Here is a 60,948-nt window from a genome sequence, read left to right as displayed (position 1 = left end):
AATGTATGCATTCACCTCAAAAGCTAACCAAAACCTTTAAAGTCATAAAACGAGTGACTGGGGGAAAAATAATGTTTATCCAATTTTTGAACCAATGCATGCATAGATCATAAACTTAGTCTTCTGTGCACAATTTTATCATTTTTTACGCAAACATATGGTATAATCCTCCAATTTTTTTCCCTCCCCGTCTGTTATGTTGTGAAAAAATGGCAGCTCATGATTTGTAGTGTGTTGATGCCGATTGTCACCTTATAGTAAATAATCAACAAAGAAGCATGTACAATCAGATAATAGTTCATTTCAGTTACAGATCCATGCGTATTGCGATCACCAGATTTTTATTAGAAGGGTCACGCTAAAGTATATGGAAAATATGTTGGTGAATTTCTTCCTGTTTCTTCAGGGGTAGGAGACTTAGGTGATATAGATTTTAATGTAACAAAGTGTCCGACTGTCATGGTTCAGCTACTGCTTCTAATAACTTGTTTTTTTTTGTCATGTGCATTTCTACCTTATTATGTGAGGAAGAGTAATTGTATTAGGTATACAAGATCCTTATTTAAGATCAGCATATATTGCAGCATAAAATCTTCTGACCTGTTTCCACATTTCATGGATCAGTGATCAAGGTTGACTCAGTATCTCAACAGATATGATCAACAGAAGGTCAACTATAATTGGTGAAAATAATGATTCTAAGGTGCATATGTTGGTCTTGCAGAGTTCATCAGACCTTGACCTCATTTTCAAAGTTCATTGCTCAAAATTTAGTTTTTTTGAAAAGTCATTTTTAAAGGTACTATAACTACTAGGTCAAAAAAATTTGTGTATGACCAGTCTTAGCTCTAACTTATACTGTGTGGTTGGCTGTAAAGCACTAATACCAATTTTATAGTCTTTGTTTTGCATCCGCATGGAATTGAACCCTCACTCGTCCTTTATCTGAGATGAGCACTGTACCATGTGTACAGCTTTTCAGTTAATATTTGCACATCTGGGTAAGTAGATCAAATTTAATCGTTCAGTGTATGTTCACTTGTGTTAATATGCCTTTTGATTGAGTTAAGCCACTTGAATTGATATTTTATAGTGTGTCTTTCTATTTTGTGATGTTACACTATTCTTTCAGATAAGGGTGAAGGTTGGTAGCTATTAAAACGGTTAAACCAGCTGCATTTGGTAGATCTGTCTTAGGTCAGGAACATGATGTTTAGTGGTATTTGTTTGTTGATGTGGTTCATAAGTGTTTCTCCTTTCTTGTTTGAATGTTTTACACTAGTCATTTTTGGGCCCTTTATAGCTTGCTGTTCTTTGTGAACCAACGCTCAATGTTGAAGACCATACTTTGACCTATAAAGGATTTCCTTTTACATATTGTGACTTGGATGGAGTGTTGTCTCATAGGGCACTCATACCACATCTTCTTATATCTATAAATAATTCTTTTTTAATTTGCCATTTTAATATCTCAAGGATTGAGGATAAATCTATTGAGTACATACTAAAAATAAATTGATGTCATTTTATTCAATATTTATCCATTGTTTTGAATATCAGCAACTGTTCAAAAGGTTTGGATGTATTTTTCTTCAATTAAATTCTCCCCATTACTTCAAGATTCTTAAATGGTCATCATTTATTTGAGTGAAACATAATAATTATGATGTAGGTTTCATTAGAGTGAGAGCTGTCAACAGATATCCTCCTCCCCCACTCATCCCTATATGTGGGTGTGTCCTCATTGGTAATACCTGTAATAAGAGAAAGTGAGGTAGAAAGAAACTATTTGATACCGATCAGACCTTATTTCATCTCTACTACATGTACTAGCAGTACAATTGTGCTAGTGTTGAAAGCAAGAGTTTTAAAATTTCGTGGGCAGTACATCGACTAAGCATGCGTGAAAGATAATAAGACACAGAATGGTCTCTGGAATTGATTTTTTTTTTTAAATTGGCAATTTCTTTGGAAAAAAAAATTGTTTTAAAGACAAATTGAGGAAGTACAAAACACTACATTTATATGTCATATCACAAATATTTCTGACTTTGTATGGTTTCAGAGTTAGGGCTCATTTAAAATCTGTATCTTCCTTTAGTAGTAAAATATGCAGATGTGTCCTCATTGATAATACTTCAAAAAGATAAATTTAAAGATTTAGTTATATCATTAAATTTTATAAGTTCTAGCTGTCACTTCTGTCTCTGTAAAGAAATTTATGTATATTTTTATGAAGATTTGTCTCCCTTTGTAGAAAATGTCATAACGTATGGCAATATACTAAAAATTCATTGGGAGTATGTTGGAAGTGAAAAAAACTCATGAAAGTACATCATGTTGCAAAGATTAACACATTTTGTTAAAACAGTATACATATTACCTGATACTCTCTAAGCCATGTCTCAGTTAGTCTGAAGTTTACAATTCCTCCTCTTTCTCTCATGAAAGCATAACAATCCATTAATGGCTGAAAGATAAATCACAACCTTTATAGAGTCAGTATGATTTTGATCTTGACATATTCTATAAACGCCTGTTTTTTCGTTGTTGAAGGCTCTATGTTTCCCTCTGTCTTTTGGATAACTTTTGTCATTAGGTTGTTTTTTTAGGAAATGCACATATTGCAATCATTTAATAATTTTTTTAAATTGAAATTGTTTGTTGTTTGAATACAACAACTTCTTAATCTACAGTTTGCTTAATCTGCAAATTAGAGTTTCTGGAATTCTTTAAGGTAGATCATAAGTAAATATTTTTTGAGACAGAATTTTCTTATTTTTAGCCAGAATGAAGATTTTAATATGCTCTTTTCAAAAATATAATAAAAAGGAGGGGTCACCGTGCTATTTTTCAAGCTATGAGTCGTTAAAAATTGCCTAAATTTGGTTAGATTGTTCATGGAAAAACACATTTGTGTGCATAAAAAAAAATCTATGAGATAAAATTTTGAAATAAATTGTGAAAAGATAGGTTTTGTAATATGTTTTAAGAAAACAAAAAGAAAAAAATGGTGTCACCGAACTTGTTTTTTTGCTACAAGTAAAAAGAAAAAAATTCCCTATCTGTCCAGTATAATTTTTGTACTAAAAGAGTTATCTTCCCTTAAATGACTCGTTTGAAAAAAATGATTATAAAAGCAAGACAATTGATATTTGTTTAAATATTTTGGATTATACAATAAATTGCCAAGTTTTTTTTATATTATTAAACAGTATAACCATTAAATTGCAAATCTGTCTTCAAATTTGCAGATTTAGGCAAATAACTAGACCGATTTTTTACTGTGATTGTTCAATCCAAGATGGCGGTATACCATGAATCTACCTTAAGGGTTTGGGGTTTACAAGGTTTAATCCACCATTTTCTAAGTGAGAAAATGCTTGTACCAAGTCAGGAATATGACTGTTGTTGTCTATTCGTTTGACGTGTTTGAGCTTTTGATTTTGCCATTTGATTAGATCTTTCCTTTTTTGAATTTTCCTCCGAGTTCAGTCTTTTTCTGATTTTACTTTTTTCCACCTTATTGGACTTGTACTTCTCCACCAAATCAAACGATCAATCAATAATTATTACAAATCATATTTATAATTATTTATTTTTATAAGTATTACCTCTTTGTGTTGACTATACAATACTATTGGTCGACAGGGAGCTATGTAATCTAACAGAGCCAGTACTATCGGTGTTGGGTGATATTTACAGGCAACTATTAATCTATCAAATATCAATAAAAAGATGTTTAGTATTATTTATGCTACAAATATAATGCTTACAAAAAAATCTTAATAAAGTAACTACATGCAATTTAAGTACTCAACTATCTAAATTTCCAACCAATGAACAAGTCAGTTCACAAATACACAAAGGGAATGAGTGAATTATCACTGTTGTTCTGTCACAAGTTGATAATTTTACAATACTTGAATTCTTTTATTTCATTGACGTTAAGTGTGAAAAAAAAGTAGAAAATGCAAGGATCTATTAACTTCTTCTAGATGTATTGTTCAGTTGTTTCAATGCAATGCCACTGAAAACTTATTGAAATCACCTATTGCAGTTATAGATCCATTCTCCTGATTATAGTTCTTTAGTTTGATATCATTTGTCTATTACATGAATGAGGATTTAATACAGAAATTGGAGCTATACTTGTTAAAATTGTTACCTTATGTGTGATTTATATATTATATAAACCTACCCATCCATGTTTTTCTGTAACAACAACTGTTTAGCCTCTCTTATTCTTTTGTTTCTCAGATTTCTGCTGTGTTCTCTTGTTTCCTAAAATAAAATCATAATAAAAAGAGTGTAAGTTGAAGTCATTTATTGGTTAATAGATATAGAAAGATGTGGTGTGAGTGTCAATGAGACAACTCTCCATCCAAATAACAATTTAAATAAGTAAACCATTATAGGTCAATGTACAGCCTTCCAGTGTTCTCCCCAGAAATTTTGGATAGCATCACATTTTGCGTAAAAAAAAATAACTGTATTTTTTTTTAATGTCATTTGTCACGTCGCATTGATGCTCTATTTCTTTTATATGTTTTAGTTTATATTGTTCAATTCATAACTGAGAAAACAATTAAACTATAACCATAAAAACAGTTGTTTCAGTTTATGTTTTCTTTATTTATTTATAGTTACAGAATTATTTTTTTCCTCTTGTGCCAAATAAAAATAAATATGTGGTGTCAGTTACCCAACTTAAGTCAAATGAATGAATGGTTCATTATAGTGCAACCTGTATATATACAAAACTAAATATCTAGTACACAAAATTAACTATTTTTTATATTTTATTAAGTAAAGATAAAGTAGCAAAAGTAGCAAAAAAAATCAATTTAAAATTTTTTTTTAATCATGTTTATGAAATTCATTGTTTCATGGCACTCAATGAATTAGTCCCAGTTGTTTCTTATCTTCTTTACATGAAAATGATATGTATTTTTAACAAAGTTATCTAACAAATAGTCTGTTAATGCGTTGTTTTCTCTATTGGTATATTTTTTCTGTCTACTGCCCATCTGTTGTCATTATCGTGAAAATGCGGATTTTTTTCATATCTAGTCCGGTTCCGATCCGTAGTTTACACAAAAATGTGCTATGGCGGCCGTATAAAAATTTACGCAAATGAGTCCGAGAATAAACACTGTTTGACAAGAGATTGTGAATGAATAAGACGCTTTTAATGCATTAAATGGATTAAACATAAACTTAAGCCAATTATGATCACTTTTTAAAGAAGTATAAAACTTATTTTAGCTCAAAACTAAAATTCTCGCTCTCGTATTACCGGAAGAGAAAGAAAGTAATTTTGGGAGAGTTGCACAAATAAAGGACCTTTTTAAAAAAAAATCGTTTCAATCTTTGAAATTTCGTAATACAAAACGTAGATTTGGAATTGTTTTGTGATTGCATTTTTCCATGTCGAAATTGGTGATTGCAGACACGTGGTATTAGTCATGTCACAAGTGTCGGCTTGGGATATTCGCATCCAAACAGTTATCACCCTGAGGGCAATTAACACCTGGCTATTTAATCTCTTAATTGCCTTTAGTGTCCGACTTTAAGGGATTACAATTAAAGGTGATATAATTTTTATGATCATAATCGATAATAGATGAAAGTTCAAAATTGAGGACAAGTAAAATAGCATCTTCAAAATAATTATAGCGTCGCGGGAATTATTATAGCATCACGGTGAAAAAATATAGCGTCGCGGTACCGCGACGCTAAAACGGCCTGGGGAGAACACTGCCTTCAACACAGAGCCTTTGCTCACACCAAACAACAAGCTATAAAGGGCCCCAAAATTGCTAGTGTAAAACCATTCAAACGGGAAAACCAACGCTCTAATCTATATAAAAAAAAACAAGAAACGAGAAACACATATAAATTACATAAACAAACGACAACTACTGTACATCAGATTCCTGACTTAGGACAGGTGCAAACGTTTGCAGCGGGATTAAACGTTTTAATGGTAGCAAACCTTCTCCCTTTTTCTGAAATAATAGCATAACATCACAACATAGAAAAACACACAATAAAATATCAATTAGCAGGCTTAACCCAATCAAAAAACGTAAATTAATACACTATGAACGAATAAATTTGATCTGCGATATCTGAATGCAAATGCAGTTAATAAAATATAGGGACAAACATTCAAGGCCAAAAAGCAAACAAACAAGTCCAAACAAAGTCATGGCAAGACACCACTGCGAAATATTTAGCCCTTTGTAAATAATCACTTTTGAAAAAAAAAACGGTTTTAATAATGCAGGTAATTCTTGAAGTTTATACAAATGTAGTAAGAAGAAGTGAAAATAAGAAGATATTCCAAATAATCAAAGCTGGTATATAGACAAGATCCATATTAATATAAAATAATAAAATAACAAAAAAGCATTATAAACAGTATCAACAGGTCGAATTAAAAAGAAAATACGATTTGAGAGTACTCCCAGTTACTGACAGCTAGTTAAAAGCCAAAATCAATTAATTATAAAAAATAATGCATCAGAGACTAAAATCAACTAAAACACATCCCAGGGATTTAGTATTTTATCGTCATGAACAGTCAGAGAAGACATGACTTGTGCAATGTCAAAAATAAATGTATCCACAGGTAGTAGGATAGTGAGGAGCAACTTCTATAGAGATAAAAATTAACGTGTCTGTGTCTCTATACATCCCACCTCAAAAGAAGATACAATTTAGTTATGTTTTAATTTGCTAATGACAAAATCTATATTAGTGCCAATGTAAACTATATTCAGAGATCTAAATACAATATTGGTACGTCTACGATAACCCTTACTTATAAGTTTGTTTAAAGGTTTGATAAGTTTACATGGATCACATAGTGATTTCCTCACTTTAAGTACAATATTACCATAAAATTTAGGATGTGAAATACCATTTTGAATAAGTTTTCTACAGGTACAGCCAAATTCACTAATCAAATCTTTGTATCTATGAAAGAATTTAGTAAAAGTTTTAAGTAATTTATGGTATCGAAATCCCTGACACAACAATTAGGAGATAATTGTATTGTATTTTAAGCTCTGACGGCATCAATTGGGGATTTGATGGTCGCAAATTAAATTTACTGGCGACGCGTTAGCGGAGACAGTAAATGGGTATTTGCGACCATCAAATCCCCAATTGATGCCGTCAAGGCTTAAAATACAATATTGTTATCTCCATTCAAATGAAACTGACAGAAAACAATGTTAAATAAAATTGAGAATGGAAATGGGGAACGTGTCAAAGAGACAACAACCCGCCCAAATAAAAAACAACAGCAGAGGGTCACCAACAGGTCTTCAATGTAGCGAGAAATTCCCGCACCCGGAGGCGTCCTTCAGCTGGCCCCTAAACAAATATATACTAGTCCAGTGATAATGAACGCCATACTAATTTCCAAATTGTACACAAGAAACTAAAATTAAAATAATACAAGACTAACAAAGGCCAGAGGCTCCTGACTTGGGACAGGCGCAAAAATGCGGCGGGGTTAAACATGTTTGTGAGATCTCAACCCTCCCCCTATACCTCTAACCAATGTAGTAAAGTAAACGCATAACAATACGCACATTAAAATTCAGTTCAAGAGAAATCCGAGTCTGATGTCAGAAGATGTAACCAAAGAAAATAAACAAAATGACAATAATACATAAATAACAACAGACTACTAGCAGTTAACTGACATGCCAGCTCCAGACTTCAACTAAACTGACTGAAAGATTATGATTTCATCATATGAACATCAGGCACAATCCTTCCGGTTAGGGGTTTAGTATCATACCATCATAACATATATGAGAAGAACATAACCCGTGTCATGCCAACAACTGTTTTTAGAATAAATGTGTTTAGTTCCGATGCAAAGACCTTATCAGTGACTCAATATTAACGCCAAAATATGCAATCTTTAATGACTTGACAACAGTATCGTAATTATATCCCTTCTTAATAAGTCTATTCAAAGGTTTTGTAAGTTTCTGAGGTGAATACTGACACCTTTGTGCTTTATAAAGAATATTACCATAAAAAATTGGATGTGAAATACCTGAACGTATTAGAAGTCTGCATGTTGAGCTATATTTACGAATGATGTCTTTATACCGATGATAAAATTTAGTAAATGTTTTGACTAGTTTGTGATATCGAAAACCCTGGTGTAATAATTTTTCAGTAATACATAAATTTCTCTCGTTAAAATCTAAAACATTGTTACATACACGAGCGAATCGTACAAGTTGAGATATATAAACACCGTAAGATGGTGACAAGGGAACGTCACCATCTAAAAACGGATAATTAACGATAGGAAATGAAAAATCATCCCTTTTATCATAAATTTTAGTATTCAGCTTTCCATTAGTGATATAGATATCAAGATTGAGAAAAGGGCAGTGGTCATTGTTAGTATTAGCTTTATTTAAAGTAAGTTCAACAGGATAAATTTCATTAATATACATACTGAAGTCGTCATTATTGAGAGCCAAAATATCATCCAAATATCTAAAAGTATTATTAAATTTGTTTATCAGATGTTGTTTCGATGGGTCTTTGCTTATTTTTGTCATAAATTGTAACTCATAACAATACAAAAACAGGTCCGCAATAAGTGGTGCACAGTTAGTCCCCATTGGAATTCCGTTAATCTGACGATATACGGAATCCCCAAAGCGAACAAAAATGTTATCTAGTAAAAATTCAAGGGCATATATAGTATCAAAGCATGTCCAATTAACATAGTTTTTTTGTTTATTGCTACTAAAAAATGACCTAAAAGAGTTTGAACATATATATTCACATTCTGATTTTTTGAATGCCCATTTAATTAGGTGTGTGAATTTTTTCTTAATGTGAATGTGAGGCAATGTGGTATACAGGGTAGAAAAATCAAAACTTTGAACAGATTCAAAATCACCAATATAAGCATGCAATTTATCAAGTACTTCCAACGAGTTCTTGACACTCCAAAAGTAATTTATTCCACTATTTTCGAAGGCCTTATTTGAACAATTTATTATCAGGTTTTTAATTGTACCAAGTGTGCTGGTAAGAAGAATAGACAATTTAGTAGTTGAACAATGGCTTGAAGACGAAATAAATCTATATTTGTAAGGGGTTTTGTGTAGCTTCGGAAGCCAATACATAGTTGGGACTTTCATTGTGTTTGGCTCTGCTTGTAAAGCGGTGCCTAAAAGTTTGTTTGTAACAGATTTCGTTTTCTGAAAATGGAGTAAGTTGGAATGTTGGTGAATTGGTGATTTCCTTTTTCAGAAAAAATTTTAACATGTATTTATTTGTCATATGCCGTCTGCACTTGCACGTACATCCCATAGCATCAATTGTCAATTGATGGCATGTAAATAAGTGACGTTATCCAATCAAAATGAACGTTACACACGTTGTTGCATTAGAATTTCCCAGTGATGCATTGATTATGTTCGTTAAAATCTATGACATCAGAACACACACTGGCAAACCGAACGAGTTGGGATATAAACACCATATGATGGAGACAAAGGCACATCGCCGTCTAAAAAAGGAAAATGACCAATAGGAAATGAAAAATCGTCTCTTTTGTCGTAAACTTTAGTATGAAGTTTCCCGTTCGAAATTGAAATGTCTAAATCTAGAAAAGGACAACTGCTGCTGTTTATGATAGATTAAGTTAAAGTAAGTTCTTTTGTGTAAATTTCAGAAGTATATTTAGAGAACTCTGGATTATTCAACGAAAAAATATAATGTCTATAATCAGTTAGTTTATTTGTCAGATGAGTTTTTATTTAAGCATTCATTAAATTTCACCTTGACATTTACAACATGTTCAATACATATTAATTTCACAGAGTGTGCTTCCAGCAAGTAAGAAAAAGCCTAACCATTGCCGTACATTTAATGAAATGTGAACACCTAACTTATAAAATGACTATTGGTGTTATCTAATGGAAATTGGGTCAATTCAGTTTGCTATTTAAAAGTTATCTGTAATTAAACCTAGTTCAATAAAATGCCATGAGTTCAGTAACTGTAGTTACCCTATCTCTGTGTTTTCTTTTCCCCTGGTTTCCTTCTGGTTTCCCTGTTGTTTTGCCTGTCTCCTTTGTTGCTACTGTATCAGTACTTTTACTCAGGTCTGCACAATCTTTTTCTTTTGTCTCATCATTTTCTGTTTTGACTTCATTTTCAGTCTGATCCATACTTTCTGTCTCATTTTTATTTTTATTTTCAGTTTCCTTTGCACAATCATTTTGAGTCTGATCTGGTTTACTTCCATTTTTATTTCTACTTTCACTTTGTTCATCATACGGTGAGTCTGGATTCTCTATCTGATTGGTTTGATTCAGAGGAAAACTATAGAGGTTTTCCAAAAAGTGTTGAGGAAAGTCCATAGCTTCTAATGCAGGTCTGGAAAACAGTCAAACATTCATAGTTTTTAATCAAGAGTTTCAAAAATCAAATAATTTTAGTAATATTTTCATAGCTGTATGTGAAATCATTGTGGCTATTCTAAATTAATTGGAACTCAGCAAATGATTTCACTTTATTTTCATTTTGTTGTGTGAGTAGTCATTTCCTTTCATTTCCACAGCAGACATTTAGTCATAGGTCTAGATGATTAAATAATTATAACAGAAAAAATCTTTTGGTTTATAAATTTCTACATAAATAACCAGTTAACTTATACCTTTGGTACCATTTGTAAATAGTTTTCACAGTTACCGTTACTAGAAAATGTATAAAAAATATTTTTTTCTCAAATTTATTGAACTGATACTAGGTATTGAAACATCAATGGACATTACTTTGATTGGCCGGTTAACTCTGAACCGCCAGTTAAATCTGAACCGCTGGTTAACTCAACCACTGGTTAAATCTGAACCGCCAGTTAACTCAACTGTCGCTTACCATATCTATATAAATAGGGTGCAAACATTAATCCACCATTCTGCCTCTGATGAAGGTCCTTTTTGGACCGAAACCGGTGAGGCTATGAAACATCACCAGGCGCTGTTAATTATGTGTATTGGTATATATACTATATTTTTAGGTATTGAAACATGTCTGCCTGAAACATGGCATTAATCTACGACAATGACTTGTTTAATATGGTATTTATGTTTATATTCTACGACTATTTGAAATGTCACACCAAACTGAATAACCAGCTGCTAGATAAACTGGTTTATGCAGTAACTTTGTGGTTTGTAAATGAAAAATCTTCAGTAAAATAATGAGAACACTGAGTACTACTAAAAAGGAAAATGCATTTCATTTAATTTTCAATGATGATTTTACTCTAATGCACTAAATTTGAAGCAAAAGCAACTTAAATAATAAGGTGACATGCAGTTGCTTACATCAATATCATTCGGACTCTGGTTGATAGTTGTCTCGTTGGTAATCATACCACATCTCCTTCCTCATTTTACTTTTATATAATATTGATTACCGGTATTTCGAATGTAACATAAATATGACTAGTGTCAGTACATGTATTAGGGGAATTTTATTACCTGGTCATTTCACCTGTGTGGAAATGTATTACCTTCCCATGTCCTGTAAAATAAATTGACAGAATTAATATTTATGATAAATGATAATATCCAATCCAAGTGGTCAGATTGAATAAAATAGAACCCCTGGAAAGTATTTCAAAAACTGTTGTGTAGGCTAGACAGCAGCAGTTTCAAGCAAGTGCTGATAACAAAATTTTACATGCAGTAACACATGACAGTCACAGTGAAACTTTATTAAATTTCATCCTCAGTCTCAAAGACTATGTGTAGCCTCCTACTCATAACCCTTTCATGTTTCAAAAAGAAAATTCTGTTAATAAAATTGAAAATTATTATCCTATGGTTATCTTTATCTTTAACTTTTTTATGACAAATTATGAAATGGCAAATGAACAAAAATGAAGCTTTCCCAATATATGTAAGATACTAAATTATAATTTATAGTTGATAAGGGGAAGAACCTTTACCTTTTCATTGAAAAATGTGGTCTTGAGAAACATATAAGATAGAAATCAACTTCATGAAGTCATCAGTACTTTGTATAATGGGAATACTAAATCCAGGAAGTAAATAAAAAGTTTTTATCAAACATAAATTCCATACAATTCTTTTCATTACAATCTTAAAGAAAACGTGTGTTTGGTTGAACTTTTAAAATTGAAGTTTATATATACACATAAAAATTGGTGTCCTAATTATAAGAATTATACTTAATCTCAGTATTTTATTCCAAAAGAATAAATAATAACCTCCAAGTCTTTCTAAGACTGCTCCCACCACAAGTCCATTAGTGGTATCAACAACAGCCATGTTACAATTAGCCCGAACATTACTGTAGGTCAAAATCTGGGCTAATGTGTCAATTCTTATGTGGCTGTATAAAATAAAACAGTAGATGATAAAGAGGCAATTCATCTTTCAATCTTATATCTACTATATTTTTTAGGGTAAAATAAATAATACTTGCACACAAATAGGTGAAAGCTTCAGTATTCAAATTTAGTTTCTACATGTTTTACTTAATTTTTACAATAAATAGACATCATTTTATTTCTGTAGATTCAGAGAGAAAACTAGGGACAGACAGAAATCTTTTGGACTTATTTTAAACAATTGAAAGAAAGACTTTATTATCTAAAAGAAAACATGAATGTGTCCAAGGTACACTGATGTCCCACTCGCATTATCATTTTCCATGTTCAATGGACTGTACAATTGGGTAAAAAATCTAATTTGGCTTTATAATTAGAAAGATCATACCATAAGGAACATGTGTACTAAGTTTCAAGTTGATTAGATTTCCTTCATCAAAAACTACCTTGACCAAAAACTTTAACATGAAACTCGCACTTTTATTTTCTATGTTCAGTGGACCGTGAAATTGGGGTCAAAAGTCTTTTTAGGCTTTTAAATTAGAAAGATCATATCATAAGGAAAATGTATACCAAATTTGAAGTTGATTGGACTTCAGCTTCATCAAAAACTACCTTGACCAAAAACTTTAACCTGAAGCGAGAGAGACAGACAACAGACGAACGGACGCACAGACCAGAAAACATTATGCCCCTCTACTATCGTAGGTGGGGCATAAAAACTGCATAATAAAATTACAATATTATATTATACCACTTTATTCAAATTTCAAAAAGTAAATTATGAAATGCAATTAAGTCAATATTTGAAATAACAAGAATGTGTTCCCAGTACACGGATGCCCCACTCGCACTATCATTTTCTATGTTCAGTGGACCGTGAAATTGGGGTCAAAACTCTTATTTGGCATTCAAATTAGAGAGATCATATCATAAGGAACATGTGTGCTAAGTTTCAAGTTGATTGGAATTCAACTTCATAAAAAACTACCTTGACAAAAAACTTTAATCTGAAGCGGGACTAACAAACAAACAGACGGATGGACAGACGAACGGACAAACAGACCAGAAAATATAATGCTCCTCTACTATCTAAGGTATCGTAGGTGGGGCATAAAAATAGCAGGATAAAACATCTGGTTTTAATTATACAGAAACTGCCATAAATTGTGGCAAAATATAATAATGAATTTGATTTCAACACTCTACTGGCAACATTATTATTCAAACTTGATGTTGAAGTATGACATGCATATAACAATGAACGTCTTGACATATATCATAATACATGGGCCATCTTTCAACTTGCAGTGAGGTGAAGTTTTTTCTAATCCAAGTTGAAGACCTCACTGTGACTTTTAGATGAGAAACAGCAATAAAAGCACTTTTCGTTTGCTTTTTTTTCTTTCTTTTTGTTTATTCCTGTGCATGAACTGGTTTTGTGTCATGGATGTCATGGATGGATACCACATGTCCTTTGTTTTTCTATTATACATAAATATAATAATCATATGTTTGAAAATGACAAATAACATACCAGATTTTCTGTGGAGCTTTCCCATGGTACATTTCACAAAGTAATCTGGCTGTTGGTTTTAAAACTGTAAAAATCTGTAAATGTCTGAAAAATAAATTCATATTAAGTTAAAGTCATATGAAACCTCAAATTAAAAAAAAAATATGCATATGTTTTTTTAAAACTAAATGGATAGTTTTCATTATACAACTTATGTACATATACTTTTTTCTGAGGAAAATTCTTTAATTTGTCCACATTTAGAAGAAGTGTACTTATTTTTAATTGCTTGCTGCCAAGAAGCAATTCGCCGACAAATTTTCTGTATGCATAGTGACCTAAGCGTGACCCTCCTCGTAAAAATCCGGTGATAGCAATACGCATGAATCTGTCATTAAAATAAACAATTACCTGATTGTATATGTTAAACACGTGCTAAATACCCATGTTTTTGTTGATTATTTACTATAAGGTGACAATCGGTAAACTTCGGCTTCAAAACACGGCATTTAATGAGTAGCCATATTTGTTAAATCATAACAGACAGAAAGAAAAAAAATTGACGATTATACGATATATTTGCGTAAAAAATTATAAAATCGTGCACAGAGGCCTAAGTTTATGATATATACATGCATTGGTTCAAGAATTGGATGAACATTATTTTTCACCAGTCACTCGTTTCTTATGACTTTAATGTGAATGCCAATATGAAACAGTTACAGGGGAGGTAATATGTGTTATAACAGCACAATAGTTGCCCGTTTTAATCCTTTTCTAGAAAAAAATAACATAGACCACTGTTTTTTTTCAAAACTGCATTTAGGTCAATCAAATATGATAATTTTTTATAAGTAAACATTTTTTTTCTTAAATTAACAATGATTTTTTTTTAACAAAATTAGATGAATATACAACAGATATTCTTTTGTTTTCTTCTAAAACTAGATAATAAAATAAATATGAAATCATTATCAGTTACATTATGTACTTTCAGGATCATTGTTATGATAAAGTGTGTCTCTGTCTTAATTTAAAATTAAAAAAATTAGCCCTAGAGGCTAAAGAAACAGTTAACCTGGCCTAATAGACTTGTCATTTTACTTTTTCTTCTTCTTCTTGATCCATTTTTCCTGTGCATATTCTGTTTTGTCCTTAAATGTTGTACTATTTTCTATCAGCTGATCGATAATTTTCTGTAAAATAAAAGAGAGCCTTATTATCACAAAAAACATATATGCTTGAAACACTAAATCCAGTATTGTTTGGCTTAATTATGAGTCTAACCATGAGTATAGTACTTGAAATTTTAATGACAAGGCCAGAAACAAAAAATCTAGAGTAATTCAACACAGATGTTTTCTGATTAAAAACTTGACATATTTTATCAATGTTAATAAATATAAAGTTTTCATATCAAAACTTGTATAAGAATTACATGTTTTATATTTTGAGTCACTTATTATTGGCCACGAGCATCACTGAAGAGACATGTATTGTCGAAATGTGCATCTGGTGCAAGAAAATTGGTACCGTTAATTTTATTATTAATTACCTCCCCTTCCATACCAGTCTTTTTCATTAGTTCAATGTCATCACGTGACAGTTTCTGATTGGAATCTAAATCATGCAATCCTCGGTTATCTTTTCCCTGTTCTGTTGCTACAATGAGTAATATATCTTTGACATCACATGCTATACAATTACAAATCAAATTAATCTTTGCATGCTAAAAATATCAAATACTTGATAAATATTACTTGTTACAAATTCCATGAAAATGATGGTGATGTTCTCAATTTCTTTTTCATAAAACTTTTCCTTTAAACTAATAATCAACAGTGCCAAAAGGGAAATAACTTGTGGATTAATAATTAGAACAAAGCTTAGTACTTATTTCAAAAGTTTATTTCATGCTTTATCAAAACTTTGCTTTCACATGACAATATGATACTGTTCTGTCATAGTATTCGAGGCACATTCTTTTCTAAACTTACACTGGAAAGCTTCATCCAGTTCTTTTTTGTTGACCTTAACCATTTCTCCATTTGTGACCCTGAAAGTTGTCCCATAACGATGTCCGATAACTCCATCTAATGTAAATTTCACTTTATCTAACCAAACAAATCTATAATAATAAACAATAAATTCAATTTGTAAATTACAAGTACATTTTTTTATATATATAAATACTTTTCGACCAGTAATGATACATATGTCATGTATGTATAGGTGTAACTCAGGGCTTTCCAAAGTAGCAGGTAGACGGCGGATAACCGCCGTTTACGGTGGCTTCAAGTGTCGGCTACTTCACTGACAAAAATATAAATTCAAAAAGAAAAAAATATCTTTTTCAAATGTTTACAGGCAGCTGAGAGACTTATTGGCGCAAAGTCGCGGTCACCATAAACAAGGATGAAAAATCAGTGTTTACTTTGGGCTAAATATAGTTCACCTGAATTCAGGTCACTGATTGGTTGTCTATTTAAAGTCAGAATGCATTGTTTCTTTTCAAAGATAACAAGAGAGACGTTCCAGTGGTCATTGAACAATAACAAAAGAGACGTTTCGATGGTCGAAGTAGATCATGTTGTTCAGAATCTAAAAACAATAACTTTTTAAGTTCAGAGAATCAAGGTCAAAAACGAAAGTAGAATATTGTCGACTTGACCACAAATAACCTTTATGTATCCGACTTATTGAACAGTTTACGAAAAAAGAGAAAATCAGAGGATATATCAATTTTCTGTCAATGCTTGAAAAATAATTGTATGATTTAAATATGCGTAACAGTCTTTGGAGAAAAAAGGGGGTCATTTGATTACAAATGCACATAGTTATGCAAAATAAATCGATCAAGATTTCTAACAAATCAGATTATTTATATAAATAAAACTCCTTCAAAAGCAAATGAATTTTAAGCATAAGGAAAAGGAAATAAAAAACAAATCATTACATAAAAAAAAAAAAAATTCTTTGAGATCTTTTTTCTTTCTTTAATTTCATACATAAAAAATGGTTATTTGAAAGATGAAATTGGGTGCCAGGAGATTGTGAGAATGCAGGATTTTGCTTTATTTATGACAGAGCTTCTGGGGGCCTTGAGCAGCCCCCAAGCCCCCTGCTGTAAAGCACCAAGCTTACAGCTTGGTGGGCGTCCGGCTTCGCTGAACGCATGTTACAGTCACTTATAATTGTAATTTAGCCTACTACTTCAATTTCAAGGGAAAGCCCTGTAAATAAACTCTTTCATCTGTTGTCAAAAATTCAAGTTCAAAAAGCTTTATATAATATCAGTATAGAGTATAAACATTATCTCTATTTGGAAATTTGTCCCAGTTGACCTGAGAATCTTGAATATAAGTTAAATGTTCGCTGCTGACCTCCTACAGATCCATAGAGGGTGAATAAAATCCATAGGGGATTCAGCCGGACGCATCCATAGAGGGTTAGTAAAATCCATAGGGGTGAGGCCGGCGGCCGAATCCCCTATGGATTTTATTCACCCTCTATGGATCCGTAGGTGGTTAGTAGTTAACCAAATAACGAATTTATCCCATGCTGGACTTTTTCTGCTGCGTTTTGTTGAAAAATAAACGATGAAACAGAACCACATTAATAGATGACGTCAGCATTAATGCCTCAGGAACCCTCTATGAAATTTACTAACCCCCTACGGTCTCATAGGGGTTAAACCAATCACAACGTGATAGTTTACCCGCGGTGCTATAACTATTGACGTCAATCACTTTTTCATTGTGGCGTCAGATATTTTATGTCAAATTTTTAGGGGAACCTTTGTGATGTCCTGAGTTATGGCAGACAAATAGCTCTATTGAAGCTGTATAAAAAACATAAGCTATAATGTTTTTAGATTATTTTATGTTTCCCTAATTAGGTCTTTCCACTTTTCTGTGTTATATTTTTTCATTTGGGCTTGTATCATATTTTCCCTCCGGTTTATATGATCTGTTCATCCTACATTGACTCTTAAAATTCAAGAGTCTATCTAAAAATGAGGGTACTTTCTCTAAAAATGAGGGTACTTTTTATATGGCCTTCCAAATACCATTTCGATCCCTAACATCACTGAAGACACATTTATTGTCGAAATTCGGATCTGGTGTACTAAATAAATATTGACACCATATGTTTGTGGCATAACATCGTGGCCACAAGTTAAAAAAAATTTTGTTTAGTATTAAATTTATATTAAGATCCATTTTGTTACATCTTGTGATCAATTTTATTTGGCAATCGCCAATGGTAGTCAGCAGGGTTAAAGAACATCAGTTGTTCGACCTGTTAGTCAAATGCGTTTTGTTTAAATATACTTTTTCACTTTTTTGGTCTTTTTGAAAATGTTGTTTGTGCTGTTTTTAGACCCTTCTACAACGAAATTTGTTTTACATCATCCGCACACGTATAAAAATTGCGGTTTTTATCCAACGCAATCATAGGTTTGAACGTAGTTTTCAATTTAGACTCGTATATATATATATATATATATATATATATATATATATATATATATATATATAGATTTCACCACTGCATCGAGTGTAATACGATATTTATCCACTCGAGACAGTTAAATTTTCAATTTTAAAGTCCGAGCCGCCTCGGCGAGGACTTTAAAATTGATAATTTAACTGTCGAGAGTGGATAAATATCGTATTACACGAGATTTGGTGGTGGAATCTGTTTCTCTAATGATTTTCTAACATTATGCAGGCAAACTTATTCCTTCTTTTCGAATGATCTGCAAAAAGATGTGTTCTTTCTATGTGACGTCGTCAGGCATGGTCGCCTTTTTTCATGTCGTCACAATAGGAAATTCAGAGGACAGCAAGAAAATTCGACGTCACAATCGGATTTTAACCAATGAAGTACTGAGATCAAACGAACCACACGTTGATTAAATTTTTTTTATACAATGGGTGCAGAAAGGGATAAATTGACGAAGAATTAGAGAAATATATATATATATTTATATATATATATATAGTCCAAATAATTATGACCTCTTGGAAGGCTATTTCAATTTTCGCTTTGACACCTTCCTGCATCGATGTAAGGCGACAAAGATAAAAAAATATCATAGCCTTTCAAGATGTCATAATTATTTGGACTAGTATAATATGGGGACGAAGTCCCTAATAACAGTAGAAAATTCAATAAAAAAAAAAAAAAAAAAAAAAAAAAAAAATCCAGAAAATTTTCATTGTACTAATGAACTCAAAATTGTTCATTTTTTTTTTTTTTTTTTTTTTGTCGCATTTTTGAATTTCCGGATCTGCGCAGAAATCTACTTCCGTTTCCGGTCTTGTTTGCATGAGACATTGAATAAAATGTATATTTATCAGTCTAAGAAAGGAACTCAATACTAATTCATTTTAAAAAATTGTTTGTTATAAAAAAAAAAACGTTAACTGATGACAGCGTTTCTTTGTTTACATTGAATATGACGTCATAACTTAAATAACGTCACAACTAAAATCCCTAACAACCTAACCAAAATCGGAAACGTTACAAATGTACGTTCTTTGTTTACATTGAATATGACGTCATAACGTCACAATTAAATCCCTAACAACAGAACCAAAATCGGAAACGTTACGGTATTTCCATTTCTCTTTTTAACATGTTTGATTTATAAAAAAAAATCATACAGACTTCGTCCCCATTCACAGGTTATGCTTGCCTCATATTATGCTAAAGAGTATGCAATATATTTGTATGCAATGTGATAAAACAAAAAGCTCTTTATAGGGCCCTTTAATATAGGTAATAAAATATTCTTATTCTTATGAGTAAACCGGTTATTAAGGATTCAAATTTTCAGCTATTATTGAATATGTAAAATAGCCTTATACATATCAAATTGAGTCTGTAAAAAGACTAGCTACAACGTAGACCTATATGCACGTGTAGTAAATTTGAAAAAAACTGTTATGAAACAGACACACATCTATCTATGATACTAGATACGAAATAAATATATAAAGGTCGACCTCTGATGAGGGTTTACTTGGGATTATTCCCGAAAGAACCCGAAACATTGCATATTAAATTCTAATGAATTAAGCAATAAAAAGTACGTAGTGTCAGGTCAGAAATATTGATACCATACCATGAATAAGTGGGTTTATGGTCAATTTATAAAACTAATATTATATTGATCATTTTTTTTATGTTGATAATTCCGGTTAATTTACATATATTTAAACGTTTGTTTGTCAGATTTTTCCAGTATCACATACCTTTTCTTTTTAATCTGAAATACTTGACAACATTTTCCTTTCTTCAGTATCACCTGATCATTTTCAGACAACAATTTTGTTGATGAAATATTCTCTGCACATGCCATTTTAGAAAATGAAAGTACAATTTCGCTTTCAATTATGAACTTAATACATGGTTTTTAACCCCGATTGATAAACGCACAAATGACTTGGAAAGTGATGCGTAATCTTGAAGCGACATCTATGTAAACAATTCCACGTGGTAAAACGCGGTTTCACTTTGATTGTTGTATCCAGACTTCCCAAGCAACACCAACAAAATGTAGACGGAACAAAAGAAAATGACAGATTCTTTTCTTTTCAGCAGACCCAGTTGTGGAACATTTTGTGAATACAGCCAGGTAAAATATCCAAAGTTTGTTCCAGTAGAGGAAACAAAGAAAAGCTACAAATTTCCAGCCAGCAAAATTGACAAAGAAGCTCCAAAATGCTGGTTTGAATTACAAACTTGGTACACAGATTATCTTGATGAAAAGTCATTTAGAAAATTTGAAAAAAAGAAATTGAAAACATCGCTCAGTGATTCTGCTGTTAGAAAAAAGTCCAAAGGATGTGAACATCTGTGTGAATTGAAACAGGTTTATTTTGATTGGACAAATAGGAAATCTTTAATTACAGATAAACGTTTTGGTACAAACAATCTCAAATACCTAACTAATGGGTCAGCTTATGAACAAAATGAAAGTAAACTTTCTGTAGAACTCTATATCAAAATAATGAAGCAACAACTGTCATCTTTTCGACTTTGTCAAATGAAAATAGAATTGATTGTTCAATGTTTACAAATGTTCTTCAAACCATTTGATAATACAATAGTGTTATGGGTTACTGACGCTGATCTACAAACTCATACTGATAAAGCGAAGAAAAGTGAATGTAAAGACATTTTCAATGAACCTTTGACAGAAAATTGTATGGATGTGAAAGCTGTACTATACTTAGATAAATCTGCAGCTCGGCTCTTGAGGCATAAGGATATGTGTATGCTTGATACACTTGCAACTTTAATTGAAGTGAGAAAAGACAAAATAATGATCCTCCCAATGTCTATCCCATGTGCATCTGTTACTGATCAGACTGCTGTATAAAAAAGGTGTAATTTAAACTGAAAAATAAATATTATGATTCATGTTTTCTATCTTATGTCCATCTAAAATCAGGAGAGCTGTGGTGCAGCGGTTAGTGCATCGGACTTCAAACACAAGGTTCCTGGTTTGATCTCCAATCTGGGGTGAAAATTTCAGAGACTTAATTTTTGCCTCTCCCATGACACCATTTGTGAGTATGGTCTTGAGAAATGATAATAGTCTGACGGAAGGGGATGATAAATGGCTGACCCGTGTTAAGAGAGAGCAATATCTCTTGCATGTAAAAGACACTTTTGTAGATTTTCGAAAAAGAGCAGGCTAATGTCTAATTAGTGATTGCAAAAGTTTTGAGAATTCCCCATCATAATTTCTTTGGTAGATGTTGCTGATAATAAGGAAGGTATTAAACCAAGAGTTTCAAGTGGTTGCCACGAGGAGAAGGTGGATTGTTATGGAATATGTTTCACAGATGACTGATACAATACAAATGTCATAGCCACAATTTGTCTTCTTTTCCTTCAATGTGACTTACTGAACTAGACTAATCACTTGTTTGTTTTTAAATGAGCAACATGGTAGGTGCCACTTGTGTAGCAGAATCTGTTTTCCCTTCCAGAGCATTTGAGATCACCTCAGATTTTGATGTGGTTGTCGTTGGATGTTGCTCAGTTTTTAGTTTTCTAAGTTGTGTTTTGTAGACTGTTGTTCGTCTTAGGTTGGGTTTTTTTTGTCCAATTTTTTGCTGAGGCATTGTCATTTCTTTTCAACTAGTTTTGACCTTTCCTTTTGTATCTTCTGTCTTTCTTTTACAATTATACAACTGGTCATTCAGGTCAAAACTTAGCAATGGTCTTTTTCAAATTGTACAAAAGGCCTCATATTGTTGATAACATTCAAATCAACTAAAAGAACAATTAAGGATGTATTCTTCTGACTTTTCAGTCTCATTCAGTCTCCTTGAAATCTCGTTCTTGAATTATTTCCAAAACATGAGATAGAAGTGGAAAATATCAATGAATTTTAAAAATATTATAATCAAACATAAATCTGTGAAAAAAAGTGCATTTACAATGAATGGTTTTTGAGTAATCCAGTTTTCAAATTTTACAACCAATCAAGTAAGTATTTTTCGCCAAAATTTTGAGAAAATGGGTGAGGGATACCAAAAATGATTTTACAAGAATCATATACATCCCATATCATTTTGGTCTTTTCAAATTTCTTAGATATGTATTTTTTCAATCATTTATAACAACTAGAGGCTCTAAAGAGCCTGTGTCGCTCACCTTGGTATATGTGAATATTAAACAAAGGACGCAGATAGATTCATGACAAAATTGTGTTTTGGTGATGGTGATGTGTTTGTACATCTTACTTTACTAAACATTCTTGCTGCTTACAATTATCTCTATCTATAATGAACTTGGCCAAGTAGTTTCAGTGGAAAATGTTAGTAAAAATTTACAAATTTTATGAAAATTTTTAAAAATTGACTATAAAGGACATTAACTCCTTAGGGGGTCAATTGACCATTTCAGTCATGTTGACTTATTTGTAAATCTTACTTTTCTGAACATTATTGCTGTTTACAGGTTATCTCTATCTATAATAGTATTCAAGATAATAACCGAAAACAGCAAAATTTCCTTAAAATTACCAATTCAGGGGCAGCAACCTAAAAACCAGTTGTCCAATTCATCTGAAAATTTTAGAGCAGATAGATCTGGACTTGATAAACAATTTCTCCCACTGTCAGATTTGCTCTAAATGCTTTGGTTTTTAAGTTATAAGCCCAAAACTGCATTTTACCCCTATGTTCTATTTTTAGCCATGGCGGCCATCTTGGTTGGTTGGCCGGGTCACTATACACAATTTTTAAACTAGATACCCCAATGATGATTCTGACCAAGTTTGATTTTATTTGGCCCAGTAGTTTCAGAGGAGAAGATTTTTGTAAAAGATTACTAAGATTTACGAAAAATGGTTAAAAATTGACTATAAAGGGCAATAACTCCTAAAGCGGTCTACTGACCATTTTGGTCTTGTTGACTTATTTGTAGATCTTACTTTGCTGAACATTATTGCTGTTTACAGTTTATCTCTATCTATAATAATATTCAAGATAATAACCAAAAACAGCAAAATTTCCTTAAAATTACCATTTCAGGAGCAGCAACCCAACAACCAATTATATGATTCATCTGAAAATTCCAGGGCAGATAGATCGTGACCTGATCAACAATTTTACTTCCTGTCAGATTTGCTCTAAATGCTTTGGTTTTTGAGTTATAAGCCAAAATCTGCATTTTACCCCTATGTTCTATTTTTAGCCATGGCGGCCATCTTGGTTGGTTGGCCGGGTCACCGGACACATTTTTTAAACTAGATACCCCAATGATGATTATGGCCAAGTTTGGTTAAATTTGGCCCAGTAGTTTCAGAGGAGAAGATTTTTCTAAAAGATTACTAAGATTTACGAAAAATGGTTAAAAATTAACTATAAAGGGCAATAACTCCTAAAGTGGTCAACTGACCATTTTGGTCATGTTGACTTATTTGTAGATCTTACTTTGCTGAACATTATTGCTGTTTACAGTTTATCTCTATCTATAATAATATTCAAGATAATAACCAAAAACAGCAAAATTTCCTTAAAATTACCATTTCAGGGGCAGCAACCCAACAACGAAATGTCCGATTCATCTGAAAATTTCAGGGCAGATAGATCTTGACCTGATGAACAATATTACCCCGTCAGATTTGCTCTAAATGCTTTGGTTTTTGAGTTATAAGCCAAAAACTGCATTTTACCCATATGTTCTATTTTTAGCCATGGCGGCCATCTTGGTTGGTTGGGCGGGGCACAGGACACATTTTTTAAACTAGATACCCCAATGATGATTGTGGCCAAGTTTGGTTAAATTTGGCCCAGTAGTTTCAGAGGAGAAGATTTTTGTAAAAGTTAATGCAGGACGACGACGGAAGACGATGACGACGGACGACGACGGACGCCAAGTGATGAGAAAAGCTCACTTGGCCTTTCGGCCAGGTGAGCTAAAAAAGTTGAAATAATATGCATTTTGTTCTTAAAACTGAGAAAAATCACAAAAATACAAAATTGACAGCATGGTAAATTTTACACAAAAAAGTGTCAAAATATGATAAAACTTTCTTATATTAACACCTACGTAGAGTTTTTGTAAGTAAAACTTATTCAGATTGGTCCACTTCATCTTTATAGAAAGTAAGAAAAACTTTAATTGTGGAACTGTGATTTTTTCACAATAAAAGCCCAAAAATAGGTACAAATCGATAAAAAATGGGAAAATCATCAAAATTGGGCATTTTCAAAGGTTTGTAGCAAAAAAGAAGTGCACCACCATATCATTTTTTCTTCACCAATTATTTTGTTACAGTGTTAATAACCCAAAAATCAGGTTAGGAAAAAAAATTTAATTCTAGAAATTTTTGGCTTCTCAGAGGTGTACATCCTTAAGAAAGTCATTATTTCACTCATTATGAATATTTGTTCTTCAATTTGTTATGTGGAGGTCCAACTTGGTACTAACAAAACATTTCAAACAAAATCTAATTCTATTTGTAATGGATTATTTTATAATTTAAAAAAAAAATTTTTATTTGTGTACATGAGAATAATTCGAGATGTGGGGTACATGCCAATGAGACAGCAAAGCCTCAAAATAATTCTTCTAGACTCTAGAGATCAAAATAAGTTGGGTTATTTTATTGTAAAAAGAAACATGCAAAGCTGGCACTGCCAATTTGATGCTCCCTGAATTGCAAATTTATTGAAAACAAAAACCTTTTTTTTAAAATGGTTTTGCACCATTGATACTTATGTGCCAATTTTCCCCTGTACAAATGTGTTACAATCAATATAATGGAGACTTGAAATAGTATCCAAAACAATGACAAATCAAGGACTATAAGATCAACAGAGTATCATGAAACCAAAATTGTACAAATACACATGGAAACCATTTTGGTTAATACACTTCAACCAAACTTGGCAGGGTATGGGGCACATGAACAATAGTTGTTCTAAAAATATACAAGAGTCTCATAAGAGCTCCAATTGCTTATCTGGATTTTTTTATGTAGATCCTCCATCAATGATTATTTTGCTGTTATATATATATTAATGTTTTTAAACATGCCACTTAATGTTTCTATCTATCAAAAAAACAAAATCTGAAAAAAAATTAGTAACAACCATCTTTCAAGGATTATTTTAAGAGTAATAACTTTTCACTTGGATGAGATTATAGCTGAGAAACACTGTCTTTGTTTGAAAAACCATGGATAATATATAAATCGTGTGATACAGAACTATTGAGGCAGCCATACAATTTATTTGTATTTAGTGTAAATAATCAAAGAATTATTAATCCAAACTAGAGGCTCTAAAGAGCCTGTGTCGCTCACCTTGGTCTTGTGCATATTAAACAATGGACACGGATAAATTCATGACATAATTGTGTTTTGGTGATAGTGATGTGTTTGTAGATCTTACTTTACTGAACATTCTTGTTGCTACAATTATCTCTATCTATAATGAACTTGGCCCAGTAATTACAGTGGAAAATATTTTCTAAAAATTAACAAAAATTTATGAAAAATGTTAAAAATTAACTATAAAGGGCAATAACTCCTTAAGGGGTCAATTGACTATTTTGGTCATGGAAAACTTATTTGTAGATCTTATTTTGCTGAACGTTATTGCTGTATACAGTTTATCTCTATCTATAATAATATTCAAGATAATAACAAATAACGGCAAAATTTCCTTAAAATTACCAATTCAGGACAGTAACCTAACAACGGGTTATCCGATCCATGTGAAAACATCAGGGCAGATAGATCTTGACCTGATAAACAATTAAACCCTGTCAGATTTTCTCTTAATGCTTCGGTTTTTGAGTTATAAGCCAAAAACTGCATTTTACCCCTATGTTCTATTATTAGCCGTGGCAGCCATTTCGGTTGATTGGCCAGGTCACGTCACACATTTTTTAAACAAGTTACCCCAATGATGACTGTGGTCAAGTTTAGTTTAATTTGGCCCAGTAGTTTCAGAGAAGAAGATTTTTGTAAAAGATTACTAAGATTTACGAAAACATGGTTAAAAATTGACTATAAAGGGCAATAACTCCTTCAGGGGTCAACTGACCATTTTGGTCATGCTGACTTATTTGTAAATCTTACTTTGCTGAACATTATTGCTGTTTACAGTTTATCTCTATCTATAATAATATTCAAGATAATAACCAAAAACAGCAAAATTTCCTTAAAATTACCAATTCAGGGGCAGCAACCCAACAACAGGTTGTCCGATTCATCTGAAAATTTCAGGACAGATAGATCTTGACCTGATAAACACTTTACCGCGTGTCAGATTTGCTCTAAATGCTTTGGTTTTTGAGTTATAAGCCAAAAACTGCATTTTACCCCTATGTTCTATTTTTAGCCATGGCGGCCATCTTGGTTGGTTGACCGGGTCACGCCACACATTTTTAAAACTAGATATCCCAAATATGATTGTGGCCAAGTTTGGATTAATTTGGCCCAGTAGTTTCAGAGGAGAAGATTTTTGTAAAAGATTACTAAGATTTAGGAAAAATGTCTTCATTTCATATATGTTTTATTATATACAATGTAACAACAATACTGATTTACAAATTTTATTTCATATTTATTCCATTTATATTCATCGGTTTTTAACAATAAATTATAATTATCACAGATTTTTAAGGACAGGTTTTCATCAAGATGCAGAATTTCCAGAAAAATAAGCTCTTAGTTCTTCATAATGTTTCATTTCATCATCAGATAAAGATGGTGTTAAAGCTGACAAGGACTGTAGAAAATCATTCTCCGATACAATAACGTTTTCTTGGTCAGTCGTCTCCCCTGAAAAGAAAAGAACAATATATCATTAAATCTTAAACAAAAACAAAAGGTCCACTTGATTGATTATCAACACATAGATAAACATTCTTCCAAAGAGGATGCTACTTTTAAAATATTCAAATAATTTTTTGTAACACTGAAATGAAAATTTTTGTTAAATCATGGGAAAAATTCTTCATGACTTACAGTTTACCCAACTTTTTCTTTAATTGTACAATTTTTTTTACCAAGGACTCAAAAGTAAAGTTTGGGCTAACAGATCGAAAGACATGTTGATGTCCGCCAGTTAATGAAGGTTAGTATTTCTGGGAATTCTGTTTGATAATTCCATATTTACCACCTACCCAATGTCCTTATTTTCAATCAAAATAATCCTGATTGATCAGCAGAATGTAATCAGACATAAAATAGTTAATTGTAAGTTGTCCATTGACATTAACTATACAAAACCTGCTTACCAGCTTCTAGCATGGTGATTTTTCTTTTTAAAGCATTCAGCATGGCATCAGAAGCTAAAGCATAGAAGTCAGCACCAGTTAGATTCTTTGGACATTTCTCCACAACATTTCTCAATTCTAAATTCTTCTCCAATTTAAATCTAAAAATAAAAGCATAAAAGAATCAGCATCTGTAAGGACATCTTTAAGCAACACTATTTTTAATCTAATTTTTTCACCATTTAATTACAAAAAAGTAAAAAAATAGTAAATTTTCTAGAGCCTCTATTGACTATAAAACTCTAGTGTTAATCCTTCTCCAGGTTAAATCTACAAAAGCATAACATGCATGGAGTCGTTGACCTATCAAATTTCCACAACACTACTGGAGAAACAAATTTCAAAAGCAATTATGACATTACCTTCTAATTTAATTCTCTTTTGGTTGATATATGAGTCATATATTGCTCGTTGAAGATAGAATTGTACCACATTTACCAAAAGAACAATGCCATTCAAATTCAATACCCCTTGTAGATTATTGCGTTGCGTTGTGTATTTGATCGTGAAAATTTTTGTTATATCATGGGAAAAATTCTTCATGACTCAAAGTTTACCCACTTTTCCTTTAATTGCACATTTTTTTTACCAAGGACTCGAAAGTATATTGCTCATAGAAGGTAGAATTGTACCACATATACCATAAGAACAATGCCATTCAAATTATATATGTTTTTTAATTCATACAAATACTATCAATGTGTCCTTTATTTGCTAGCATTGTTATTCATCAATTCCTACTTTTCTATGGTCAAAGCAAAAATCAATGGTTTGTGAGTTTTTAATTCAAGGTTTTCAAGTTTGGACATATTGTTGATTCATTATTATTGTTTGGGTACCAATTTTATTGTTTAAGAAATAATTCTTTCATGTCATGCTCTATGCTCGTTTTAACATGGGTAGGCATTATATTTGTTAATATCTTAATACTGAGCGTTAGCGTGCAGCCTATGTTCTATTCAAATTAGAACATGGCTTTGTATCCAAAGCTAAAGAAGAACGTCATATTAGAATTACCAATTATGTATTTTATGAGATGAACAACTGATGCATACTGGTTCCTATTCAAAACTTACTTTCTTGTTAATGCCTGTAATATCTTCAACTGGGAATCAGTATCCTGACTAACTCCAAGATACAGTAACTTGTCAAATCTGTAAATATATTTTGTATATACATTTTGTTGTTAAATATGAAACAGAAAGGTTTATTTCTCCTCAGAAACTAACAAAACCTTTAAATAGACTTATTAAAAGGGGATATAGTTACGATACTGTTGTCAGGTCATTAAAGATTGCATATTTTGGCTTTAACATTGATTCACTGATAGGGTCTTTGCATCGGAACTAAACACATTTATTTCTAAAAAAACAGTTGTTGGCATGACACGGGTTATGTTCTTCTCATATATTTTATGATAGTATGATACTAAACCCCTAACGGGAGGGATTGTACCTGATATTCATATGATGAAGACATAATCTTTCAATCAGTTTAATTGAGGTCTGGAGCTGGCATGTCAGTTAACTGCTAGTAGTCTGTTGTTATTTATGTATTATTGTCATTTTATTTATTTTCTTTTGTTACATCTTTTGATATCAGACTCGGACTTCTCTTGAACTGAATTTTAATGTGCATATTGTTATTCTTTTACTTTTCTACATTGGCTAGAGGTATAGGGGGAGGGTTGAGATCTCATAAACATGTTTAACCCCGCCGCAATTTTGCGCCTGTCCCAAGTCAGGAGCCTCTGGCCTTTGTTAGTCTTGTATGATTTTAAATTTTAGTTTCTTGTGTATAATTCGGAGTTTAGTATGACGTCCATTATCACTGTACTATTATGCATATTTTAGGGGCCAGCTGAAGGACACCTACGGGTGCGGGAATTCTCGCTACATTGAAGACCCATTGGTTGCCTTCGGCTGTTGTTTGCTCTATGGTCGGGTGGTTGTCGCTTTGACATATTCACCATTTCCTTTCTCAATTTTATTATTTGACATTAATATGAAAAATGTTAAAAACATTAATTATAATCCCAAGGTCTTTCTTTTTGAAGATTAAAATACATAAAAGTAAAATGTACTAAAGGTCGTACAGAGTCCAATATGCCTTATGATTCATCATTTATAAACATATCATTGGTCTAACTACATCAATCACTTTATCTTGGTGTCCTGCTTTGTTCTAATTAGACTTTGGAAAAAAAGTTATTTGATGGCATATAAACATTTATTATGCAGTTAAAATTAAAGACTAGTCCAAAAGTCCAATCATTTTGAACTAAAGCTTATAGAGACTTTTATTTCTTTAATAAATCGGTTTTATCCAAACACAAACGCACAAAAAATATATACATGTAGAGAGAAAATAATTTTTTTTTAATGGTTGCAGAAAAATTTGTGTTCTCAAAAATGAACAAATATTTATGACTTGACAAATATTTCAAGTATCGTTCGAAATGTTGAACTCCATTATCATGAATAAGGAAAATTTTAAATGACAAGAGTCTTTCCTGAGATTGAGGAACATAATGATGATTACCTTCCAGGCCTGAGTAGGGCAGGGTCTAACAGGTCGGGTCTGTTTGTAGCTCCTATCACAAAAACATCACTGGATTTATGTAGACCATCTAGTTCTGCCAACAACTGTGACACAACTCTGTGAACAAAAATATCTTTACATAAAAAGTACTTTCCAATATAAGACAATACAATTTTAACTTGATTTCTGTAAATTTGACATCAATAGGCTATTTGCCAATTCCTGTTATTGACCCTGTAATTAGAGATCCCTTTTGTAGTTGTCTCCCTTATGAGGGACATTGATTTTTATTTATAATGGAGAGCTAGCAGAGAGAGCAAATTTACCTGTGCCTAATGTGAGTAATCTTTAAGGTTTTCAAATCTTTTGATTACATTAATTTGTTGTTAAGCAAAATACTTTTGACATCAGAAATTATTTTTCATGAAAAATAATTAAACTGCTGATACATCACTTTCAATTCATTATGCTTTGCATTGGCAAAAACCAATTTTGTCTGGTATGGAAACAGTCTACGATTGACAACGGGAAGTAATTTGTCGGTAATTGGCAAATGGACTATTGACCAGTCAATTTTGCAATGTATTTCCATTGTTTAACATATATATGCATGCTTTGTGTAGAAAGACAACTAATATGACAAAGAGTTCATGGAAATAACATGTTTGTGTCAGAAGAGTATATCTGGCTTCACATATAATTATAATAATAAGGTTCAAATCCCTTGGGCAAAGTTGACTTTTGCTGGATTTTTGAAATTCTGTATATGCCCTTTTGTTATTTATATATTTTCATGTGTCAGTTAGCAACACCTAAATTTACATCCTCCATCATAAATACCTATCCATAACTCCACCAGAGTCTCCACTTTTCCCTCTGTTGGGTGCTAAAGAATCTAATTCATCAAAAAATATAACACATGGTGTGGCACTTCTAGCTCTTTCAAATACTGTAAAAAAAAACAAAGTAAAAAAAAACAAGATTAATTTCTTCAAATATATATTTTTACTCTGGAAAAATAGTACAATGACACTGGACAATCATGCATAAGTCAATTCTGTTTTTTTTTCTTATTACATTTGAAATAGTAGTAAATGTAATATCTAGTATTGGATAAAAATAAGTTCTTATCATATTTTCAGGTTTATTAGGTACTTTCAAAATTGTAATATAAATCTTTTGACATGTTCTGCCTTTTTTAATGGCAACAAGTCAAATACTTACACAAAAGAAGTTTAATTATAGTATGCAATAAAATTGTGTATACCTAAAACTTTAGAGATTAGGTTGATAAACATTGTGGCCTACTTCAATTCGTCCAACTCGGGTAAGTAGTGTCTGTCGAGATAACTCAACTGACAAACCCCCCCCCCCCCCCCACACTTTTTATTTTAATGCTAAGTAAAAAAATCACTTGCCTTATCACCTCTATGAAAGAGTTTTGACCTTGTTTCAGAAAGGTTGTTCACATGCACATTAGCACTGATCTTTTTAAAACTCAGTCAACCCGAGTTGGATGAATCCAAGTAGGCCTGTGAGTCCCTTTTTGGGGGGAAATACTCAGCTCCACTGGTAAGAAAGAGAATATGCTTTTAAAGAAAAGAATTGTGTCAGGGATACAGTTTTGATGGGTACAAGTTGGTATTTATTTTGTAATTTATTCTTTTACAAACCTTCTCTTATGTTCTGTTCACTTTGTCCCACATACATGTTAATCAGCTCAGGACCTTTTACACTGTAATAAATAAGAGAATTCCTTATTATTTGAGTTGAGTGTTTTCATTTCAGTGTAATTACATTGAAACTAGCTTATCTTTCCACAATTTAACAGTACAATATACTTACTGTGGATTCATTTATTTTCGTGGATATCAATTTCCGTGGATTAAAGAAAATTTTCATTTTCGTGGATATCTGAATTCGTGGTTTGCCAATTTCTATGTACAAAGCCTATAGAAAATTTGTAATTCGTTGATCATGTGAATTCGTGGTTCACCTGTACCCACGAAAAATGGTATCCAACGAATAATAATGAATCCACAGTATTATAAATGTACTCACCATTAAAAAATGTATGAAATAAAAAAAAATTAAATGAATTTGAAAGCCACAATTACAATATTGCGTTGATTCTAAAGGTATGTTGAAAATATTACCTAAGAAAGAGTTATGTTGATATTATCAGATAAGGAAATAATTATAGTTAAATAATGTAAGCTGCATTTAATATGAAAAACTACACGCTTTTTTTTTAATAAAGCGTCGTTTCTGTATTTCAAGAATTTATCTTTTAATTGCTTAATATTAGTATGTTATTACCTTAAAAAGTTGAGAGAGCATTCTGTAGCCACAGCCTTGGCCAACAGTGTTTTTCCTGTCCCAGGTGGTCCATATAATAACACTCCTAAAATTATACAAAAGAAATTATTTTAGAAGAATTTACCATAGACTAGCCAAAACCAATTCAAGATGCAAACATGTAACAGAATAAAGAAATAGAATGGATCTTACTTATATCTGGAGCTTTTAAAAGTTTGATTAGAGGAAGGATGCAATATATGGAGATTTAAAAATTTTGATTAGGAGTGGATCTAAAAAATCGAGATTTTCAAATTTTGATTAAAAAATGAATAGTATTTGAAATTTTGATAAGGAGAAAGGAATGAGTATTGAGAGGGTTCCATATTTTCATGCTGCCTCTGAATAACTACCATATATATAAAATATTGCATTAATGTTAATCAAGACATTGAAAATCTCCAAAAGATTTATAACTCAGATGAGAGAATCACATGTTTGAAAGGCAGCCATTGATACTTAGCAGATAAAGTTTATCTCAGACATCAGTCTGCTAAAGACCTTCTTTCTTTCATCTTGCATTCTACATTAATATCCCACACGATTCACAATCCATGCAAACTCAAATCGTTGTACAAACCTGATCGTCTCAGACCAGCAGCCAATAGTTCTGGGTATTGTAAAGGCAGTTGTATAGTGTCCAGTATTTCAGCTTTAACATCGAGTAACCCACCAACATCTCTCCATTTCACACTTGGAATCTACAATTACAAAATATACAACTGTTATTGTGTGTTGTGGAGACGTCACAAAGATTGGGGCCATGCTAAGAAAGGAGTTGTTTAAAGCTAGCACAATTTTCAGCATTCTTAAATAAGGTGCTTAAATGTTAGATAAATCTACACCAAGCACTCACATAGGTCTCAGCCAGGTTGCTTTATATAATTTAAATCACCTGTGTTTCATTGGCAACAATGCCATTGTTTTCCTACTCAATAATTGGATTTTACACAAGACAAGAGTGCACATGCTGAAACGTCTCGCCTTCTATACTAATCTTTGATATTATGTTGATAGTCCTAAGTATAAAGCTAAGCTTTAATACAACTGTCACATAAACTTAACATTAACCAAGATAACTAAACAAAGACCAATGAACCTTGAAAATGAGGTCAAGGTCAGATGAACCATGCCAGGCAGACATGTACAGCTAACAATGCTTCTATACAACATATATAGTTGACCTATTACTTATAGTTTAAGAAAAATAGACCAAAACACAAAAACTTAACACTGTGCAATGAACCGTGAAAATGAGGTCACGGTCAAATAAAACCTGCGCGACTGACATAAAGATCATAAAATATTTCCATACACCAAATATAGATGACCTATGGCATATAGTATTAGATAAAAGGACCAAAACTCAAAAACTTAAATTTGACCACTGAACCATGAAAATGAGGTCAAGGTCACATGATATCTGCCCGCTAGACAGGTACACCTTACAATCATTCCATACAACAAATATAGTAGACCTATTGTATATAGTATGAGAAAAACAGACCAAAACACAAAAATTTAACTATAACCACTGAACCATGAAAATGAGGTCAAGGTCAGATGACACCTGCCAGTTGGACATGTACACCTTACAGTCCTTCCATACACTGAATATACTAGACCTATTGCTTATAGTATCTGAGATATGGACTTGACCACCAAAACTTAACCTTGTTCACTGATCCATGAAATGAGGTAGAGGTCAAGTGAAAACTGTCTGACAGACATGAGGACCTTGCAAGGTATGCACATATCAAATATAGTTATCCTATTACTTATAATAAGAGAGAATTCAACATTACAAAAAATCTGAACTTTTTTTTTAAGTGGTCACTGAACCATGAAAATAAGGTCAAGGACATTAGACATGTAACTGACGGAAACTTCTTAACATGAGGCATCTATATACAAAGTATGAAGCATCCAGGTCTTCCACCTTCTAAAATATAAAGCTTTTAAGAAGTTAGCTAACGCCGCCGCCGCCAGATCACTATCCCTATGTCGAGCTTTCTGCAACAAAAGTTGCAGGCTCGACAAAAACTAGAAATATGCATTTCTAAAATATTGATAATTAAAGTTTAGATATTAACATGCTATCTCAAACTCTCATTTTGACGATCTAAAATTAAATATCTTGAGTGGAAAACAATTTTTTTTTTTGGTAGTACAAAGTCATGTAGCTCACTTGCAAAAGATAGAGAATCTATATATATATATATATATATATATATATATATATATATATATATATATATATATATATATATATATAATGAGATAGCATTATATATATATATAATATATATATATATATTATGTTTCCTATTCGATGTAAACAAATAATACCTTTGGTGCACCAATAGTATCTGAATGAGCTGCTTGTAGCTGATCTAGAGCTTTTACAAAATCTTCTTGTTGAACAACAACTCCGGCCATGGCTAAATCATTCTCTTCCTCTAAACTTAATATCTGTTTATCAGATGAACTGTAATAAATAATAGTTGTAGATTATAACATAGCAAAATCTTCTTTTTAAACATGGGCTTGAACATACTGTGGATTCATTTATTTTCATGGGTATCAATTTTCGTGGATAGAGAAAAAAAGACGTTTCGTGGTATACGTAAATTCGTGGATCACTGATTACAACAACAAACAATTAGATACGTAATTCGTGGATTTCTTTTTGATTTAGGAGATCATATAACCTCCTTGGTTTGATCAATAATAAAACAAAACAAAAAAGAAGGAATTCATTGAAAAAGCTCGCTTGGTCATTCTAGGTTAAAGTGTTCATTGATAACTTCGATTAGAATAATGGACAGAGACAACTAATTATTTGTTTGTTTTACAATTATAAATTCTTGTCTGAATTCTATAAGGCATTCAAAACTTTATGATTGAAAGCTCATTTCCCTAATCACGACATAATAAACAGTGATATAAGTATAAGGTGTGAAAATAAATGTTCCTGTCATAAACAATATTACCTACGGGCAATATCCCCGTACTTAATCCTATTGATGTTTAATGATAATCACTGGTAAACCAAACTATGACACGGTAATTAACAACTTGCAGTTATTTTCCATGAACTGTTTTAATCAATTTTAAAAAGTAAATTATCACTGATATAAGATATATTTATTATAGATTTAATCAAAATACTTGTATCTTCTTTCAATAAAAAACACGTGTTATGTTACAATGTTTATCGCTAGTCAACACTATACTAGAACTGCATAACATAACCGGAAATAAACATCCGACTCAATACACATTTCTCGGGATTATTTTTCGTTGAATTCTTAAATTCGTGGTTCGCTGTTACCCACGAAATCCACGAAAATTGGTATACCACGAATAAAAATGAATCCACAGTACATGTAATATTTGACACCTAATGTTCAGCAAACAACAATCAATCAATCTTGATCAACATTTAAGTCATGCATAAATTCTTTTTGGCAGAAATTTAGTGAAAGAGTCAACAGATCAAATTTTAAAATGCAAGTGGTCTGAAAATATTGTTAAAATTTTGAACACAGATCCGCCATCTACTCCAATTTCTAGAAAAAAGTACCAAAAATTAAAATATGATAGAAGATAACTGCTGACAAGGCTCCTGACTTTGTCTAGACACAGACACACGCTGATGTACTTACCAAAACTTTAAGACTTGTGTGTAAGCCTCTCTTTTAGCATGGGACACCAGAGCTGTCATATCTCCTAATACAAAACCCTTCAAATAAATAAAACAAGGTTCTATATCAAATTTACAAATAATATGAAAAATAAAATAAAATAATAAAGACAACAACACCCATCAATTACCGCATGGTAAGAGTTTATTCTGGTCGACATGTTTCGCCAACAAGGGTGGCATCTTCAGGACAATATTACACATGAAATCAAACAGTGAAGTACAAATTTTGAGCGATTGTGTTGTTCGCCGAACAATAGAGGTTGTTATGACGACGTTATTGATATAAATAGAAAGTGAAAGTAAAATAAGAATATAGTATAGTTAAAATTGAAAGTTAGTCAATAAAGTTATTAATGAAGTGGTTAGCTGCTATTCTTGCACGTCTGTGTAGTTGTTCTCATGGAGGTTTCTAGTGGTAATATTGTAGAAATGATGAAAGTAGATCATAAAATGTCAGTTCATTTCCAGATTGGACAACACCCCACTGGCCATCCCGTACCAATTCAACTGGCTTCGCTCCAAGGAAGGTACTGCTTCTAATTGCTTTGGTAATAGGGTGAAGTGTATGATAGCCGCAATTTTAGGAATGGTAAAACTTGGTAGATAAGTTCATAAAACTTTACTTTCCTAATAAAGTGTCCGTAGATCAAGCTTTCTTTATAAATATGTTTTGTGGTTTATGTGGTTCATTTTGTTTCTGATTCCTTCCTTTTTCCTCTACATAAAATGCCTGGTATTCCGAATTATTTCGACTTCTTGTACTTAAAGTATGGTATGTTAATCTTCAGTGATGGACTGCTTCTTATTTGTATGTTTCTGTGGTTGCTTCTGTTTCAAAAATCTCTTCTTTTTTTCTCGTATCTGGTAATTTTCGGGAACGGATCGAGAACTTTTTAAATGGTCCAGTTTTTCGTCCATGCTGGGTGGTTGTCGGTACAATGCTAGTGTGGCAAAGGTGGATCTTGTCGGATGCAGGGGTTCACAGTAAAAAAGTAAACTTGAATTTGAACAAGGTGAACCAACACCTGAAGTGGTTATCGTGCAGTTGAGTAATAGTGGGTGGATACCCTTAAGGTATTTACAGTTGTCTTTCACTAGATAAATAATATGAAAGTACAACATATCTAATTTGATTCAACATATTCTTAGTTGTGTAATTTGTTTCAGTAAAGCTGTAAAGTAATATGTGTCCTCTATAAATTTATGATTGGACTTCCACTATCAAAATATTTTCTTCACGAATAAAGATCTATAAATAAATTGCTGCGTGATTATATACTTTCATTTTTTATTGACTTTCGATAGTATAAAAATATGGTAATGTAATTTGGTTGCCAATGAATGATACAACTTCCCATCACCAACCAAAACATAGTATCAATGTGATCAAGTAAACATTTTTTTTCATGATTTCTGAACAAGCTACTAAATGATTTACCATGGATAAGTTTTATTCACATTACTTATAAGTGTACTCACAGCTGTCCTTTGAGCCAGATATTGTCCAGATAGATCTCCAGCATAACATACACTTTGTAGTAGTCCATCTAACATTTCAGCTCTCTCATTCTCATCGGGGGACTGTAATAAATAAACATTGTTTAAAGTTAGTTGAAGACAAATATCATCTGTACAATATTCTTACAGTTAACTTAACATAAGACACACCTTTAGAGACTGAACTCAATCAAAGTGTCAGGAAAAAAAACTTTCAGTTTCAAGTTCCAGTTAAATAATGTGAAATTGGTCATTTTTTAAATTTAGGTGGACAAAATTAACAGTTATAGACAAACATGTAGACACACCTTCCTTTAGAGAGGGGTTATAATAAACATTATACATAGACAATCAGAATTCCACAAGGTCTTGCAGCAAGACATATATAATTTCTTTAGTTATCAATGAAATACAAAATTTCTAAAAAGATTTCAATGAAATAGGACAATCTCATTGATACCTCTATTTGAAGTTGATGTAAGAAAGTTTCATGGACATCTGCTGCAAGTTTATTGGCTGAACTTGTGGTTCCTATGACAACAACTGGATATTCACATTGTTTTGGTAGATCCTGCATACATGTACGGAATGTGTTGGCTACTCTTGGATCTACAACAAACATATGATTCAATGAAAGGGTATTGTTGGTCTCATTTATAAATGACCAAATATGACTTAGAGTTGCATCTGACAGCAGTTTCTTATAGCTTTTTAGAGCTAATTATAGAATGAATGAATGAGTGGTTTTACTACTATTATAAAATTATTTTGAGAAAAAAAATGAGAACATCATTATATATTTTCGTATATTTCTCGTTGCGTCCTTCCTAACAGTACAAAGTATATAAGTTTTTTTTAAAGAATGATCAACCTTTAGACCTTTTTTTTTTTTGGTCTTTCTCAAGGCCATTCACATGTATAATTTAAACTAAGTGTTTCTTTCGCTGCCTTTTTCCAAGAGAATTTATATAAAGCTAAGTTAGAGTATCTAGTTTATTCTTTCTATACAGCATTTACACATGTCTCCTGTATTTCTTCTTGATTTTATCCTTGTTTTTCTCTTTTTGTCTTTCCCCAAAAGAATATTTACATACCTTCTGTATTTCGCTCTTTGTCTTTTCCCAGAGCATGTATGCTATGAAGGAGGAGTATACATGGTGAGTAGGTAGTGGCTGGAAATATAAAAAAAAGTTTGTATATTGTAGTTTAAACTATGCATTAGGCTCAGTTAGCTCAAATCATCCTAGAATTTAAAGGTTTTTTAGGAACAGAATACAAAATTGAACGGGGGGGGGGACAAGAATGGCACCTTACTTTCCAGACAAATTCCAAGACATGAGAACATACAAAAAGAACTAAAATGGGTTATTTGGACGTTAGAAAGATGTAATCAAAATAGCATCATACAATTGGTCAAAGGTCATTTTTCAGGATGTCATTATCTAATCAATTTGTTCTGGTGTACACTTTTGATAATATTACCTAGAATGTTCTGATTCTGAAACATAAATTAAACCTTTGCCACTTTATATGGCTTGTATCTGAAAAGCAGGCCAATTCCATTCACAACATCTTAATCTAAACAGATTTTCTCTGATATTTCAATGATTTGTACTTTATTTTCTAAAAAATGAAAAAAAAAATAAATGCCTTTGTTCTATAGGAAGCTCTTCACGGCTGACAAGAAATTTCAAATAACAAACAGTAGATGTCAAAGTTTCATGCCAATGCATGTTTTAAAAATCATGTAAAAAAATGTTTAAACCATGTGAAATAGGACTCCACAATAAATTTCATAAGCTTTAAAACAGCTCAGCTAATTTTAGCCTTTAAACTACCAAACTAGAGTAAAGTCCTATCCCATTTGATGTATTGGTATAATCAAAACAACTGCAGTCCTACCTGATGATATGATATTCCTCAGCCTTGATTCTGTTGCACCCGATGCCTCTCCATATAACATGTGGCAATTCACCTGAAAAATGATGAAAATTCTTGATCTTAGAAAACAAATTCTTATTTGCGACTTCAATAACTGCAGTAAAACTGTAAGAAATTTAGTCTATCACAGAATTATTTTCTTCCAAAAAATTTCTTAAATTTTCATAAACAAATTGAGTTGCTTAAGTATTTTGGCTGTCTTTACTTGAGTAAACTTCTTAAAAAGTTGGATAATTTTTTACAAACATAGAACCTCACTGTATTCCATCTTGATAATTCTTTAAAAAAAAGTATTATCTAATGTGCATGATTACCTTATAAATGTGTAGATGAAGTCTCTTGGCCACAGTTATTGCTAGAGTAGTTTTACCTTATAAATGTGTAGATGAAGTCTCTTGGCCACAGTTATTGCTAGAGTAGTTTTACCTTATAAATGTGTAGATGAAGGCACTTGGCCACAGTTATTGCTAAGGTGGTTTTACCTTATAAATGTGTAGATGAAGGCGCTTGGCCACAGTTATTGCTAGAGTCGTTTTACCACATCCTGAGGGACCAGTTAGTAATATTGTAGGCAGAACCTCTCTGTATCCCATCTTGTCAATTCTAAAATTGTCATGGAAAAATACATAAAATATTTGAAAAGGTTAGATATTTTTGTGTGAGAAAGTAAATTTCTATTTAGTTTATCATTGAATTTTTACTTTTTTAAAAGTTAACCATCAGAAATCTCAGCAATATTATTCGCTGATCACATCTATGAGTATTTTATTGAGACTTTTTTGCAATTTTCCTTAAATTAAGTCCTGAAGCAAATACAATGTATGTAGGAAAGAAATTAAAAATACATAAACATTGACATCTGGCAGACTTATGTCTTATGTATATCTGCAAGATTTCATTAAATAGACTTATATATTTTGATTCTGCATTCAGAAGCCAAAACATTAACTTATCATACATTCTGTTTTAAAAAAATTTTACATGAAAATTATCGATGAATGTTTTCTTCTCAATATTGCTCATCACTGCTGTGACATAGCACTACTTCCCAAAGGGGGAATAACTTGTAATTTTAGAGTCAAATTCAGGATTTAAGAAATAACTTTAAGAAAAAGTTTCTAACATATGCTATAAACATAATGCAATTTTAGTTGCTAAGTCAAACTTCAATACTACAATGTGCTTGTTGGTATCGAGAATTTAATCAGTTATATTTACCCATGCTGTAAATGTGGTCTAATAATCTTCTCTAAATGATCAGCATATTTGTTCATTCCATGGAGGTAAGTTTGGTCCCAGTAAGTCAGGGGTCCATCTGTTAGATAGGAAAGGGCCAGAGCTGGAACATAACTATGACAGGACCCAAACTATAATATAACAATAGAAAGATTACTCATATTTCTCTTTTGCTGAAAAAAACATGTCAACCATTTATATTATACTAAGGTTTTCTACCTCAGAATAGATTACCTTTTAGCTGTATTTGGCTAAACTTTAAGGAATATTTGGTTCTCAATGCTCTTTGGCCTTTTTAACATTTGTTATTCAAGTGTCACTGATAAGTCTTTTGTAGATGAAATGCACGTCAAAGATTGCTAAATTCCACAGGATGTAACCTTGAAATGTACATGGTAAAAAAAACAGCTATAGGTGATACACAGTTTTTTGTCAAATTAATCACTCTCAGGAAAACATCAAAGTTCAAAATCTAATTGCAAAATAAATAAGATTTTTTGGCTCATTTATAACAACTGTAAATCATAAGACATATATAGGAATAAACTTCTGAATAATATATTTGCATACCATGGATTCATTTTTTATTCATAAGATACCAATTTTCAGGGATATCGTTGGTAAAGGTAAACCATAAATTACAAGATTCAACAAAGTACATATTTTCTAAAGGCTTCTTTAGAGAATCAATGAAATTACAGGTTTTCTTCAATCCATAAACATTGGTATCTATGAAAAAATAAAAGAGTCCACAGTAGTAATTTAAAATGACTTTATACCTGAACCACTTTGGTCCTGACTTTGTCTACAATGTAACACGGCACTGTGGCCTTTGGTCCATCTACTTTAACAACTTTATAAAATACCACTGGATTTCTCTTATCTGCATCAACAGTCACAGTCAAGAACTCTGGGTCATCTAAAATTTTTAAAGAAAATTTTAAGTCCAAATAACTGTTTGTTGCAGAATGACTGCATGATGATTAAGGGAAAAAACTGTATGGCCTGACCACTTTATGACCAAATTATAATCTTTTTTAAAGTTTTAAGAACTACATGTATATGCTTGTCTTTACCATGTTTATAGTGATAAATGATAAACTTGGTAAGATGTTTCGTTGATTTGTATACACATTGTACCTAATAATTTTCTCAGTTTTTTTGAAATGTCTAAGGTTAATGGAGGGTTGAGCACTCACACATATGATGAACACCACCACATTCTATATGTGCCTGTCCAAAGTCAGGATCTTATAGTTTAGTGGTTGTCTTTTGTCACCATCTGTCCTTACTTTTTAAATTTGTTATTTACTTATACATAAGTATATATATCAGGCCATAAGATGTCCTTATTTTTTTTTTGCTATTCAGGGTCATTTTCAAAAAAGCTCTACAATACAATAAGGTTTTTTTATTCTTCAAGACCTTACAGGAGATCTGCTTCTTATTCTACATTCTATGGTGGCTAGTTCTCTTTTTAGCAGTCCTACCAAATCTTTATATTTTTATATTAGGGATGTCAAAAGATCTGAAATTTAATACTCGGATACTCGGTCATGATACTCGAGTACTTGCAAGTACTCGGATGAATCTCTTAAACGTCTATTGAAAAGTTTAGATTTTAGGTGGAATGCAGTGTTTTTGTTGTTACCTTTCATAAACATAAGACAAATTTATTACAAACATAGCTTGCTCTTATGTTTTTTTGTGTCAATTAAACAATGAATTACCGACCCCCGTTTCTACAAATAACCTATCATAATAGCAATTATTGTTTGTTTACTTGTTAATGAACCCAGAGACATATAATACAATTATATAAATGCACAAAATTCCAAAAAATTAAAAATATTTGCATACAAAGTCTGACAAAGAAGACTGCATTTGTATGATATGTTCCTGAGAAGACGTATTTTTTATATTACGACTTGTCCATTAATTTGTCAACAACAGTATTGGACTTCAAATTATTTGTGCTTTTTCGTGTCGCTCAGATTTCGTAGTTTCGCCTATCTTTAGTTAAGTTTCAAACACGGAGTAATTAAATTAATTTAGATATACATCTTATACAAATCACGTTTATATAGAAGACTTGATTAACGAACAAAGGTAAGTTTTACACTCGTGATGAGTTAATTATTAATCCATGAAAGTGTTGATCTGTGTATAAACACCATTCAAATGTCTCTATTCAGTTGCGTAGGGTTCACTGCGGGTCACTTTCTTCTTATAATTATAAAGAAATATGATCTGGTCAACAGTTTCAGACGAAAAACTGTTTGACTTTTTATTTTTTGTTTCAAATAGTCCACATGAAAACATTCCCTTGGAAGAAAAGGACGTTGATAATACTACTATAATAATTAGTAACCTAAGGATAACATATTTATGCTGTTAAGGATGTACTTAGGTGAGGTTTTGAAATAAGTGTCAAATGTTTGGACTCCTCAGTGTTTTTCATACGATACAATGAAAAATATTTTGCCCCATAACACCTATTTATCTTTTAACATAAGACTTTATAATTTATAAAAGGTCATTTAACAAAACTTAAGCAGATTCTTGATTTTCTTTCTTTTGATTTGAGACCCAAATAATAAATACCAATGCAAAATTAAGGTAAAAGTCCTAGTCAGCCTTTTCCTGCCATATTTTATAAATCATATATCTCGAACAGGAGCTCCATGACCCATCAATATTTTTAGCTTAGTTTGATCCTTTTTCAATACTCTTCCAGCTTAAAGTATCAATTTTGAATTCTTGATTTATTTAATTTTACCTTAGATTACTTAAGTACATCCTTAATTGTTTTTTTTAGTATAACGAAGGGGATATTTCATCGGAACTAAAGTGAGTGGAAATGTGAAGAAAATATCTCAAGATGTATAACAGCAAACGAATATCTGAGTAACAAAACAGTACTTGACTACTTGGCCTTTCGAGCGAGTACCTGAGTACTCGAGCACTCGTTGCCATCCCTATTTTATATTGAAGCAATCTTTAAAATTCAGTAAAATTCAATAACTTCAAACATGTGACCTTTGGTATGGGTGCATTGTCAAACAGAGAATAAAACTGCACTAAGAGAAAAATATGTTTACATACCTGAACTTTTAATAGGTAATATGTCATCTTTAGTGACCAGTCTTGAAAAAAAAAATATATGAATGTGTTGTAAAATATTATAGAGAACAAAGTGTGTTAGCAGTAGCTTAATTTTAAACTGGACTTATAGATACATTTCAGAAGGATGAGATAATTTTCTGTTGCAATTAGTTTGAGGTTAAATCTTAGTTTGACTGGACTAAAAGACATAGTTTAACCCAACAGCATGTTTATGTAAATGTCCAAAGTAAGGAATCTTGTGTTTGGTTCACGCCGTTGCCTATGATTATATCACAATGTATTTTCTCACTTTAATAGGGTATTTACTGTTAATGGAAGATCTTTGATAGTCAATGAGTCATTGTTAAAATTCATTTGTTACTTTTTTCTAGATTCCTTTATTCATATTTGGTGTATCTATCTATTATCTAATATATTTCCCAATCTTTATATTTAAAGTGTTTGAAAATGTATCACCATATCTCCTGTTCTCTGCATTATCACAAGAGTGAGAAGAAAATTCTCCCTGACATAATAAATGCCCTAAACACTGAACTGTCACAAAAAAATATTTTTTCAAAATTTATACTGAAATTACTGTTATCCAATTACCTGGGAACTTGGAAGAATGCTTTCACTGCCTCAGTATGAACTCCTTTGACATGATAATAAGGTGAGTTGACAACAGACATGTGTACCTCTGTAGCAACAGGTATGGCAGTAGACCATGATGAACTTGCTGTACCAAATTTCTCCCCGTCACAATGATATTTCTGTAACAAAAATTACAGGCAAAACATTGATCAGGCCAAAAATATAAATATACATGTAGTTGTGCTTCCTATCTCCCTACCTAACCTATATATTAATGCTTACCCCAAAACATTTACAATGTAATGGACAGTATTTGATATGCACCTTATCATTGGTTGAAGTCAAGCTATTGAACCAAGAGTTCCAAATGGTGAGGTTGAAATCATCCCTTAATAAACTTTACAGATGCCATCATGAGTTGGTTGATAGTTGATTCACAGATGATATATCTGTTATCTTCCTTATGTAGTAACTACAATCTTGTTTCCTTTTCACTTATTTACCTACCCAATTAGATTATATATGGGTTTGTTATAACATGTGCAACATGACAGGTGCCACATGTGGAGCAGGATCTGCTTACTCTTCTGGAGCACCTGAAATCATCCTCAGTTTTTGGTGGGGTTTTGCGTAGTCTTTAGTTTTCTTTTTTGTGTCTTGTGTACTATTATTTGTTTGTCTGTCTTTTTCTTTTTTATCTATGGCATTGTCAGTTCATTTTTGATCTATGAGTTTAAATATCCCTCAGGTATCTTTGGCCCCTCTTAAAAGTCATGGTAAAAAATGTTTGTTAAATTGTTATACCAATCTACCTTCCCTTCTTCTTTTTTATGCTAGGAGACAGGAAACAGGTTTATTCTATGTTGATACATGTATTACTTAAGAAGTTTTTCTACATGATTTGGAATTTAAATAAAACAGCTTTATATTCACTTGAAGAAAGTGATATTTCAATCTGCTACAAGTTGTTAGCTTCTTCATCATTGTACATGTATAACTATGGGATGATTTTTCATGTACAGTTGGTTTTGGTTAATACTTGTCATCAAATAATAATTTGTTTTATCAAGAAATATGGAATAAACAATTGTTGTCTTTCGTCATGGTAAATATGTGGTTCAATTAAAAAAAAATGATATTCACTTCAGCCGTCACACTCGGTGAATATTAGTTTTTCAAGAATCAATTAACCACATATTTACCTCCACAAAAGACATTAATTTTAGAATATTTTATACCTTTCCATGAACAGTCAACATGATCATGATGATAATGATCACTGTCCAAAATAATGTTCTGTTTAAACATTAAAATTTGGTGGTTGTACATTTCATTTTTTATTACCATTGATCAGTTACATGTATTAATGTTTCTAAGATTTAATTACCTCTATTATCAGTGGTGTTTTGTGTCCATGTTTATAGTGAGTTTTCTGTAAATTAAACACTAGAAGAGGGGACACAAATACTTTGTTTGTCTTTTCCACAGTATCAGAAACACATTTCACAAGTCCAATTCTGTAATGAACATTCTCTATTTTGGAGTTACTTTCAAATGAAACTTTGACCAGGCTTTCTTCAAAGAACCCATTGTGCAACATGGTATTCTTTGTCATTCCTATAATGTTCATTGGGTCAAATGTTATATCTCTTTGTGGTGTATTAAGGAGTTTTCTCCACAAAACTTCCTGCTGAACAACCTCTACATCAAATGACGGCAAAGAACCACTTGCAGATAATTTCTGTACACCGATAGTTTTAGCATTCAATTTCAAAGAATCTGGTATCAATGGCTGACAGAAATCTGATACAAAGTAATTGGTAGTGTCTAATCCATTAGATTTAGGTCTTTTGCCAGGCATTTCTAAATGTATCGGCTCAAAGATTTCATCTTTTTCTTTTGAGTACGAGAAAATAATTTCTGTGTTCACTGTTATGATACCCTGTCTTAGTGGACATGCTTCAAGTATAATCATATCAAAAAAATAAGCAGGATCAAATTTTGCCTCAGTGAGGGAATCTTCTTCTGGATAAGAGGCAAGAAATATGTCATTTGTTCTCACTAGAACAGGATGTTGACACACTTTTGTTTGTAACCATTGGTCAAATTTTATTTTATTTAACCATTCAAATGTTTTTTCTTCAGCCACACCGATGACTACTTTCTGCAACTGAAAAACTGTGATTTTTCTTACAAAGAAATCATCATCAACAGAAATCTGATAATGTGATAAGAATTGCAGTGAACAAGTCACAACTACACAATAGCTGCTAATTTCTGGAAAATCTGCTTCAACTTGTGTTGATATTGGATGTTCTCTGTCAATTATCTTTACACATGCAGTGATATCCAACTGATCTGGATTGTACTGACTAAAGCTATCATTTTGATCAGGGTTTGTAGAAGACGGCGGGTATGGATGAGAGGGAGAACTCAAATTAGTTTTACTACTGTGTGTAGAATTTGGTGATGAAAATGAAAGTGAACTGTCACGCCCAATATCTGCTTCAAAACATCTTTTCCCTGCCAATGTCACGAAGGAAAAATTGTCTTCTTCAATGTCTAGCCTTCTGGCATGATTTTCTGTTATAATAAGATGCAGCGGATGGCTGTCATCTCCAAAATCTAGAACATTTAAAAGAGCTTTTTTCCTCTGTTGAACTTTCATTTTCGATTTGGAAGATTTTGTTTATTTATTTCTTTCAAATCAGGTTTAAAATTATGGTAAAACAAACTTTACGACGACTTTGTATTTCAATGATATGTCTATGAACTTAAATATTATAAAGTTATACTATACTGTAACGGACTTTAAATGGAAACAAGACAACTCGCCCCACCAGCATATCGCCCCATACTAAATCGCTATCCTCTTTTCACCAACTCGCTACACTTTAATGAAATAAATAGAACTGTCACAGTTTCTGGTGATCTGATGTTCTCATCAGGTATTTCTATAGTATAAAACCCTGTTCTCACTAGCAACACCAATTATTTTATTTTTCCTTTAAACCAGTTAACCATGCCAAATAAGTCTTTATAGTCTTTAGTCTTTAGAAGTGTCAACTTGACACTATAATCTCTCTGTAATTTCGATCACCCTGGTAATTTTATGTCGCTTTTGTATAAAACTCATTAGTACATTTGTATTTATGATGTGGTACTGCAGAGAAAAATAAATAAATAATTAAATGATTAATTAACAAACAAAAAATAGAAATGAATAAATAATTAACCCTTATTAAACCTTAACTATCTATTTTGTGAACCTTCCAGTATCTTTAATAAAGACCCCTAACAAATGTTGAATATCTTCTATGTGATGTTTATAAGTTTCATTTTCTGTTGTTGCTAATAATACTTCTGATTCAAGTGTTAGTTATGATGTTATGAAGTAGAGTGCAGAGAGGAGTTTTTCTCTAGCCTCCTCATAATTTTCACAATCCAGTAGATAATGGTCAACTGTTTCTATTTGTCCACAGTTGCATTTGTCGATGAGTGCTGAGCATATCATTGATTTGTACGAGTTTAAATTACAATAGCTTAATTGTTCTTAAACTAGTATTTATTATATATATTTTAGTTGACGGTTTGTCTTTTGGAAGTGTATTTTTCACATTTTGTTGAAAGGCATAATACCTTCTTCCTTTATCACTGGTGTCCCATCATGGCGGTTTTGCCATTTTAACATAACACTGTCTTTTGCTCCTTTTTTTATATCTTGTTTTGTAAATATTTGAATGCTTTGTATTTTTTCTGCCTCCTGTGCTGCTTTTTTAGCCAGTTGGTCTGCTAGTTCATTACCCTGTATATCAGCGTGTCCAGGGGTCAATTCAATGGAAACAATGATTCCTTCAGATTTTAGTGCCAATATACCGATTTTAATATCATGAAAAGTTTTGCCGTAATTATCTTATTTCCAATTTAAAGTTAAAATTCCGATTGCTGATTGGCTGTCTGAGAAAATTTTGATGGATTCAGTGAATGAATGAATGAATCTTTATTGCAAAGCATAGACATGCTATGGCAAAATTAACAACATATATTATATAATATAAAACATGAATAGACAACAGAGAACAATAGTATAATACAATGCCACATAAATTAAGTTATGAGACTATATAAGATCGAATATTCCATGCAGCTTTTACATAATTACATAATTTGATCGTGAGAGACTTACTAGAAGCTTGTAGTAAATTTAATAGTTTGATATTATTAGACCAATGACAATAGTACTTTGGTAAAAATTGTGTTCGTACAGATCTATAAGATGGACAAACAAGAACAAAATGGTATTCATCTTCAATAACACACATTTTACAACATTCACATAAACGACTTTCTCTAGGAATATTATTATAATTATGATGGATTCAGTGTTTTTTCTGTTGTAAGAAAATCTATTACCAGCTTGATAGCTACTAATTCCCGTAATAAAATATATCCTCTATTGGAAACTTGCTGTTGAATATTTTAAAGATTTTGACTGGCTATATAGCCCTCGCACAATCGGCTTAATTCAGCAGAAGATGGACCAATGCGATATTTAAATAGTGTTAATACGCGTTTATCTGTTTAAATAACAGAGGTGACACCGTAGGACATATTGTTGGGTTTAACATAAAGTGAAATACATATTTCAAATATAACTCCGACATGTCCGAGTCAATATAAAAAATGTTGATTGCCGAGATATATGTTCCTAAAGAATATGTACATTAAATTTCATTGATACTATCAGATTTATACAACATTAGATTGTATTTTAACTATATGTCTCTGCTACTATTAAAAGAGAGACGAAAGATACAAGAGTCACATTCCAACTCATCAGTCGAAAATAAAGTGACAACGCTATGGCTAAAAAAAACTGGCCGGGGTTATCTCAATGGTGCTCTGGAAGGGTAAGCAGCTTCTGCTCCACATGTGACATTCGTCGTATTGCTCATCACATGTTAGTACAGATCCGATAATAAGTCTGATAAATATGCAGCGATAAAGAATTCCATTGTGCACTCGATAACGTCAGTATCTGTAGCCTTTACTTATGTTCATCCACGCCAGTTTAGAAATAATGGAATTTAAAAAGACAATGGAGCTTGTTGCGATTTCAAGGATTCTTTCTTTGTCTGTCACGTTTTGCTATGGTTAACATGTGTGCCTTTCGGTAAACGATGTGCAGGATGTAACTTCATCTAATTAGTTATAAGCAGTGGCTATTTTGGCAAAATAGCGATTTTTGTAGAGTGCTATAAAATCAATTGAAAATTACTTATTCATAAATTCAAACTTTGTTCTTCAGCCAGACTATCTGTACCATGTGTTGTTCATTCTTGTTTGTCTGTAGGTCTGTTCTCAGAACCAAGAGTTGTTCTGGTCTGTTATGTGGAACTTTTAAATACTTTTGGTAATATACTTTTTTAAATATGTAACACGGAGCCTTGGCTCACAACGAATCGTGAGCTATAAAGGGCCCTAAAAATGACTAGTATAAAAACCACTCAAACATGAAAACCAACGGTCTAATCTATATAAAAACCGGAAACGAGAAAAATTTATGAACCACATCAACAAACAAAAACAGGCTCCTGTTTTGATTAACTTATATGTGCAACATACACATAATTCCAGAATATTTTATAGAGGACTCTTCATACATCATTTCTGTCCTGTTTTTTAGAGTCCATCTTCTTAAAATATCTTCAAAATATGTCTGATTTTATACCAATTGATTGCAATTGACTGTAACTTGTAAGTTAGTTCCATCCTTGAATAACCACCAGGTACGTGTATTGCGTTTAGAATTGTTTTACTATGATTTACTAGAAGTTGCATATACAAACATATGACTCCAAAGAGTCACTTTCTTGTACTAGTCAACGATGTCTGTTTGAAGGAACAAGAAACAGAAGATGCCGCAACTCTTAAACTTCGTACTTCATTTGGCCTTTATAACTTTTTTGGATTCGAGCGTCACTAATGAGTCTTTTGTGAACGAAACGCGCGTCTGGCGTATATACTAAATTTAGTCCTGGTATCTATGATGAGTTTATTTACAACCACTGGGTCGATGCCACTGCTGGTGGAGATTTATTTCCCCGAGGGTATCACAAGCCCAGTAGTCAGCACTTTTTGTGCTGACATGAATTGTCATTGATATGGTTATATTTATAAATTTATTGTTTACAAATTTTTGAATTTTTTGAAATACTAAGGCTTTTCTACTTCAGACATAGATAACCTTAGCTGTATTTGGAAAAACTTTTAGGAATTTTGGTCCTCAATGCTCTTTAACTTTTTGATTTCTTGTACAGACTTATTTGTAAATTTTCCATTAAAATGAATTAGAAAAACTAAGAAATTTGGCGAGAACAATGAAATTTTTTAGTAGTTAGAATTACCATTGGAACTTATTATGTGTTCAGGCAGATCTAAAAGTAAGATAAAACTATGAGCAGAAAAAAATCTTTCAAAGTCTTAACGGTAAGATTCTTTTTCTTTAAGTTATGTGAAATCAGGTGCTCTGTATACCAGTGATCAATCAGTAGTTACTTTATGAGTAATATGAACAAATAAGTAGACTTTATTAAAAAAGTTTATAGATATCTGCATAATTTGTATTTGAATGCTTTTAGATTGTTAATTGTCATTTATGAAGATACAAATGAATATAAAATTGGTTTGTACATTAAATTTGAAAACAAAACAAAGTTCGTTTGTCCAAATTATTTAAGAACTTCGTAACATATTTTTCATGTTGCATTATTTCCTTTTTCCGTCTTTCTTTTATATTTTTGTGAGGAGGGGAGCTGACGATAGTGACGTTACCCGATGCCTAGCTGCACGGGTGTTTGTTACAGATGTTTTGCACGTAACAACGGCATTACATGATTAGGATTGATTAGTAACGCAACATGGCAGGCGTAGTTTTGTCTGTTAATGTTTTAATGTTCCTAATGTGTAAACTGTGGATCAAGAATCAGTCATCTTATTTAAAGTAAGTGGATTATCTTATAGTTTAAGCTAATTAACACTAGTGATCACGTAGCAATGTCTAATTAATAAAACAAGAACTAAGTTGTGTAGATCGATTTTTGTTTACCGTACTATCTTGTTTTTATCTTGTTTCTCAAATCTTTAATACAAAGAAACAGGAAACTCAAATCCAATATGACAAAACTATTTGCCATTTTCTAATTTAAAGTTATTGTGGGCGATATCAAACGAAGTCAAATTCGATGATTTCGGCAATGGCTTCAATGATGTTTTCGTGTTTGAGGCTGAGGAAAGCTTCAAACTCAGTAGAGTTTTTTGAGGACTTTCTTTATTGAAAGGCAGAGAAAACTTCTTCAGTAAGAGCTTCAACATTTGAGAGTCCACTGTTCATTAAAATTCAATTTTAAACTGGCGTGGATATTATGTGATAAAGATAAACTTCAAATTCAGTAGACACAGTGTGGGAACGGAACTGTACGGTTTTCTAATAATTTGGTCATTCGGGAGACTGTCAAGCGGGGCTCCGACATTTGCAAAATAACAAGTTGCTTGATGGAAACTTTGACGAACTCTTATGTACCTATATAACGTTTCTGTTTCAAGTTTTGATAGCTAAAACATTCTTTGTGTAAATATGAACCAAGAAAATTATTTATTAAAAGAATCAAATTTTAAAACCAGACAATTAATTTCTAAATTAAGGGTTAGTGACCATAACCTAGAAGTTGAAATGGGAAGATATAAAAATGTACCCAGAGATCAAAGGTTATGTAAACTTTGTAATAAAATTGATGATAAATACCATTTTTTTCTATATTGCAAACTAAACTCAACTTTAAGAGATTGCTTATTTTTAAAGATTAATAATATAAATCCTGATTTTACAAATTATCAACCACTTTTAAAGCTAAAACAACTTTTAAATCCTAAATCTGAGCTTTTGACAGAAATTGGTGACTTTATAAAGCAATCTTTAGAATTGCGAAAATGAGGTCCATGTCCATCAAAGGTTACATTAATTACCATTTATAACTATGGTTTTTTTTTATGTTTATATTTGTAATTCTTCACTGTCTGTATTAAATGTTGTATTTGTGTTTGATTGACCCATATGGGTGTATTTTGCAAATAAAATTATTATTATTATAATAAAATGATAAGAAAGATATATGCATCGAAACGTTTTCCTTAGAATGGTGGAGCTCCGTGTAAAACGATCAAAATTGTCACGCAACAGCGATCAAAAATGTCAAATAAACATCGAAAAATCAATGTTTGCTACCTGAATTTTCACATGTACCTTTTCTGATATATAGTCTTACCTGTCTGAAAGTTTCAAAGCCATTGTCCCACTAGAAATCCAAATATGTTCATTTTCTCCATGTCGGATATTTTTATTGACAGTACAATCGCTTGCAAGTTTACTGTAATATCACTCGGAGCCTTCCTGTACAATCGCTTGGAGCTTTTCTTTTCATCGTTTGGCCACCTAGACTTTTCTGAAAGGAGGGTAACATACCTGTTCCTTGTTATGACTTTACGGTCCAGGTAGCAATCAAGCTAGTCAAAGGTATTACCTTTACCTACACACTCATTGCATTTTGCTGTAATAGTTTCTAGTGGCATATGACTAATTATAACTCTTAAGTAGATAATGCTTACTACTATCTCTTCTGCCACATTCATGATCAGTTTATGTTTTCTATGATACTTTTGTCATATAAATATTTATTAAAACTACTGCAATCCAATACAATATATGTCTGGCTTGATTTTTCTCTCCTTTTTCTGTTATGATTTAATAACAGTTAGTTATTTGGTATTGTTATCATTTTTTTTAAACCTAAATTTCACACTCAAAAGTGTTAATGATGTTTGAAGATTTTATTTGAATGGATGTAACCTGCATTAGCGGATCCGGTATGCGGGGAGAGGGAGTTTTGGTGGTTGAAACCTCATTTTCTTTCGATTTTTTTTTTAATTTTGTGGACGTTCAGGGTGTTCCGTGGTTTGGATCCCCCTTTTGCAGAAAGGCGGGATCCGCACCTGGTCTGATATCGTCAATGATAGTATTAAATGATGATCCGATCATTCAACTGATTTTTTATAGTTTGGTCTTGTGCTGTGCTAGTTTTGGGAAGAAATGAGCGCACATAGACATTTTTAACTCTCCAAATTCGTTATGTACTTGTTTCAAGTCAATAGCCCGTAGTTCAGTGGTTGTCGTTGGTTCATGTCTGTCATGTATGTTTTTCGTAAATTGTTTTAATATGAATTAGGCCGTCAGTTAAATTCGAAAGGTATTGATTCTTATTTTTCATGTCGGGACCTTTTATAGCCAACTATAATTGCTTAAATCCATTTATTTTTTGAGCTTTGACAATCATATCACATCTCCTTACTTTTATATTGAACATATAAATGTGGTTTGATAAAATGTTGTTCTCACACAAAAAAGCACACCAACTGTTTCGTTCGTTTGTCGGATGCTATAGTTGGGAATATTGAAAAGTTCCTGAATCGTGACATTGATATAAAAAAAATGATGTTGAAGGATTTTGTGTTTTCTCTGTTTTTTCAGATAACAAGTTCTCTCCCATCCTTGATAACATTTAATTTTACTGGAGCTTTTTCTACCAGTATCTTTAGCTTGTAATAAACAGACATCTCATTTTAAATTATACCACATCTTCTTATTTTAATATCATGTTTATTGACATATACGTGTCTTTTCTTGGATCAGTTTTTAACTACCACCATTCCACATTCGAATTCCTTTATCAAGTTACAATATCCCGATCCTGTGATGAAAAAATCTTTGTTGTATTGTTCAAATATGTATTTTTTTTAAATTGCTGTTAAATAATAAGTAAAATTCAAAATATGCTAATTACCCTTCCAGAGCATCTAGTCACCTTTTCGGTATATATAAATATTTATTTTGTACGAGGATTATTTTCATTTATATTTTAGATGAGATTTTTAACAAATTTTGTACTGTCCTTTTCTTTTTGTCTTGTATACTTATTCAGTGGTTGTTTGTTTATTATGTGTTACATATTTGTTTTTCGTTCATTTTTTGTACATAAATAAGCCGTTAGTTTTCTCGTTTTACATTGTTATTTCGGGGCATTTTATAGCTGACTATACGGCATGGGCTTTGTTCATTGTTGACGACCGTATGGTGACCTATTGTTGGTAATTTATGTGTCATTTTGGTCTCTTGTGGAGAGTTGTCTCGTTGGCAATCATACCACACCTTCTTTTTGATATCTATTGTACACATTTTGTTTTTGTCCCTAATATAGTCACCTTAAAAGGGTTCCTTGATAGAATCTTAATTGTCAAAATGCCTGACTGGTTTTGTGCTTATTTTCACTTCAAATACCATAAATGAATATAATAGGACAGCAAGAAACAACCAATGCAATGCATATGCAATATATTTAATAAATTTGGCCAAGCAATTCTACAGGAAAGCTCCAAGCGATTGTACAGGAAGGCTCCGAGTGATATTACAGTAAACTTGCGAGCTATTGTACAGTCAATAAAAATATCCGACATGGAGAAAATGAATATATTTGGATTTCTACTTGGACAAAACTTTCAGACAGGTAAGACAATATATCAGAAAAGGTACATGTGAAAATTCAGGTAGCAAACATTGATTTTTCGATGATTATTTGACATTTTTGATCGCTGTTGTGTGACAATTTGATCGTTTTACACTGAGCTCCACCATTCTAAGGCAGAGGCGGATTTAGGGGGGGGGAAGGGGCCCGAGCCCCCCCCCTTTTTGGGAAAAAATTTGGTTGCTTATATAGGGAATCACTGAAGCGTGACTGGAGCCGGCCCCCTCTTAGGTCAGTCAGTGGGCCCCCACTTATGAAAATTTCTGGATCCGCCACTGTGAGAAAAACGTTTGGATGCATATATCTTTCTTATTATTTTATTGGTTCATATTTACATAAAGAATGTTTTAGCTATCAAAGCTTGAAGCAGAAACGTTATATAGGAACATAAGAGTTCATCAAAGTTCCCATCAAGCAACTTGTTATTTTGCAAATGTCGGAGCCCCGCTTGACAGTCTCCCGAATGACCAAATTATTAGAAAACCGTAAAGTTCCGTTCATCAAAACCTCACTGTGGTAGAGGTTTTGATGACTTTCTTTATTGCAACTTTACCGAATATTTCGTTAGAGGTAGAGAAAACTTCTTCAGTAAGAGCTACAACATTTGAGAGTCCACTGTTCATTAAAAATTCCATTTTAAACTGGCGTGGCTGTGATGTAATAAAGATACCAAATATGTAATATAATGCAAGCCTTATAATAGTGAATCGGCTGGTATGGCCTCTTCCATGTCTTGATGTTCAAGGGTTGACAAGTCTTAATAAATGCTTCCTTACATAATAAAATAATACATTTTTGTGAATAGCTCCCCTTACACGTCATAGTGTTTGAGGAGAAGTTATCAGCGACGTCACAAGACGTTGTCAGGCCTACTTTTGTCAAGCGCAAACCAGTTCAAAAGAGGGGGCGAATAGTGAAAGAAATAAGAGATTATGGGTGTTCAGCCGCTCGACACAAGGTAAGGCTCTCTGGCTCGCGGTTGATATGTTTCGATATCAATGGACAGAAACCCTGAAATCATTACCTATTAATATCCTTATCTTGTTTCTCAAACATTTAATACAAAGAAACGGGAAACTGAAATATTAAAGGATTGTTTGGTGATACGGTAAACTAGACTAACAAATAGTCTTAATCACTTAGCAGTGTCTCATTGATAAAACAAAAAGATGTGCCAATCCTTAAAGAAGGAATGTAGACCAAACATTAACATTTGCTTACCGTAACCGCATATCGTATTTGATCGTTACATTAAAAGAAGGTCCGCACGGTTTATCGTAACAACAGCTCAGACAAAAAAAAAAGCATCCTTAAGGATGCTTAATTATGTGTTTAAAACTGGCTCAAGGCAAGACGGACTGAGCTTGCATTAGCGCGTTTTTCAACAGAGGGTTCAAGCATAGAGGAGATGAGAGACTTTAACGTTTCGTTAGTGTTTTCTGGGAAAGAGAGGGTGTTGGAGATTTGAGATTGGACCATAGAGGTAGCGTCACTATCGGAGAATGGGAAAGCTCCGAAGAGCATGACGTAGAGCATAACTCCCATACTCCACATATCGGCTTTCATGGTGTTGTGTTCCATTCCCATAATAACTTCTGGGGCAGCGTATGGGAGGGTTCCACAAAATTCTTCAGATTCGGCAACAATATCGGACGACTTGGCAAATCCAAAGTCGGCCAATTTGACACAACCATTAGACAACAAGACGTTTTCTAATTTAATGTCATTGTGGGCGATTCCAATTGAGTGGCAGTATTCGATTGCTTTGACAACCTGAGAGAAGAGAGAGAGGGTGGCTTCAACGGACATGAGACCGTTTTTCATTATGTATTCAAAAACATCTCCGAATTCAGCGAATTCCATCAAAACGAAGGCAAATTCTTTGGCTTCGATGATTTCAATGGCTTCGACGATGTTTTCGTGTTTGAGGCTGAGAAAAGCTTCAAACTCAGTTGAGGTTTTGATGACTTTCTTTATTGCAACTTTACCGAATATTTCGCTAGAGGCAGAGAAAACTTCTTCAGTAAGAGCTACAACATTTGAGAGTCCACTGTTCATTAAAAATTCCATTTTAAACTGGCGTGGATGTGATGTGATAAAGATACCAAATAGAGAAATGCAAGCCTTATATAGTGAATCGGCCGATATGGCCTCTTCCATGTCTTGATGTTCAAGGGGAGACAAGTCTTAATAAATGCTTCCTTACATAATTAAATAGTACATTTTTGGAAATAGCTCCCCTTTTCATTAATGGTACCTACTCTTGCAAACGGTTAACATTTCTAAGGTATTTTTCTTATATGTTTACCGTTACCATAAACTTTTCCATAGCTTGTGACTGCGATGTTTACCGTAACCATAAAAATTCTATCAAAGGTTTACCGTAGCTCAATTAGTATAAGAGTATACTCTGCAGTTTACCGTTTCTTCGCACGCTGAAGGTTTACCACAACAAACTAAACGATATTAAATCACTGCCTGAATGTTCAACAGGATATTTGCTTCCAATTTATTCAACGAGTTTCGGGATTAGAGAAGACAAAAAAACTGTATGCTGATACGGTAAACTGGACTATAAAGTATAATACTGGGTCCTTTTATTTTGGTATTGCATCTTTGTTTACCGTACCCTCATACAATTAGTTTACCTAGATTATGGGTGTTCAGCCGCTCGACACAAGGTGAAGCTCTCTGGCTCGCGGCTGATATGTTTCGATATCAATGGACAGAAACCCTGAAACATTACCTATCAATATCCTTATCTTGTTTCTCAAACATTTAATACAAAGGAACGGGAAACTGAAATGTTAAAGGACTGTTTGGTGATACGGTAAACTAGACTAACAAATAGTCTAAATCACTTAGCAGTGTCTCATTGATAAAACAAGAAGTAAAAGATGTGCCAATCCTGTAGACCAAACGTTGACATTTGTTTACCGTAACCGCATATCGTATTTGATCAAGTTACATTAAAAGAAGGTCCGCACGGTTTACCGTAACAACAGCTCAGACAAAAAAAAAGGCATCCTTGAAATCACAACATTGTGATTTCAAGGATGCTTAATTATGTGTTTAAAACTGGCTCAAGGCAAGACGGACTGAGCTTGCATTAGCGCGTTTTTCAACAGAGGTTTCAAATAGAGGAGATGAGAGACTTTAACGTTTCGTTAGTGTTTTCTGGGAAAGAGAGGGTGTTGGAGATTTGAGATTGGACCATAGAGGTAGCGTCACTATCGGAGAATGGGAAAGCTCCGAAGAGCATGACGTAGAGCATAACTCCCATACTCCACATATCGGCTTTCATGGTGTTGTGTTCCATTCCCATAATAACTTCTGGGGCAGCGTATGGGAGGGTTCCACAAAATTCTTCAGATTCGGCAACAATATCGGACGACTTGGCAAATCCAAAGTCGGCCAATTTGACACAACCATTAGACAACAAGACGTTTTCTAATTTAATGTCATTGTGGGCGATTCCAATTGAGTGGCAGTATTCGATTGCTTTGACAACCTGAGAGAAGAGAGAGAGGGTGGCTTCAACGGACATGAGACCGTTTTTCATTATGTATTCAAAAACATCTCCGAATTCAGCGAATTCCATCAAAACGAAGGCAAATTCTTCGGCTTCGATGATTTCAATGGCTTCGACGATGTTTTCGTGTTTGAGGCTGAGAAAAGCTTCAAACTCAGTTGAGGTTTTGATGACTTTCTTTATTGCAACTTTACCGAATATTTCGCTAGAGGCAGAGAAAACTTCTTCAGTAAGAGCTACAACATTTGAGAGTCCACTGTTCATTAAAAATTCCATTTTAAACTGGCGTGGATGTGATGTGATAAAGATACCAAATAGAGAAATGCAAGCCTTATATAGTGAATCGGCCGATATGGCCTCTTCCATGTCTTGATGTTCAAGGGGAGACAAGTCTTAATAAATGCTTCCTTACATAATTAAATAGTACATTTTTGGAAATAGCTCCCCTTTTCATTAATGGTACCTACTCTTGCAAACGGTTAACATTTCTAAGGCATTTTTCTTATATGTTTACCGTTACCATAAACTTTTCCATAGCTTGTGACTGCGATGTTTACCGTAACCATAAAAATTCTATCAAAGGTTTACCGTAGCTCAATTAGTATAAGAGTATACTCTGCAGTTTACCGTTTCTTCGCACGCTGAAGGTTTACCACAACAAACTAAACGATATTAAATCACTGCCTGAATGTTCAACGGGATATTTGCTTCCAATTTATTCAACGAGTTTCGGGATTAGAGAAGACAAAAAAACTGTATGCTGATACGGTAAACTGGACTATAAAGTATAATACTGGGTCCTTTTATTTTTGTATTGCATCTTTGTTTACCGTACCCTCATACAATTAGTTTACCTAGATTATGGGTGTTCAGTCGCTCGACACAAGGTGAAGCTCTCTGGCTCGCGGCTGATATGTTTCGATATCAATGGACAGAAACCCTGAAACATTACCTATCAATATCCTTATCTTGTTTCTCAAACATTTAATACAAAGGAACGGGAAACTGAAATGTTAAAGGACTGTTTGGTGATACGGTAAACTAGACTAACAAATAGTCTTAATCACTTAGCAGTGTCTCATTGATAAAACAAGAAGTAAAAGATGTGCCAATCCTGTAGACCAAACGTTGACATTTGTTTACCGTAACCGCATATCGTATTTGATCAAGTTACATTAAAAGAAGGTCCGCACGGTTTACCGTAACAACAGCTCAGACAAAAAAAAAAGGCATCCTTGAAATCACAACATTGTGATTTCAAGGATGCTTAATTATGTGTTTAAAACTGGCTCAAGGCAAGACGGACTGAGCTTGCATTAGCGCGTTTTTCAACAGAGGGTTCAAGCATAGAGGAGATGAGAGACTTTAACGTTTCGTTAGTGTTTTCTGGGAAAGAGAGGGTGTTGGAGATTTGAGATTGGACCATAGAGGTAGCGTCACTATCGGAGAATGGGAAAGCTCCGAAGAGCATGACGTAGAGCATAACTCCCATACTCCACATATCGGCTTTCATGGTGTTGTGTTCCATTCCCATAATAACTTCTGGGGCAGCGTATGGGAGGGTTCCACAAAATTCTTCAGATTCGGCAACAATATCGGACGACTTGGCAAATCCAAAGTCGGCCAATTTGACACAACCATTAGACAACAAGACGTTTTCTAATTTAATGTCATTGTGGGCGATTCCAATTGAGTGGCAGTATTCGATTGCTTTGACAACCTGAGAGAAGAGAGAGAGGGTGGCTTCAACGGACATGAGACCGTTTTTCATTATGTATTCAAAAACATCTCCGAATTCAGCGAATTCCATCAAAACGAAGGCAAATTCTTCGGCTTCGATGATTTCAATGGCTTCGACGATGTTTTCGTGTTTGAGGCTGAGAAAAGCTTCAAACTCAGTTGAGGTTTTGATGACTTTCTTTATTGCAACTTTACCGAATATTTCGCTAGAGGCAGAGAAAACTTCTTCAGTAAGAGCTACAACATTTGAGAGTCCACTGTTCATTAAAAATTCCATTTTAAACTGGCGTGGATATGATAAAG

General features: G+C 32.6%; 2 protein-coding genes across 2 annotated transcripts; both read right to left on the bottom strand.

Moving 5' to 3' along the window:
• Window positions 1-1,511: 1,511 nt before the first annotated feature.
• LOC143069398 (tRNA (adenine(58)-N(1))-methyltransferase non-catalytic subunit TRM6-like) lies at window positions 1,512-20,351 on the bottom strand. The gene is made up of 12 exons (XM_076244015.1): window positions 20,201-20,351; window positions 15,935-16,065; window positions 15,493-15,599; window positions 15,042-15,133; window positions 13,959-14,042; window positions 12,299-12,423; window positions 11,547-11,589; window positions 10,068-10,437; window positions 4,202-4,284; window positions 3,615-3,717; window positions 2,384-2,470; window positions 1,512-1,754 (listed from the first exon to the last, which is right to left on the bottom strand). Exons 1-12 carry the CDS (start codon window positions 20,305-20,307, stop codon window positions 1,662-1,664), a joined length of 1,425 nt encoding a protein of 474 aa, XP_076100130.1. The 5' UTR covers window positions 20,308-20,351; the 3' UTR covers window positions 1,512-1,661.
• Window positions 20,352-27,018: 6,667 nt separating this feature from the next.
• On the bottom strand, window positions 27,019-47,440 carry LOC143069396 (peroxisomal ATPase PEX6-like). The gene is made up of 20 exons (XM_076244013.1): window positions 46,127-47,440; window positions 44,758-44,918; window positions 44,146-44,186; window positions 41,820-41,959; window positions 41,023-41,171; window positions 40,287-40,407; window positions 39,766-39,838; window positions 38,958-39,035; window positions 38,324-38,472; window positions 37,846-37,947; window positions 36,326-36,402; window positions 35,007-35,145; window positions 33,238-33,358; window positions 32,619-32,703; window positions 31,973-32,034; window positions 31,140-31,248; window positions 30,300-30,416; window positions 28,835-28,912; window positions 27,720-27,859; window positions 27,019-27,261 (listed from the first exon to the last, which is right to left on the bottom strand). Exons 1-20 carry the CDS (start codon window positions 47,405-47,407, stop codon window positions 27,116-27,118), a joined length of 3,369 nt encoding a protein of 1,122 aa, XP_076100128.1. The 5' UTR covers window positions 47,408-47,440; the 3' UTR covers window positions 27,019-27,115.
• Between the last annotated feature and the right edge of the window lie 13,508 nt (window positions 47,441-60,948).

Source organism: Mytilus galloprovincialis, chromosome 3 (genome assembly GCF_965363235.1).
Source record: "Mytilus galloprovincialis chromosome 3, xbMytGall1.hap1.1, whole genome shotgun sequence".
Taxonomy (NCBI): Eukaryota; Metazoa; Mollusca; class Bivalvia; order Mytilida; family Mytilidae; genus Mytilus; species Mytilus galloprovincialis.
Note: the sequence above shows the minus strand (reverse complement) of the source record. Positions and strands in the feature narration are given on the sequence as shown.

What these genes read in the sequence shown, in the direction of transcription:
- LOC143069398 (XM_076244015.1), bottom strand. Translation starts at nt 20,307, where the DNA reads ATGGCATGTGCAGAGAATATTTCATCAACAAAATTGTTGTCTGAAAAT. An exon ending in AAAGCTCCACAGAAAATCTG is followed by an intron (nt 12,424 to 13,958) that starts GTATGTTATTTG and finishes TATTTTATACAG; the next exon opens with CCACATAAGAATTGACACAT. An exon ending in AGTCTTAGAAAGACTTGGAG is followed by an intron (nt 11,590 to 12,298) that starts GTTATTATTTAT and finishes TTTATTTTACAG; the next exon opens with GACATGGGAAGGTAATACAT.
- LOC143069396 (XM_076244013.1), bottom strand. Translation starts at nt 47,407, where the DNA reads ATGAAAGTTCAACAGAGGAAAAAAGCTCTTTTAAATGTTCTAGATTTT. An exon ending in TCAGGACCAAAGTGGTTCAG is followed by an intron (nt 41,172 to 41,819) that starts GTATAAAGTCAT and finishes GTTATATTATAG; the next exon opens with TTTGGGTCCTGTCATAGTTA. An exon ending in TGCTCTCTCAACTTTTTAAG is followed by an intron (nt 32,035 to 32,618) that starts GTAATAACATAC and finishes TATTTATTACAG; the next exon opens with TGTAAAAGGTCCTGAGCTGA.